The sequence below is a fragment of the Coloeus monedula genome (assembly GCF_965178545.1).
Source record: "Coloeus monedula genome assembly, chromosome: 3".
Lineage (NCBI taxonomy): Eukaryota > Metazoa > Chordata > Aves > Passeriformes > Corvidae > Coloeus > Coloeus monedula.
The window spans coordinates 16,780,369-16,852,457 of record NC_138783.1 but is presented as its reverse complement, the minus strand read 5'-3'; the positions used below and the strand labels follow the sequence as shown (position 1 = coordinate 16,852,457).

The 72,089-nt window shown below is 40.8% G+C and overlaps 1 protein-coding gene across 10 annotated transcripts; it reads right to left on the bottom strand.

The window, feature by feature from the left end:
• Nucleotides 1–20,541: 20,541 nt before the first annotated feature.
• EMSY (EMSY transcriptional repressor, BRCA2 interacting) lies at nt 20,542–64,752 on the bottom strand. Of its 10 annotated transcripts, none has more exons than XM_082279249.1 (21): nt 64,633–64,752; nt 63,500–63,604; nt 59,974–60,073; nt 59,257–59,331; nt 56,847–57,022; nt 55,460–55,612; nt 47,920–48,179; nt 43,193–43,460; nt 40,900–41,172; nt 38,698–38,847; nt 36,774–36,947; nt 34,404–34,540; nt 32,745–32,918; nt 31,655–31,853; nt 30,206–30,370; nt 29,791–29,949; nt 28,050–28,109; nt 26,835–26,986; nt 24,848–25,411; nt 23,529–23,897; nt 20,542–21,945 (listed from the first exon to the last, which is right to left on the bottom strand). In XM_082279249.1, the coding sequence occupies exons 2-21, from the start codon at nt 63,567–63,569 to the stop codon at nt 21,751–21,753; spliced, it is 3,873 nt and encodes a 1,290-aa protein (XP_082135375.1). In that variant the 5' UTR covers nt 63,570–63,604; nt 64,633–64,752; the 3' UTR covers nt 20,542–21,750. The 10 variants fall into 10 exon arrangements, with proteins under 10 accessions (XP_082135375.1, XP_082135373.1, XP_082135376.1 ...); XM_082279247.1 differs by having other exon boundaries at nt 63,500–63,608; nt 64,633–64,744; XM_082279250.1 differs by having other exon boundaries at nt 29,791–29,946; nt 63,500–63,608; nt 64,633–64,744.
• Between the last annotated feature and the right edge of the window lie 7,337 nt (nt 64,753–72,089).

Genomic DNA, 72,089 nt, shown 5'->3' with positions numbered 1-72,089 from the left:
AGAAAAAACACTTTGGAAATATGTGGGTATTCACAGAAAGGAATGGTGCATTACTGAGACTTTTACAAGTCAAGGGGGTTTGGCCATTCTGCAATTGTTGCCTTAAGCCCCTAAAAAAAAAAAAAGCCCCCCTAAAAAAAAAAAAAAGCCAAACAAGGTTAAGGTGATAAAAATGCAGTTACCATTTAATGAAGGGTACCTCCAGGTGCACAACATGCTGACATACATGCCAAAAATGTGTCAAAAATGCACACGGGATACAGGGCAAGTACAGTTTTATAAGTTTAGCAAATTAGCATAATTGGCAAGAATCCCCAATTAGAAACACAGGTAATGAAATAATTCCCCCTCTTGGTTCAACCCCTTCTGAAGCCCCCCTCCTTGCCAGCTGTTTATTATCTAATACATGGGCAAGTGTCTTGGGAAGGTGTCTTGGTCTTGATTCCCAGAAGAAGAAAGATTAGAACAGGCCTTCAGGAATTTGTTCATCTAATAGGAAAAGTATTGGAGTTAGGAAACTATATAACTGTACAATAATAGCCTACAGAGCTATGAATATATACAAAGAATATATAAAAGCAAAAATCATTTTGGCATCATTATGGTAGGCAAGCAATCTGCAAAGCTCCTGCTGGAAATTTGGTTGTTGGTGGAAGAAATACCTCAAAGAAAGGACAACAGTGACTCAGGATAACAGGTGAATGCTCCAGATTATGCTTACAAAGTTGTTTTCACACACTTTTTTTGCAAGAAGCACAGAGCTGAGTCTCTGACTTGGATTCTCTGAGAGAAGAAAGAGGCAGTAAGGTCTCTTCATTCCCTGTGATTGGGCCAATGCAGAACACTATGTGGCACATGCATGAATGACATTGAGGTGCCAGAGCTTGTCCAGAGAATGGCAACAGAGCTAGGGAAGGGTCTGGAGCACAACACCAGGTTGTTTAAAGCCCCATCCAACCTGGTTTACTTATGCTTCTCCTGATAGGATGAGGAAATTTAAATGCTTTCCACACCAGCATTTCTCATGATGAAGATAAAGATCTTTTCCACCAAAAATGTTTCACTAGTCCTCAGATGAGAGACAAAAAAGACCCTTTCTTGCAAAAGAGGCTGGGAGCCTAAGAAATAGCTAATTATGGGTCTAATTTCTCTCAGTAAAGATGCTACCAGTGAAAGCTGGCAGCTTGTGGAGCAAGACACAAGTTTGCTTGTCAGCCTTTTATTGCTGTTGTGGGTTTTGTACAGATACCTGCACAAGAAAAGCAATGATAGACACATTTTTTTACCTTATCCTTAGCAAAAATAGGATTTATTAGGAAAAATCAAAGGTGGAAAGCATATTCTTATGCTCCTACATGAGAATGTGCCCTGTATCATAGTTTCTCAAGATATAGTGAGCAAAACCACATCTACTGAGGCATAAAAGATCAAAGCCACATGTGCTGACGCATAAAAGATTAAGAATGATAGATCCTTCATAAAATGTTCGGTTTAAAGTAAGATGGAAAGATGCAGCTTGGTCTTAATGAGGTTTCAAGGATTTTGAAGGTTTGTGGTCCAAACTAATATGGAGCATTTTTTCTAGACAATCAGAAATAGGCAAGGACTGTCCAATTTCTGAAGAAATTATAGAGTATCAAAAAACCCTAGGCGATAAGAAAATACCTTGTGAAAATTAATATCCAGTATAGTCTTTTGAGCATCATCTACTCCAGCAAACTAAACATGATGAGGACTCACACTGTCTCAGTGTCAGTGCTGCTAAGTTCCCCCCCCAGGGATGCCTCTGTCCTGGATGAACCAACTCCCTCCTCAAGTGCCACTAAGCACAGTCTGGGAAATTGCAGAAGGTGCTCAGACACCATGTTTTGGTCACAAATAGACTTCAGTAGTGTGGAAAAGGGGTATCGTGCCAGTTGGTCTCAGTGCTGAAAAGCAGCCATGGGCAAGTCCAATTTGCTAATGTAGACAGAATCTTAGAGAGAATTAATTACTCCAGACACACTCAGGCAACAGAAATAACTAGGGGTCTTTGATGGGACAGCTCATGTACAACTACAACCCAAAAGAAAGGGAGGCTCAAAATTAGTTTCCTGAGCCTAACAGGAACAATACTTGTGCCTTTGGGGAAAGGGGTCACAGAAAATCCAACATGCTTTACTATCTGGGAGGAATATGGATGTCATAATAGTTTTTCCTTGTTGCTTCTTAGATCAAACACAGTGCACACGACAAGGCCTATCAGCATCCTAATTCTTTGCTTGTGCCATGCAAACACTCTTTTTTGTCACTTCAGAAATCTGACCCAGCTGCACAAAGCCAACAGTGACAAAGCTGAAGGAGCAGCTTACATGAGCGCAGATTGATATTGCTTCACATACTACCTTGGTGTCTGCCAAGGAAGGCAGGAATCTCCCTTGGAATGGAGAATATAATCCACTTCCTTCCAAATTACTATAACCATGAAATTAAGGGGCTTTCAGGCAAAGATATGGGAAAAGGAATAACAGTTCTTTACTAGAATATATATGTATAACAAGGCAAACAAACAGCACCACCGGCAGCAACAACAAACAGAACCAGGAACCCAGTGCCAGCCTCTCTCGGCTGTCGGGCCCTTTCCCCTCGGTGCAGTTCCGCTCACAGCCGGCAGGGGGCGCTGGTGGCTCCCGGCCGGGCAGGGCTGGTGCGATGGTTCCTCCGCGCCTGCAGGGGGCGCTGTAGCGCGAGCTCGGCCGTTTCTCTGCACTGGGGTAATGGCGGCACAGCCGGCGGAAGGGATGGAAAAGGGGCTTCCTTTACAAACCCGTGGGGGGCAGCCAGGCCTGGTGCCCCTCTGGATGGCCAAATGAGCTGTAGCAGGAACCTCGGAAGCAGCAAGCTGGAACAGCAGAGGCCAGCAAAATCCTTGAGTAATAAACAAAATGTATCAGAAACTCCACAGCTGTAGCAGGGGTCGCTGCGTGTCCCAGCAGAGCAGGGAGTGTGGGGTGTAGTGAAAAACAGCCCGAGGCAGCGGCAGAAAGCAGCGGGGCTGGGCAGCGGCAGCTGGGCTCCTCTGCAGCAGCTGCCCCACGCAGCCGGGGAGATGTGCCCTCCAGGAGGGGGTTCGGGGGTCGAGGTCCTGGTCTTTTCCTCTGAGGCACCCAAACAGATGGCAAGGGTTCTTTTTCAGTGAGGCAGGGTGCCAGTAAGGTCTCAGTTCAATGGCTGCTCTCACGAGCAAAGGCTCACCCACAGCAGGAGAAGCAGTACAGGGCTGGGCTCAGGCAGCGGCAGCGAATTCTTCCCCCATTAAGCAACAGCTCGATGATCCTCCTTCAATGCTGAGAGCGAGAGAGAGGACCCAAGCCCAACCGCTCATGACCCAGCCAAAATCTCGAGGTATCTTTGCCCTTCCTAAGAGAATGCACCAGCTGCACTCCTGCCCCTTCTCCGTGGCCACTTCTTTTGTCTCTCTTAGGTACCAGTCGTTATTGTCTCTTAGCAATAGATGGGAGAAAAGTCCCTGAAAGAAAACAAAAGGAGCAATCCTAATCTCCAACACGTGCCATGAGTGCAACCTGCTTCCCACAAGCCAGTGAATCAGTGGCAAAGCCAGAAAACAAACTTAGGATCCAAGTCCTAACCTGGTGTCTCCAGCAAACAAACACTAGAAAACCAAATAAGCAAAAAAAAAACCCAAATAAGGTAAGAATTTCTGGTAACTTTTGCCTAGAAATGTGGCTGCAGTATCTTTAGATAATTGATAACAACATAGACACAAAGCAGACACACTGTCCTGGTATTTGTTGGAAAGAATTGTCCAGCAACTCGATCCAAACTGCTGCAAGGAGGGTGAGATGGGAAGGGAGCCTAAACATGTTGCACAGAGGAATTTATATCACATGCTATGCTTCACATGTGATGTTTTTCCCTCTACCTACTCACACAGTAGGTTTGTGACTTTAATCTCTTTATTTTTAGTAGGAAGTATAAATAGGTAAATATATGCTCTGAGCTGATATTTTAGGCAGGGAGGTTTAATTGTGTGTGCTAATTGTTGTTATGTTTCTGGGTATTACTGATCTTGGACATGCTCCTGCACACTCCTGCACTGCAGGAGCATAGGTTGTTTGGCTGCTATCACAAACACTCCCTGCTACTACTGTACAAACTGCTCAGGGTGGAGGTTTTCAGCTGCCAAATAGGGCTTTGGAGATAATCCTCTTGTTTGTCTGCAGGATGAGTGGAGAAGAAACTATGGCCGTGCAGGTTGTTCCTACACTACACTGGCAAAAGGCAGCCATCAAGATGGTCAAATGAGACACAGGCTCTTCTGTTGCTCTGCTTTTGCTTCTTTTGCTGCAAGAAGTGATGAAATCAGCTCTACCAGCACGGAAACTGGCTGAGAGCTTTGCCCACCTTGCTAAACTACCTGATGACTTACATCTCGCTGCCTCCAGCATGTCAGTGAAGACACTCAGGGCTCAGGTTAGTAAGAAACAGAGTTTTTCACCTACTGCCTATGTTGTAAGTCTGTAGCCACTCAAGTAGTTATGCAAGCACTTGGCCCCAGTTCCAAGTCCCACAAGCAGCATAAGATTCCTCAGTCATGCACAGATATCTTCTAGGACATCTTTGCATGGGAGCATTTGCTGAAGAAAACTTTATAACCTGGTAAATTTTCATTGAACTTGGAATCTTTACACAGCCCTCTCCTGATTCCCTATTTCGTTCTGACTTCCTGGGTTAAAAGCTCTGAAGGTGAATACCAGATTTTTTATAAACACTCAAGTTCAATTCCAGACAATTTACATGGTTTGGGTAATATCATCAAACAAAACAAAGTATAAATAATGCCAAACACCATAGTGCAGATATGTAAACAAATTACAAGGTCTTGTAAAATGATTTTGAGTAAAACCAAGAATAAAAAGGCAGTCTGGAGTTTGGTCTTCAAATGGCCCAGGTCAGCTTGAACTAGCTGAAGATCTATCAACCAAAGTGTTAACATGCTTCACTTACTTTCTAGACTGTAACTTAAACTGTAATTAGTCACCACCACCCCAAGCAAACAATCTCCTCTAATCACCTTGTCATGACAATATGTCTTTGTAATATTGCAGATGCTCAGGGACAACTTATAAACAGGATGTAAGTGAACGTCTATTAAAAAAATTAACTGGATTACTGCAGTTGCTAAATATTATTCCAAGTTTCATAATACTAAGTGCTTTAAGGCCAACATATAAAACAGCAACTGCTGTTAGAGGAGTTTGTTTTTCTACACATAATCAAATTTTGGTTTGTAAAAGGCTGTTATTTTTCTATCTTCAATTTTTCCCCAGGAAGTGTTATACCAAGCACGGACATAAAAAAAAACAAAGGAGAAGAAAAAAAAAAAAAGAAAAAAAAAAAAAAAAAAAAAAAAAAAAAGCTGTCTTCCTGAATTTTTTTAATGGGTTTCTTTATTTTTCTCTGTAATCCACCCACCTCCCCACTCATCAGTTGCTGGTAGCTCTCTTCTGTTACATTGGTGCTGCTCATTCTGCATTTATGTTGTTAAACCAGGAGATTTCTCAGATCCTGTGTCCAGCTAGGAGCCACAAACCAGTTCCTGAATCCACATCATGATAATAATTTTTAACTCAGGTTCTTGTACAAATTAGAGCAACATAAAGGTGGAGTGTTCTTTTTGATACATATTACTACACCCAAGGGAGAGAGCTCCACCAGTCCTGCCAAGACAAGGGTGATAACCCATTCTGCGTCAGCTACCAGGGCGGAAAACCTAGACCATGATACGGCTTTCCTGCATCACTGCAGCACCCTGAAGGTCAGCTGGAGGGTCTGCTTGACTCACAGTCAAAGAATAAAGCAAGGGGCAGACATGTGAACACAGACAGGGGAGCACAGGGAAGCAACAGTCATGCTCAGCAAAGGCCATCAAGATTTCTGCAAGGTGTAGGTTTAGCTGACGGGGAATTTTATCAAGGATATGGCACAGAATGGAAAAGCACAGACTTGTGGTTTTGGAAGTCCACCTGATCTAGTGGAAGGTGTCCCTGTCCATGGCAGGGAATTGGACTAGATGATCTTTAATGCCCCTTCCAATCCAACCCATTCCATGATTATATGGTAAGCAACAATGACCACATCCAGGCAGAAGCAGCTGTCCTCTCTACATTGGAGAAGACAGAAGGAACAATGTTTTTGACAGAACAAAGTTGAAGAAGGTGTCCCTAAACATTTTCCCACAGACCTTTCTGCAAGGCTCCTCTAATCTTATTCTGTGTATTGGTGTTGGGCTGGATCATGATTTTGATCCTCCGTGTTTACTTCTATCCACCTTCTCTCCTGAAGTATTTCATCCATGCTTCTCTTGCCATCCAACCATTGGGTATTGACTCTCTTCCCCCTCTGTCTCAACACAGGGACCTCTCACTACCAAGACCTGCATTTCAAACACACTTCTTGTTCCCAGAAGTGAACACACTTTCCTTCCAGATCCCACCTTTCCACCTTGGGTTGACTCACAGACCTCTGACTCTTTTTCCTCCTTTTCTGTCCTTGGTGCAGCACATCACTCATGCTTTTCTTTCATTCCCAAGTCCACAGTTCCCTCTTGGAGACCAACAAATCACACGGTATTTAATAATACAGTTGAAGTTATAAACAGAGCTGTCCTAAGACCTCTCCTTTTCTACCTGCACTACTCCCCAGCCTTCATAACAGGAATTCTTCCACCCAGGACCAAGATCCAGACTGTTATTTCACAGTGCACTGGCTTATCTCTATCTTCTCATCTAATTTCTTTTTTATCTCTTCACATTCTTTGCCTTGTGCCTTTGCCCTTTCTCTGCATTTATCTGTCAAACACCCTCTTTTCTTCAAAGCACTGCTTAAAATTCAGCTCTCCAAGCAGCACTCCTCTTTTCTAATCCCTGGCAATCTCACATAATCCTTGTGATGAAATATTTTCTCATGATCTGCCATGTGTTTAACTTGACTACTTTAGATTTCAAAGTGTCCTAGACAGGGAGTATGTCTTACCTGTAATCTATAAAATACTGTTCACATCGAAAGTACCATACAAATGTTATCTAATAAATGGAATTCATTGCACTGCACTTATGATCAGCTACAAAAGGATGAGGAAGACCAGCTAAGATGTGAAGTTAACAATTTAAAACCTAAAACAAAGAACCCAGTGACATGAAAACATGGATTAGGCTTTAAGATGAAAACAGGTAGATTTAGATTGGATATTAGGAAGAAATTCTTCCCTGTGAGGGTGGCGAGGCCCTAGCACAGGTTGCCCAGAGAAGCTGTGGCTGCCCCATCCCTGGATGTGTCCAAGGCTGGGTTGGACAGGGCTTGGAACAACCTGATATACTGGAAGGTAGGGGGTGGAATTGGATGAGCTCTAAGGTCACTTCAAACCCAGATGAGCTCTAAGGTCACTTCAAACCCAAACCATTCTGTGATTCTATAATTTTCGAGTGAGATTTCACTTTGCTGTATAAAGAGATTATTTTTTGCATTTGAGCAAAATTCTGAGTTTTGCTTCAGGGCTTCCACTCAGGAGGAATTTGCTCTGGGGCATGTGCCAAGATCTGTGAATAACCATTCCAGGTTGCTTTGCATGAATAGCAGTTGTTGTGTTAACAGTTAAGGTCTTAACAACTACATTGCCATGTTCTGACCTTGTCTGGCTTACTGGGAGAGTTGTAGCCCATGAAGTTAGGCTACTGGGACCACGTGTATTGCTGTAAGCCAGGAGAAAGGGAATAACAAAATATAAAAGTGGCTTTTCAAAATTCAGAAGAAGCCAGGATGACCTCAAGTTCTTTTATAGTCACCAAAGTGGTACCTCCTGACCTTCTATGTAGTGGGAAGATCATTTGGGAATAGAGCGAAAGGCAGTTTAAAATATTAAAAAATTAATGGAATTGAAGTTCATAAGCAGGTTTCAAACAGTTAGTAGCTCTACTACCATTAGCATGGACTGGTTGATGTACACTCCCTTTGAACCCAGCTAAATCATCTTAACCTAACCCTGTAAAACACTTTATCTCATATCAGAACTACTAACGCCTTGGACATCACTGCATGGTTGCATTCGTACAGTCATAGCTATGACTTCTAAGAATTTTTTTGTCTAACTCATAAACTTGGACTTGAATTAAGTAATAAGGGTTATAGACAGCGAATCTCTCTTTATATAAATAATGTATAATCTAATAGCAAAATAAGGCTAAAATTGAGCACAACTTTCTCTGAGGAGCAAATAGTGTCGGGAAAGCCCTGGAAGAGGATGTCATTTGGGTCTTATTCTTCAGACATCACCAGGAACATCAGGGAAGGGAGGAATTGTGCTGGAAGAGAGTGATGATTTGCCAGTTAAAAGCCGCTAATTAGAGAGAGAAGTTACAGAGCCCTGTGGAGAGCTGCTGAGTGAGGACACCAGATGAGCAGCAGCTTGGGATGTCAAACTGGCCCAAGGAAAGACACAGCAGTTGGTTAATTACATGAGGAGGGTTGGAGACAAAAGACTCTAGAAGATGCATTTTTCTATTTATGTACTTCTAATTTTGCCGTAAGTGCCAACAGTATCCAGGCAACTCAGAATCACAAATGGATTTTATCTTTACACTACCCTGTGGAGAAGGTAGATCGCCAAAGGCTTTGGGAGCCAAGGTGAAGAGCAGAGCAAGTGATTCATTAGCCTGGGGTCACAGAGATTCTGGTGATGTGGGCCCTTGTTAAGCCTCTTCACCACAAAAGCATGCTTTCCCCAAAGGAGGGAACTGATCAGCAACCTACTGGTGCTTATTTGAAGAAGGGCCTGAGGATAAGGAAAACACTAATCATAGAGTCATTAAGGTTGGAAAAAGTCCTCTAAGATCATTGAGTACTCCTTAAACCAGCACCACTGTGCTCACCACTAAACCATGTCCCCGACTGCCATATCATAGAGAAGTGTCACACACACACAAAATCACAACCACCTTGTTATTATAACAGTTTTCCCCTGGAAAAATAAACACATTATTATAAATGTGCCAAGCTGAGGCAGAGCTCACACTGCATCATACTACTGGGTCAGTGCATGAGAGACAGTAGTGAGATAGGTCCTGATGAGAGGCAAGATATTGGTCCACTACAGCCATTCATGTGGGTTTTTTTCCACAGGCTACATGAAAAGGACTACTGCATACTTCTTGACTTGGAAGCCACAGCTGGTCCAGCTGTGTTTCCCAGCATCTGAACAGTTTGGCGAGCTTAACACATTTCCCCCAAAACAACAACACTCCCTTGTGGCTTTTAGCCTGGCAGTTCAGTACTGATACAAAACCGATCATTGCTAGGTGATGTTCCTGCCACTCAGATCCAGCACAGTCTTCCTTGCTTCAGCACAAGCCTTTTGTGCTTAGAAGTTCTATTACAAATGTTCACCTGTAAAAGCAGAGTATGGGAGATGTGTGAACAGCAGAATAAAAAATTAAATGCAGATTGGTAAAAAGCATAATTTTTCTATTCCAGTTGACACATAGAATCACAGAATGATTTGGTTTGGAAGGGACCTTAAAGATCATCTAGTTCTAACCTGAGAGTGAAGAATTCATTCTCATAGTGAAACATGCATATTTATAATGTCATGGTACATGGCACGGCCAGATTAAATAATTTGGGGATTTTCTGGTATTAACTTGATTTTTTGGAGATACTTCTTTTGTCATGAGATCATGAAGAAGACCAGCCTGCCACCACACTCAAACTGCAACATAAAAACTGATTAGGTATTGTTTTTCACAGGAAACCATTTACAGCATGATGCAGTTTGGGCTGTTCTGGCTTAGGTTTGCTGTGACACACCTGAATGGGATTGTTTACACTCCTGGAAAACAAGAGACAGCTTGGAGAAGCCTGGCTACATTCCTAGAGAGCTTCATGCAGGTGGCATCCAATAAAGACACTTGACCCTTTGCTTTGTCTTTTACATCAATAATTATATGTTTTTGAGGGGGACAGAGTGAAATCATATGTTGAATTCAGAACTCACATACATATTCTGCCAGCAAAGTCCTTCAGCATTCATAAAAGAAAACCAGGTACATACAACATCTTGGGCTCATGTTTCAAAAATGAAGCATCCAATTAAACGAGTCATTCTTTCCCAAACAGCATTCTTTTTGCACTTCCATAATAATCAATTCCTATTATTTTGGCAAAACTATTTACTTTTTTCATATGAAACAATTAATTCTGAGTAGCTGTACCTGAAAGCAAACAGAAGTTGAAGCTGTGGCAGAGAAACCCATGGAAATCCAGGGGGGATCAGGTACAATGGTTTTAAACTAAAAGAGGAGGATTTTAGATGAGAAACTCATTTCCCAGAGAGTGGTGAGGCCCTGGCACAGGTTGCCCAGAGAAGCTGTGGCTGTCCCATCCCTGGAAATGTTCAAGGTCGGGCTGGTCGGGGCTTGGAGCAACGTGATGTAGTGGAATGTGTTCCTTCTCATGGCAGGGGGATTGGAATGAGATTATTTCAATGGTCCTTTCCAACCCAAGCCTTTCCATGGTTCTATGAAATCCGAAGTATAATTGGCCTTAAGTTTTGTGGTTTAACCCATCCACACTACTCATGGCCCTGAGCTACTCTTTGTCCTTAGTGTATTAGAAATTGCAGAGACTTCTTGCTTTTATTACACAAGCAAGCACTATCCTACATAGTTCAGAAGGGACTGGTGTTACCTGAACAGTAATAAAATAGTAATTAATAGTAACGGAAAACTAAATCTGTGTGCTAATATAAGACTGTAAGGAAAAGGAAGCAGCAGGAGCAAGGCTGAGAATTTCTTTCACAAGCAGTTCCCCTGCTAACTCCTCTCTGGTGAGGAGAAGATGGACCAGCACAAGGCAGTAACATTAAGAAGAAATTTTTCAAATGTTTGTGAAAGAACAGGAAAAATATGAACACCCCACAATAGCAAAGTGGGGACATTGCAGCCACAAACTAAGACAAACAAGACTGTAGCCAGGACACTGTGCACAGCATGGAGCATGTTGTGGACCTCTGTAGGCTGGGTCCCTGCCAAGCCAACCAGAAGGTATCTACACTAAGCTCTCCCAAGTAGGAAAATTTGTTTTGGTATCGAGAAATTAAATGCAGAAATTAAATACCAAACAACATTTTGGTGATACTCCAACAGCAGCAATAGCAAGTGTTACGTTACTTTAAGTTGCTATTACAAAACACATCTGGCCAGGGGAAGCAGAAGACAAGTCTGATGGACAATTCATACCAGAAAGACACATACCAGAATTTCAGGAGTGAGACTATTCTGTTTCATTTGGCTTCTTGCACTGGTTTGGTGGAGACTTGGGACTCTACAAGAAATATTATGATCAGCACGATGGGTGGAATATAACAAAAAGAGGGCTCAAATCACAAGACTTTGAATTTTCATAAAACATCAAACCAGAAAGTTAAAACATTAGTTAGAAACAGATTCTTAAGTCTGTAAGAGAAACAATCACCATTTTCCATAGGAATATAATCCAGTCTGTCCAAGTGTATCCTAGTGTTTCCATTGCCTGTTAAATTCCAGGGTTCACAAGTGAGCTCAAAAAATAATGCAGAAGCTGTCATTGCGTTAAGGGACATTGTCATAGGATGCGGCAGCAAATGGGATGGCCAGCAATGGGAAATGTTTTTGCAGTGTGGACTCATTTATTTGTGGAGGACTGCATAGCACCCTTCCAAAAAACAAGGTGAAGGATGAAGTCACGCTAGCTTCCTCACAGGAGACTCCACAGGTCCTTGGGGGTCATTATAATGTCTGTCTTTGCTTTTGTACTGCTTAATTTCATCACATCCAGGACTCTTTACACATCCCACAGGAGAGTCATAATAATTGTGTGGTTGATGTCACCACATATCTCAGTGGTGTGATTGACAACCTGAAGTTTGCAAGCTGATGTGTCACTTCACCTGCTAAGCTCACCAGGCTGCAGAAGGCATTCTCTTCCTTCCTGCTTCTCAATGGCCCCATGAGCTCCACTGACCTGTGCAGTATATGTCTCTCCAAAGAGAACATGCATGTGTAACACATCAACACCTTGGTCTGTGCCATGCAGTCAGAGTGCCACACACCCTCCTCCAAATCATAAACAACCCAATTGTTTAGGTTGGAAAAGATTGAGTCCCACTGTTACCCCAGCACTGCCGTATTCACCACCAAGCCACGTTCACAGCTTTCGGACACTTTCAGGGATGGCGATTCCACCACCTCCATGGGCAGCCTGTTCCAGTGTCCCATCCCACAGCAAACGTCAGTTCTTGAGGCAGTCTCCAAGGCATGGATATCCACATCTTCTAGGCCTGTGGTGAGGAAGCTGTCTCATGCTTTTTTCTACAGTCATCCTAACCAACTAAGGAATTTCTTGGCAATTTCCAAGGGGAACTTCATTTAGATTAGACCTAAAAACCTCCATTCCGTACATTACTGCTGTCCTGCTAATCTCTAGGCTGTAGGTTACTGCAATATGACCACAAAGTCAGGGATGAAAAGGACAGAGAAGAGGGGAAAGGGAAATCATGAAGTCCTTTGGAAATCACACAAAGGACACCCTTTCTGCCTGAACCAAGATCAAGAATGTGATTTGTAATGAAAACAAACCTCACTCTCATAAAAAAGTTGTTGAACAGGAAAAGTGATTTCCAGTAGCTTTAAGAATGAAGTTGGGTATTTTAAGCTTTATTTTCTAGGAGTGGAAGGTAAGGAGAAAAGAGGTAATGGGGGGGGGGGGGGGGTAGTCCACCTCAGTCAGTAACTTGGTAACTTTTTGGGTTCTTTTAAGTTTTGCAAACAATGGTACCAGTACCAAGTCAACCATCTAGGTGCAAACCATGGTTGTGTCTCACCATAACAGGGGCTGCAGCTCTCTGTAGGCGATTTTGTCAACAACTGTAGGCCTCCAGTTGTCCTGCTGGCATCTGTACACCATCGTTTTCCACATTTCATCTGTACATACCACATACATCCAAATCAAGCAATTTCCCAGATCAGTTCTTCTACCCAACTTTTGCAATGGGACTAAATAGTTCTGGGGCCAGAGTTGTCCTTGTGCCATCTGCACCTTGATTGAAAGAATTTAAAGGATCCAGGTTACATTTACCCTCAAGTTTAAAGTTTGCAACCCCTGTTCCTCAATCCCAGTTTATTTCATCTTGAAGTTCCTATTTTATTTCCAAACAATAACTTTCCATAAAGCACCTGTGCTAACCCTAACCAAAAGTAACCCCAAGCCCTGTGGTACTTTCACAGTGGCTGATCAGATGAAGTAACTGCTCACTGAGTCCGTGCCCTACTATCAGTTGAACTTCATAGCAATTATTTGTAATGCCGCCATTTGGTAAGAATTATTTGTAGTAAAGCCTTATCCTGTGTTCTCTGTATTTAGCAAGCTCTGCTTTGCAGCATGTTCCTGGGTTGTCTTAAGATGCTTTGGCAGATTTTTATTATTAGTTTGGTCTAATTTCTATTTATTACAGGAGAACTCATGCATCCCTCAGGACAAACTCAGAGGCGAGCACAGTCTGCCACCAAATGAGCTTGTGCTTTCTCAAGGAATGGCTATAGCAAGGCTCTGCCCTGACCAAAATCCCTACTTCACAGGGAAGACAGCTCTCCAGTTCTCAAATTAGTCATTCTGGGCTTGCATGTGTCACATTTACATGGTAGATTTGAACAAAAGCTGTAAATCAAGAGCTGAAACTGGCCGTGGTCACCTATGGATCTATATTATATATTTTCATGCAAAAAAAGAAGGCTGCACAATGCTCAGTAACAGCTATTACATCCAACTGTAGACTGATGCAGTTGGAAAAAACACTTCCAAGCATTCAAATCCTTCTCTGGACACCTTTTTAATATTAAGAAATACTAGAAAGTGACATCTGATTACAGTGTTTTGTTAGTATCCTGTGTCTCTGCAGTCCAGAAGTGGCAGGGAGAATTGAACAAGTTGAAGTCTGGAGAGGAAAACAAGTATCTCTATTTCTGGGAACACTGCAGCTACAACACTTTGTTCTCGCTAAATTTGTGCTTCTTCCTTGTGGTTTGTTCTCATGCTGTTGTTAGCCTCTTCTCAGACCAATATAGTATTTCTATTTCACATCCAAAACAAACCAAGAGAAAAACCAGAAAACACAGCACATACTAGGAAAGAAGAAAAAAGAATGAGTGGGTGGCCACTGGAAAAAGTTGTTGAGTTTCCATTATGGTAGGTTTCCAAAAACCCAGCAGGACATGGTCCTGAGCAGTCTGACCCTGCTTTGAGCAAGAGGGTTGGACCAGATAATCTCCAGAGGTTCCTGCCAACCTCAGTGATGTGTGGGCACAAAGAACTATTCCCAGCTCCTTGCCGTATGCAGGTCTTGGGCAGCATCCTTAACAGCAAAAAAAGCCTGTGCAAAGAGACTTCCAGAGCCTTTAGTTGGCCTCTGGTAGTGATGCCATGAAGATATTTTTGCCTTTTCTTTTATACCCATTGTACCTTTTTACAGCTTCTGTATTCTTAGTGCTTTTTGTCTACATTCTTGGACTTGTATGTTCAGCTAGGAGACTAAACATTTTAGAAGCTTCGTAGGTAGGGGTTAGTGTGCCCCAGACACCAAGGTCCTCTGCAGAACACATTCTGTAAACTAAGATAGAACCATCCAGGGGAAGGTTCCTTGGGGTAGGGGGATCATTCAAGCCTCTCATTGGAGAATTTTTGATAGATCTGTGTCATAGGTTAGCAAGCATAGTCCCAGAAGGGATGTCCTTGCTAAGGGGTGCTTACAGTTTCCTCTGGGAACTGATAGAACCTATCAGCTGGCCAGTTTGAATATGGACAATTCTCTAAGCCACTTAAAGTTGTGAACACCTCTGTGATCCACATTTAAGAATAGGCAAACTCCCCCTCCAAGCTCTCTCTCGTTTCCGGCGCTGGCACAGGTGGCTGCAGGCCCGTGTGGGGGCCAGCAGGCCTGGCCAGGCCCTGCTTGGGCCAGGCTGGGCCGGGCCACGGCCATCCTGGAGCCATGGACCTGTTCCAGCCATGGAACCCCCCCACTGCCTTGCCGTGGGCAGCCAGAGCGGCTCGGCTCTCCCCCTTCTCCACTGCGATAAGAAAAATTCAACATTCCAGCTGCAAAGCTGCAAGGCCGAGGTGAGATTAACCCTTTTACTGCTGTGAAGAGCTGAAAACCTGAGGGAAGAGAGAGAGAGGAGATGCTTAAAGCTGAAATTCTGTTGTGAAGCTATGGTATATCAGAGTATCCCGTTGTAATTGCATGAAGATATGGGGGGTGGAGTGTTCAACTCATAAGCAAAAGCACCTGCGCTGAGATAGGCAGATGCTGACGCAGCTGTAATTTCATGAGAAGTTTGGACAGGGAGAGATGAACCAGATGAGGACTTTTGCTCCAAATGGGAAAGGAGAAACCTCAGTCCCTAGAGATGCTCCCAGAGATAGTTCTAAAGATGAAGATGAGGAAGACCCTTTGCTCCCAGGGAAGGAGAAGGGCCTCTGTTTTTGTTTCTGAACGGCTCAACCTTAAAATTGTACCCCAAAAACCTTCAAGAGTGGACCCTCGAAAGCAGTTGTGGGAAAAGCTGCAAGTCGGGGGAAAGGACTCACACGCAGGCAGAGAGACTCCTCTTCCTAAATGGACTGAACAATATTTGGGAGTGGGCGGCTGTATCGTTGTGATAATGTTTTCATAGCATGAGCAAGAAGAGTCTTCTCTTTCTAAATGGACTGAACAAGGTTATTATGGAAGTGGTAAACAGACTGAACATCTCAAGGGTTGTCTTTTTACATTGTCAGTGGGAGAAGGGAGGAAGGTGGGGGGAGGAGGAGAGTTCTGAAGGTGGTATAATTTTTTTTCCTTCCCTCTTTTAGGTCTGTTAATAAACTTCTTTATATTCTTTCAAGTTTGGTGCCTGCTTTGCATTTCTCCTAATTCTTATCTCACAGCAGATAAACAGTAATGAGTATTTTGGACCAAACCACTACAATCTGCTAATTAGTAAGACCTATAATGTTATACCTGATCTTTTGGGGGTGTGCATCGAGGTGTGCATTTCAGTGCATTCGACCTGGACGTGGTGCACCTAAGGATCCTTAAAATAAATACCAAGATAAAATCCCTTTTTCCCTTCTAAGAGTGTTTGACTCTTGATTTTAAGACCAGGAAAAGGTATCAGTAGAGCCTGACATGAAGGAAGTCCTGAAGTACTGGAGATCTGTGAGCCTCTGGACAGTTCTGACTACGAGCTGTGACAAGCTGGTTTTTTTTACCACATAAGACAATTTCTGAACAGTGTTTGCTCTAATGAGTAATAAATTAGGCTCTTGCAAGTAAGGATTATCAAAGTTTTAGTAGAAGTGCCATCGAAAAGGATTCATGCTAGGTAGTTTGGGCATTCAAGTGACAGAATTAGATTATCTTGATCCCTTTCTTCCAAGCCAAACCATTCTATGGAGTCTAAATCCCATAGGTAGTCCATGAGAGACTGGCTATTGTGCCTACCACTCTCTGAAGGGTTCAGTGATAGCCCAAAAAGCCCATGGTCCTAATCATCCACTCACAGTTGGGTGATGAGAGTAGCTTTTCTAAATCCATTTAATAAAGGCAGTTACAGAAACCAGGATCACAGAAAATTTCAAAACTGCTAAAAAACTTAGGAGCTGGAAAGCTGATGAAAACACCAAAAATCCTTAACACCCCCCCCCCCACCACCAAAAAAACCATACAAAAAAAAACACTAAAAAAAATTTAGCTTTCAAAAGAGGCCAAGGATTGAACAAAACTAAAATCATAGGATGCCTTGAGTAGGACCAGATCTGGAGTATTTGTTGGACATTTCTAACAGTCATCAGAGAATCGTAGAATGGTTTGAGATGGAAAGGACCTTATAAATCATCCTGTTTCAACCCTCTCCTGTGGGCAGTCCTGGGCTTCAAAAATGATTCAAGACCATTTGGTTACTCTTCAGTACACAGTGCTTAAAAACTTCTTAATACCATTTCTGCACCAAATTAATTCAAAGACTCTTTTCTCTAGAATTAATGAGCAAGTTCCCAGGTACGGATTTTCCTATTTTAACACTTCTGCAACTTTTCACCAAAGCACACTGAAAATACTCCCCCAACCCATCCAAGATGACCAAGCATCCCCACATGCCAGTCATAGCTCTATATGCCTCAAGGTACCACAAAATTCTCTTTTTTATTTTCACAGTTTAAATCCTTAGCATACCAATGCAACTCTCAATTCATTGCCAGTATCAGAGATACGAGGCCACTAGATTTCAACCTGCAGCATCTGTGCTGGTTGGAGAGAAAGACTGCATATGACAGAAAAGACTATACCATTGTCAATCCCAGTTAATTATCCTCCATCTTACTATTGATTTTTTAAAGTTTACTTTTTTTTTTTTTTTATCTTCAGAGTGTTGAGGCACTGGCACAGGTTGCTCAGAGAAGCTGTGGCTGTCCCATCCCTGGAAGTGTTCAAGGCCAGGCTGGATGGGGCTTGGAGTAACCTGGTCTAGTGGAAGGTGTCCCTGCCCATGGCTGGAGGGTTGAACTGGATGAGTTTTAAGGTTCGTTCCAACCCAAATCATTTGATGATGATACTCTGCCTCTATACCAGACTGAAATGCCCCAATGACAATTTCTTCTTGCAAAGGAACCCACAAACACTAAAAGTACTAAAAGTACTTCTTCCCTAACCTTCTCTTTGATAAGCTATGTTAAGCTCTAAATTTATCATAAGATGTTTCTTTTCTACTGGAAGAAAACAGATTCAAAGATTCTCAGGACAGACTTTGAGTAGGGGAAAAACTCAGTCCCACAGTGCAGAAGAAAACTGTGCACAGGCTGTTAGCAAACATTCTTCATGGTTTACTTCAAAACTTAGGGAAAGGAGCCCAGCATAGACACACAAGTGCTAAACATACTTTTTTTCCAATACAGGCAAAGCCCAAAGCAGTATTTTTCTAGTTCATTATCCTAAATTATGATCAGTCCTCTCTGGACTGAATGTTACCAAGCTGAAACCATCTGCCTTTGTGTGCCCCTGCGGAGATGCACAACCACCTTCACCTGTGAAATCCTTAGACTTCGGGAACTATTTGTACTTTAGAAACAAAAGCATTTAGTCTTAATTCAAGATTTTTGATTTTTTAAAAGGCTTCAGGTAGGTTTTTTTTGTTGTTGGGCTTTTTTAATCCCATTGATTTAGTCATGTGTTCTGTTCAAAGGGCCCTAAGGGCCCTTTTTCTATTTTGCCCTGAAATTTCAAAAGCTTGCTTTGTCAGTGGGAGAAGGACTGAGACTGAAAATACTTTCACCCCAATGGTTTAACCTTTCCAGACAACATGCAGTCCTCTGTGGTTCCCTGCATCTTTAAAACACACATAAATTCCCCCTAGATTCAGTAATTCCTCTAACTTCAGTTCACTTTCTTAGCATCCTTTTTTGAAAATTCATGTGTTACTGCAGTGCCAGAGCACGTTCATTAAACTGCTGAATTCAAAGTGACTCATTAATGCCATTTCACTTGCTCTACAATTTATCCACAGCCTCCTGATAAGATACAAGCCTAGTGCCTGCTAATTCCCTGTACCAAAAATTAACACCACCATACCTACCCTTTCTTCCATTCCAAGGAGGGACATCAAATTAATTTCAGGAATGAAAATGCAGCTTATGAGGGAGATAGGATATGCAAATATTATCTTACATACGGATGTTTTATTTTTAGCAGTTTGCTGATATTTATGGGGCTGTGAGAAGTGGATACATGGCTGCAGATGGATGAAGTATCTCAAGGGCACGTAGGAAAAGCTGCACATCTGCCAGGCAGGACAAAAGAACAGGCAGTGATGCCTGGAGTTCATGCAAAGGAGAGAAGGCCAAATGCTCCAAGCACCTCGTCTTACTGTCATTATCAAAAAAGATGTAAAAAAAAAAAATTAACATATCTGCCCTACATTTTAGGTCATCTTGTCTATTTCTTATTTGTAAAGGTATTCATATGGTGAAGTGCTGAAACAGACAAATTCAACAGAAGAATCTGAAGAAAAACAAGTTGAAATTTGGGAAAGCAGCAAGAGAAGAGTGTCAAGAATTAACACATTAATTACCAAAGTTCCTTCTTCTAAGTTTCTTACATCACCCCTAGACATCCCCACCACGTGCTTCAACTTGCCAACCTGAAATCAATCACTTCTCTAAGAAACATGTAAAACTTTCAGGTGTTTAACGATTTGCTGTCTTCAAAGAACTGTCAAATAGTCCACTGTAGTTGTCCATACTTTTGCTCCAGTCATCACTAAAGAGGAAAACAAGTCTTACATAAAACAGAATAAATCGGACCAGAACTCAATATAGTAAATGCATCAGGTGTTGAATTCACCTTAGGCCATTTCCTGGTATCTGTTTTTGGCTGGGGAAAGCATATACCTTCACCTAAAACTGAAACTGTAACTTAGGGTAATGTTCTTGGTCATAACTGCTTAAGAAAAATCTTGCTCTCTCTTATATTCTCTTGGCCTTCCCATCCTAGACATGCCAGGGACACTCAAAGCACTGCAAGAGCCCAGGTGACAATGAAAATTTGATACAAGCCAGAAGAACTGTGTGTGTCACCTGCTTTGGGCCTTTCACAGCTGGGTATGAAAATGCAGACCATTCCTTATGCTGACTTATGCAAAGCACAACAGACTGTTCACTGCCAATAACATCAGTATTAAGTCACTTTTTGTCATTTTGTAGTAATGTGGAACTTTCACAACTTAGGCAATAACTTGTTCGCTTTTGTTGATGCCTGTGATTTCATTAAAATAAGAGTAAAAACTCCTGAACAGTTATCAAAACCTGAACTACCTACAATGACATACTGGCAGGGTTATAATTTAACAAAAGAAAGAAATGTGAAATGTTTCATTTATAACATTATTCTCTTCAATCCCGAGCACTATGGACAGCAGAACCCAAACCAATACTTATTTCAATATAAAGGTAACAAAAATAATTTGTTTCATAACCCACTATTCCAGTATTTGCATGTCATATTTATCAGAACACTTCTCCACAATTATAAACTACATTATTTTGGAATTAATGCTGATGGAAAAAGAAAACAGAAGGAAAAGAGAAGTATATGAAGGTCCTAGTGACTTTTATAAGGTGATTGAGGTTAGAGAAAACCAAGAGCCCCCTCTAGGGGTTACTGCGAGTTCTAACATAGGTGGATACTCGGGACAGGTATTATAAATGGTTTTTAGGGCTTGTATTTTTTAGTTTGAGCTACTCCAACTGGATTTTAACCTTAACTACAATATCAACAGTAAAATGATAGCTTAAAAAAAAAAGACTGATGCAAAAAGCTGTATTAGACTTTGGATGAAATCTACTTACAGTAGTACTTCAGCACCAAAACGTGGGCAGTTAAGCTTATACATGTATATACAATTAAATGATATGTCAAAGTCATAAAATGCTTAGTTATTTATAATGAAATCTATACAAAACAGTTAAAAACATGGTTTTATATACATTTTGGAAAAAAAAGTATTGTCTTGATCACCAGAATGTATTAAAACTGGTTCTCTTGTCCCATCTGAACCCAAACCGCTCTCTGTGACTTTTAACTATCACAAAACCCCAATGTATTGCTTCAACAAGCCAAGGCATAAGGCTAATTTTGGAAACCTACCACTGTATATCCATTTAAGCTTTTAAACTCCCCAAATGGTCAACTTTAAAAACAGCATGTAAGAGTAAAATATAGATCTTTAAAAGTCTTAGCTCACTTGTAAATTCTCAAGTTCAACTTGGAAAGATGTTGAACTATTTATCCCCAATTTTGAAAAACTCATTAATAGCAAAAGACACCTCCTTCTTCCTGGTTTGTACTATTTCACAGGAGCTTTTCCAACAACTTGTCTCACTTGAAATTTTATATTTAAATAATTAAACAAAGGTTAACTAGAGTAGGTGAGCATTTTGTGTGCTTATGGCACAAAGAAATGCCTCATCTACCATTACCTGACTTCTTGTAAAGCATGAAAACAAAACTCCACTAGCAAATCCACTTTGCTATGAGTTAGTGATTTATTCTGCTTATTTCCAAACATTCACCAACTTGAAAGAATTTTAAAAATATATATTTTTAGGCTTCTGAAAAAAATTTTTAAGTGAGCATGAGTGCAAGAAAGCTAACCAATTCCAAAATTCCTGGGGCTTTTCCAGCACTGTCAGAGACATTTTTTCTCTCACATGCTATTTGAAAATAAAAATAGTTATTAAATGTTTTCTATTTTTTTTTTTAATGGTGTTTCGCTCAACAGCTAAAAAGACACAACAAAATAATGATCTCTTTTCAGGGAAAGCTGTTTCAGTATCTGGGCATGGGCTTCAATAGCACAAGCTGTAGAATTCATTGCAGATTCGTTTTTGAACAGGAGTACATTCCTCTCTCACAGGTTTACTCAATCTCGGTAACTACATCTTCTTTTTTTTCCCCAAAACAATTTTTAAGATGCAGCTTTTGCAATACTGTCTTGTTAAAACACACTGATGCTTCAAGAGTCCAATGAACAATTCTAATAGGCAAAGTGCTCTAAGACATCACAACAGAAGGGCATCTTGGATACTCAAAATCCCAAGATACTTTAAAGTGCACTCCAGTGTCCCTATTCCTTAAGATTGCTCAGCAGAACTTTGAGAGGGGCTGGGCTCAGTGCCGTCCTCAGTGCTACTGTCCACATCTTGCTCCATTGCTGTCTCCTCATCATCGAGGCGCTGACTGGTGAAGTTGTTGAGCTCCAGGAGCCCACTGGGTTCCACCACCACATTGGAGCTGGAGTGACAAGGGATGGAATAGTGAGGGATAGTCTGAAAGAAAGAAAATATTAAGTTTAATGAACGATTTTGAAGGTAAAGGCATCTGTGCAAGCACAGACATTAATGGAAAAGGGATTATTTTCCCTAACTAAAGCTTCAAAGCACCCTTTCACTGGATTGGGTTGTGAAAGGTAAAATTTGAATAATCTTGCTCTCCAGGCAGTGATGTTGGCTTTTGATCTTCCCTAAAGGTCTGTGACAGCATAACAGATGCCCATCCACCATTCTGCAAACCCAAAGCAGAGATAATATTTTCTTCAGCCTTATCTTTTTCAGACAAGACATGCCGATAAAAGAATAACCTGAGCTAGAATGACTCACAAGGACCATCAAGTCCAACTCCTGGCCCTGCACAGGACAACCCCAAGAATCCCACCAGGTGTCTGAGGGCATTGTCCAAGCACTCCGGAAGGACTATGTTTTTTGTATACAACGGAGTACAAGGCCTGGCCCTGCTCAGAGCTGCAACTCAGAGGCTGAGGAAACACAATAGCTATTTATTTCTAAGATGATGATGATTATTATTGTTATTGTGGATTTTTGCTTGTACTTTCATAGATTAGAAGCTAAATCTGTGACTATACAACTGAAATTCTGGGCAGTATTTGACTTTTGAAACAACTCATAGCATGCCACAATGATAAATATTACAAATTCTCAAAATATACAAGTTTGAAGCAAAACAGAAACTACCTTTGTCTATTTAAGGAGGACTAAATATGAATACAAAACTGGTAATTTCTCCAAAAGAAAAGTTAGCCCCAGTAAAGACTTCACAAAGTAGCATGAAAATTTGAAACCTCTGTACACAAATTGTTTCCTGCATCAGAAGCATTTTCACTGTAACACAAGTATGATACATATTAAAACAATCTCAATCCACACTACCATTTGTGTGAACATATGCCATGCCAACTTGTCTACAAAGACTCACATAATACCACTTGGAAGACTTCACTATCTCCTCAATTGACATTCTCACAATTTATTACAACATACACCCTCATATTTAAGGCAGCATAATCAATGAAAATATCAAGCATAGCAGTTAGGCAATGATTCAAAGCATTTAGGCTAAAGATCAATAGTAATTTTATCTCAGAAGTGGTAAGTCTGATCCTATGTGAAGTTAAAAAGCTTTTTTTCTGATTTCAGACCTTATTTGCTGAACTTTTCCAGAAAGCACCACCCTAATATGTCATTAATTTTACACTTAGAAGCAACTTTAATAGAGTATATAAAAGATTCTAGAACATAATTCCATACTAAGTGTTGAAGCAGTTTTAAGCATTTCAAATGAAAATACTTTGTAAAATGAGATGAGCCTGGTTGTTTTCTCAACAGAAGAAGGAAGACACTGAGGGCAGAGTGAATGATACAGTACTAGAGAAACCTGAGCCCAATTAAGAAGAATTACACTTCAAGGTAGCAATCAATTGCAAGATTAGAGTAGAAACAGAACCAAAACCTGGGGAATAAACCTACAAGTACTCGAACATCATTCAGTGACCATCATCACATCAGATGTGTTTGCTCTGCTCAATCTTTGCCTTATTTGCTCTGTCTTCTCTTACCTGGACAACAATTTCTGATGAGCTTTCTTCAGCTTTCTTTTGTGATATATTCTGAATGTGTATAAACTGGTTTGTTGCAGGTACTCCTTGTGCATCGAGTTTCCTCTCTGTTAAAGTAGGACCAACAGCAGGAGGACTTGAGCTGGATTCTGCATGTGTCTGTTGCTGGGGGATGGAAGGTGCCGTCATCCCTACTGCAGCCACCCTCGGGCCCTGGGTACAAGGTGACGACTCTGCTTCACTAGCAGGTTTACTAGTGGACGTGGCCTTGTTTGGGGGATCCACTATCGTATGTTCTATGTTTGCATCAATCTGAGCTTCCACCATAGACACTCTCAATATATCTGCTACTGCTGTCTCCGTGGATGCCTGCATGGGAAATAGGCTGGTAACCAGCAATGCCAGTTTGGGCACAGAACTGCCACCTGCTACTTTTGAAACAGAAGGAGCCTCATGCCCCTCAGAAGTTATCTGTGTTGCACCTGAAAATCAAATTTTTGTTGTGCATATTACAGTTAATATTTTTTAAATTGAAATCCTAATCAATATTTCCAAGGACAGAATGGCACAAACAACATACTTGCTATTAGGAAGACAATTGAAACTCAGTGTTTTAACAAAGGAATTAGCAATGATAGGGCAACAGTTAATTGAAGCCTGGGGAAAAGCAGCTTTTTAGGCTGCTATATAAGGATTGTAGCAGTATAATACCACAGCAGCCTAATTTTCCTTTGGGATTTACAGCCCCATGGGGTGTTTGCTGGTTTTCACATCTATTCCTACAAGGGCCAAAAAAATTTTACTTTTCTGGAGTTACTTAAAATACATTTTTTTTTCCATGTTCCTCAGTCTCTACCTTTTTCCCTCCCAAGGAAAATCAAATTACTCCTGTACATGAAAGCCGTATAACTTCAGGAAGATATGAACTACAAAGGAAGAGGAACAATGGAGAGCCTTAGGAGACTGCAGTGTATTCATGTTTTTTTCTACAGAAATAAAAAGTGCTATGGGAATGGAAATTAACAATGTGTTATATCTAAAAATTAAAAGAAAATAACTAGGACAAATTCCATGCACCAATAGTGGCTGAAATTAATAAAAACTGTCCAACAAAACAAGTTTGTGAGCTCTATGGATTTTTCCCCTATAATATGTGCTTCTCTCTCCTAGTGTCAACCTTCTGATGGGGTAATCACTACCAGCGGAATGAGGGATTCTCTCTTGCCAGGACAAAACACTGCTACAGCGACAGGGTCAGTGTTTTATTTTTTTTCCTTGAACAGCGACGTGTATTTTGCATGCTATCAATATTCCGTTACCTGGCTTGCTGGCTGTTTCTCTGAAGAGGCAGGTAGCTGCATTTGACTCTGGGGGGGCTGGGGTTGCACGTAGATTTTTTGTGCCGTTGGTGCCTGTTGCAGTTTGGGCAGCTGCTGCGTGGTTTTTACTGCAAGCACCTGTACTACAGTTTGCTGTGGCTGTGCCACTAAGGTAGGGAGTTGCCTTTCTTTGGCCATCATATGGTGTGGGGGGTGCTGTGCATCTGGTTTGGTCTGTGCTTGCTCTTGCTGCAGGGGGGTTAGCTTTTGATGCCTTATGGAAAGTTGGGGCATTTGTGGGAGTTTGTGCTGGATTTGATCAGCCTGTAGGTGGATTGTCTGCTTCTGCTTAGTCTGGAAACACTGCAGAGTTTTCACTTGCAGTTGAGTCTGTTCCAGCTGCGGCTGACTCAGTTTTTGCTGTTTTTGTGCCTGCGATTGTGTCAGGGCAGATCTGTAGAACAGGCCAGTCTGAGGATCTAAGGTGTCCATCTCTTCCACTTCTCCTTCCTCAGTTCCAAGTTGTTCACTGTGTTTGGTAAATGCAGTATGACTGCTTAAGGCCTTAAGAAGAAGAATTTAGAGCAAGTTAGTAAAGAGAAATATAAGAATACACAATCTAGAAATAACTTTTCGTGTTTCAAATGGACTACTTTAACTTTTTTTACATTACAGACTCCCAATTCATGTATAAAAAGATACTCTTACATGGATATTTCACAATATATATGCAATTAAGAGCTATTAGTATCATGTTAAACTGTGGTACATCTCTATGTGAGAACATGAACTCCACAACTAACCCTCCGTGGGATTATGTAGATCTTGCTTGTGTCAGACTGAGGCTCAAAGCTTCCTAAGTTTGCCTGGCAGTTGGATATGAAGCAGCAGGAAGTAGCAGGTGGTTGAGCCAGTAGCTCCTCATTAAAGCCAGAGTCTCTCTGCACAATGAATTTCTATTCTGCCTCTTGAAAGCCTAGTCATCTTCTCTATGGTTTCTTCTGCAGGGGCCCACGTAACTACAGGCTGTCTTATTTCAGCAGAGATCCTCTCTTTTCCTTCCTTTCTCAAAACTGTATTGCAATTTTTCTTGGGCATTACACAAACATTTGAATTTCTGAGGGAACAAGCAATCCATGCTTCGTAAACCAAAATGTATAAATGTAGTGACAGTGTTAGCAAGATGAAGCAGCCTAGTCCCACACCTGTGAAAATATACTGCCTGATGTGCGTTTATAACTTAACACAGTGCTGTTCTGGACTGCAGCTGAAGCTCCTCAAGTTGAAGCACTGCAGAATTGAGCACATCCTGATCAAAGTCATTCAAGTGGCTTCAGCAAGATTTGACCAGAAGCTGCACTGTTTGTTTGAAGTGTTTGGGATCCCCACAGTACTGATCTAAATGTGATCTGAGTTTTTGATTCAGAGAAGTTTTCCTATTCACAAACTAAAGCCCTCAAATGGAAAAGATACTGTGTGCTCTGTGTACTGACCAGATTCCATTTCAGCCCTCTTCCCCCTACACTACCAACATAACCTAAAGGGCTCAGGCTGCTGCAGTACTACAACCACCCTCTCCATCGAAACACAATCATAGAATGGTTTGGGTTGGAAAAGATCTAAAGGAATATCTAGTCCAACACCCCTGTCATGGGCAGGGACACCTTCCACTAGACCAGGTTGCTCCAAGTCCCATCCAACCTGGCCCTGAACACTTCCAGGGTTGCAGCATCCACAACTTCCCTAGGCAACCCACGCCAGTGCCTCACTACCCCTCCAGTAAAGAATTTATTTCTAATATTTAATCTAAACCTCCTCTCCTTTGGCTTATGGTTATTGAAGCGATATTAAAATCATTAATTTGCCTGAACACTGAACATTTTTGGTGGCAGCACCATGATACATACATTCAGAACAAGCCCCGGTCCTATGTAATTTATAAGACCTACTGCTGTTTATAGACTGCTGGGCAAAGAAAGGATCCAACCTGCTGCATGATATGGGTAATGGCACCGGTGGAGGATGCAGGAATAGATTTCACCACAACAGAAGTCTGCGTTGCTGTCTGCGACTGAGCCACGTGCTGCAGCAGAGTCCTCTGGGGCTGAGATGACTGGTGGGGCTGGGACCGATGACTGACTGAAAGTAAAGAGGTCAGTGGCACTTCTCCAGAACTAACTGCAGGAACTTCACCTGTTTGCTTTGCAGTTAAGCTTCAACTGAAAGCATACACGAGTGAAAAAGATCTCAGTATGAAAAATGTCTTTCACTGTGCACTAGCATTAACCTTAATGAGTAGATCTATTCTGAGAAACCTCTTAAAAGTAGCAACTCAGGGGTTTTGCTTTTGTCTGTTTCCTAAGTAACTACACTTGGTCCAAACCTCCTCTGGCCACCCTTTCCCAATAAACCAATTCTGCAAGCAGAGTTTATACTTGATGTTCAGCTGGGTTCTTTATATAGCACCAGAATATTGCTGTAGAACACAAGTTATTCTGTGGTTTTTACACTGTTAAAACCACCTCCGCAACTGACTGCAGTTAAGAACAGCAAGCCTTGCTCACCAGATTTCTACCACTGATAAACGGCACACAATACTCCCCAGAGCATAGGCTAAATTTGAAAGATTAGCACAAAGAAAATGTTTGGGTACTATTAAATCAAGTGAGGCTGATCAGAAATTATAGATTAAAAAATGGAGACCTTGTCATGGGTCTTTGTCACTTCTGAGAACAGATCTAGCTTGAGTTACAGAGCTATAGTGAGAGACCTGTAATTAAACAATGAACCGACAGAAAAGTCATGCGCTGCTGAGAAAAAAACCCCACAAAACCATTCTATATTGCAGTCACTGATAAGATATGAATCCAAATTACTTTATACCTATCCATAATAATATGCAAATATTTGTGTAACCTAATTTCTTAGTTACAAAATATTTAATCACTTGCATCTTCTTGAAGGAGAACAAGCAAAGTTTAATCTCAGTTGTAACATAACTTAAAATTAAGAATTTTCTAGTGACCTTCCTGAATGTTTAAAGAAAAGTCAAATTTTGAATTAATATGGTAATTTTACTTTCTCACTCCAAGAAAGTTGGTTTATTTCAATACTGGCCTGCATGCTGTGCCAGATTTATCCTGGCTATCTCCCAACAACTCCTACACAACTGAAAACGTAATTTAAAAATAAAGTTTCTAACCTATATGGTTGTGTAGATATTCTTCCGAATGTGAACCAATACAGTGTTGTCTTCCGGAGTCTGCAGACAGATAAAAAATGGTGACACTAAGATGTGTGAATTGCTCCCTTCATCTCATGAGGAAGCACACGCTGAATCCCAGTTCCCAAATACCTAATCCTCTGGTCTAGGCCCATGCAGGACATTTCACAACAGACTATAGATTCCTTACTATCTTACGACTGAATTTTTAGCAGAAAATATAGCTATGTGGGTTACTGATAAATTCAGAGGAGAACAAATTAAACCAAAAAGAAACTCAATTACTTGCATTACCTGGCAATGTTCAGAGAAACTGGGGGAAGGGACAAAAATCTAAGTGCAAAATAACCACTTTAATGCTGTAGCAGAATCTGCTGCTGCCAACACACAGGAGCCTGCACTTCTCTGGTAGATTCCCACATTTCAAATCAATGTTTACAGGAATCCTAATATTTAAAATAGTATCTCCATATTGCCAGGAAATTTTTAGCCTTTGTACTTTGTACGGCTTCTAAGCTGCAGAAAAGTACTGAAGTCTACAAAGACACTGACTACTTTTCCATCCTCCCTGCAAAAGGCCCTGTTGTACATCAACTTCTCAGCAAGACCCATCAAAAACTGGAACCTTGGAGAGAAGGTCAATGCACGGTATCTGTGTCAGTGAAGATAACTGGACTGCTAATTGGAAAGCAGTTTAACACCATTTATTATACTTTGGAGTTTGTTTTAAAAGAGATCCAAGGGAGCAAACATTCAAAATTGAAGCTAGATACAGTAAGTGCTATTTAAAGGAGTAATAGTAACATCCCCCCAGCTCCAATTTCACACAACTTAGGCCATTTAAGGGATGGGAGCAAAGGGAGGAGGTACAGAACAAAATGAAAATACCAGATCAGACATTTAGCACTAAAACCACTGGAGCTACAGATACGTACTAATACAGTTTAATACAGTTAGTTTTATTTCTCTTTTTCAATGTAGACTTTCAACACTCCTTCATTTTCCAAATAATATAGAGACTAATAATGTGGCTTTAAGAAATTAAAATAGAAAACAGGTAATCTGATCTTTTCATGTATGTATGGGAAGTGGCTCACATCGAGTGTTCTGAGATAGCAGGGAACATTGGAGAGACAAGAGAAAGGACTTACACAAAATGGATGTCCAAATAGGAGGAGTCAAGAATTTAAAGAGATTAATTTGAGTAACCTATTTATTTTAAAAGTGCAAATGTATTAGTTCAAAGCTTTCTAGCAAAGTAAGAAACTGGGGCTACATTAGCATGCTAAATACATACCTGGCTTTAACTCAGGACTAAATGGATTTTAACAAATTCAATGTCTGATTCCTTTCAGTATGTACAAAAACTAGGCTACAATTCCTGTAGCTTCATTTTCTACTTTTTCCTTACTGGACATTTTCCTTCAAGGGTAGTGGGACAGTCTGTCCTCTACATCCAGGGAAAGGAAAATCTGCTCAAGTGGGATATCCTGAAGCAACCACCCTTTGTTTCAGTTAGAAACATTTTCCCCTAGGCCCCAGCAAAACAGATGCAATCTCTGTCCCTTGCACAGGGTCTCAGGAGTGGAAGACAAGACTAATTTCCTCTAAAGAAAATTTCAGCAAAAACATATAAGTGAAACCTATTGTAAGAAAACTCCAAAATTAAGTCCTCAGACTTCAACTGCAAAGCCACCCTCACACTACCTTAGCCACTTACCAGTTGTGATATATTCAGCCACTAGTTCTGACTCTACAACAGCGATTGAAGGACTTTCTGGAGAATGCCTCTTTTCTTGAGTCATCTGGATTGGGACAGCCATTTGGCTCAAGTCAATGGTAGGCTGCCTTGGCTTTGATTCCAACTTTTCCTTGACTGCTTTAGAAGAAAAGCATAAAATCAACCTCTAATACATAAACCTTCATAATAAAATAAACCTACAATATAAATGCACCAGCTTAAATAAATATAGTTAACACTACAGAATAGATGCAAACAAGCATACAGGATAAAAAGGAAGGAATCAAGTTGATTCAAGATAGGTGCTTTTCAATTGCAAAACTTACTACAACAGGCTTTTTAAGCAAAAAGTAACCTCTAGAGTTATCCTAAACAATCTCATGGGTTTTCAGACCTGTTGTCTGCTGAAGTTCCAGCAAAGCTTTTATCGTGGAAGTAGCTGACTGAGATTCATTGGATACATCCTGGTAAATTATTGTAGGGCTTGTGTCCACAGCAATTTCATGTTCTGACCAATCTTGACTTCTTGAAGCAATCACATGGACTACAGGCTGAGAATCTGCTTGCAGAAAAAACAAAGGCACATCATAGAATCACAGAATGGTCTGGGTTGGAAGAAACCTTAAAGCTCATCTCGTTCCACCCCCCTGCCACAGGCAAGGACACCTTCCACTAGCCCAGATTGTTCCAAGCCCTGTCTGACCTGGCCTGGGACACTTTCAGGGATGGGGCAGCCACAGCTTCTCTGGGCAACCAGTGCCAGTTCAAGTCATCATAGAACCATTTTGGGTTGGAGGGTTCTTGTCCAACTTCTTGCTTTAAAGCAGGGTGATAGTTCAAAATTATACCAAATTACACATTACTTACTAGTTTTGAACATTGCCAAGGATGCATACTCTCATTCAGCAACACTTTAGTTTCTATCTCAATTGATTCTTGAAGTAAAAGGCTGTTGATGTTATGAACAGTTTCCAGCAAAAAACCGAAAAGTTCTGTATCTTATTTTTTTTGTAAAAGATTTTGTTTGAAAAATCAAAGTTCAGCAGGTTTCTTTGTATGTTGAATTTGCCTTGGATTGAACTTTTTTTCCCCAGGTTTCAGCAGTTCGGGTGATCAGCATGTGTTCAGCATTCTGAACTAACAGCACCTAAATTTGGTAAGTTGGTTGAATCATCAGAACTTTTTTAAAACTTAAATGGCCATATAGATCAACAGTTACAAAATTATACAGAAAAGGTACAAAGGTTTCACTGAAACATTTGCTTTTATTTGCTGTAGTGATACATATCATGATCACTCCCAAACACAGGTTAGATGTTGTTTATGCCCTACTATTTATGCTCCTCCCAGACACAAAGAGCTGCTTTGGCTTGAAGCCAGGGCAGAATTCCCATCAGGACTGCATGTCTGATATATGTCCTGATGCACATACACACGTCTACAAAAGGACCAAGATTTGTGTTGACAGCTTTCAGCCATGCAGCAGAGAGATGCTTCAATACACTCCGTAAAGACAGTGGCAGAGCATGGACTGCCAAAATAACCTCCAAAACTTGCTACCCTGCCTACCTCTGGCAGACTCTCCAGGAAGAGGGAACAGGTTGCATTTTAACAGCAAGTTGGAGCCCAGCAAGACATCTTTATCTCCACTTTTCAGGAGAAATGAAAGCATATAGTAAGTAGCTCAAAAGAAAGAAAAATATAAAAGTAAGGGAACAATGGCACTTCACTGCAAACAGATGGGGTGAAACCTGCGTTAAAAGGAGACACACAGAGCTCTCTGGAGCCAGCTGGCATTCTTGGAAGACAGTCTACTCATACATTATGTGACACCAAGACAGACCTTGAGAGCTCTGGGAAGACTCTGTAGAAGAAGAGCTACTGTCAGTGTAGGTTTGTGGTTCTTCTTTCACTTCTGGGAGAGAAGAGTTTCCTGTCTCTGCTACCCTTGATGCCTGCTGTAACGTTTCAGTCACCAGCTGTCTGGTTTGTTCACTCACAACTGTTGCTTGAAATGTCACTGGCTTTGGTTTTATGAGGACCTAATTAGAAAGGTAAATTTTGTTTAAAGTAAAAGCACTCAAGAAAACACATCTGAGCAATCAGAGTACATGGTGCCACTCAGATCTACTTACACCACCTATAAAATATTAATATTTTACTTTAAAAGTCTACCTCTAAATTCAGCAACTTTGATTATTAAAGCACAAAGCCCAAGTGGCAATGCACAATAATGTACTTCTCACTCAGTTATTTGAAGTACTTAACACAATAAACCACTAAACAGTGATTTTTCAGGACTAGATAAAACTAGTGTGATAAGACAAAGCTATGCAAGTGAGCTGGAACATGCACTGCACTGATAAGGACAAGCACGTCCACAATAAATACAGTCTTGAACAATCAGAACACACAAAATGTTACATGTGATAAAAGTTCTTTAAAATAGTAAGTGCAGCCAGAGAAAAAGCTGAAACTGAAAGCATCCAGAAATAAGCCAGGTTCTCTGTACCCAGCCCCACCAACTACACAAGGTTTCAGGGACAGCCTGAACAGGTATTAAGCAGAAAATAAACTTCAGTAAAACCTCAGATGTGATGGATGACCTATGTCCAGACTCTGCATCTTTATTTCTCATGGTCTAACCATTAGCTGTAAGATGTAAACAAGTATCTGGAGCCATGGCCAGACAGTTTCAGCTACAGAAAAGGCTTAATAAATCCTTTTGGCTTGCTCTAGGCCTCCAGAAAAAACTAACAAGTGCAAATACTGTGCTTGAGAAATCAGAATTGAGGCCACCTCATTACACTAAGTCTCATTCCCCACAGATATATACTAAACCTGGAACAAATGAGGAAATACATTGAAAAATTATTTACTTCCCATTAAAATTTAGGGGTACATTCCAAGACAGAAAGGGGTCCTCACTGTACCTGTGTTTTCCCTTGCTGACCATAAACAATTTTAGTTGGGATGATTTTGGTGGCTGGCTGGACCGTGGACCCTATTCCTTTTGGCTGTGTAACAATCATTTTTGTGATGGGTCTTGTGGCAGTGATGATAGCAGGTTTTGCTCCTGCTGGCACTGCCTGAATAGTTTTCTCCCCCTGTAGAGAAGTCAAAGTTTACAGGTTAACTTAATGAAATTGTTCAGTGAGACCCAATTCTCTAAAAAAATACAGTTATATGTGAGTGTGTGTACCATGAAATAAATCTCCCACTACAACTACATTTATTGGATACAAAATACATTAGAAGACCAAGAACAAGAGAACCTACGGTTGTGAATGAAAAAAGCTACCAAAATCCTCTTTCCATTACCTTACCTTTTGAGCAGCTCTGAAGGGGTGAATAAAAAGAAGAAACTAAAAGACATGAAGTTTTTCAAACTGGAACTTTGTCCAAATCCTTCACAAATGTTTTTTAAGACCACCAATTTCTATTAACACTAACTTTGGCAAGACATCTACAAAACTTGAACTGAGATTCTAAAAAGAAATTATTTAAATACAGATTTTCATATAGTCTTCAGGACCAATACATTAATTATGTATGGACTTCTTTTAAACTAAAAGTTCACTTCATCAAAAAATGCAGATTCACAGCTGTTTCACAGGAATCATTTGACTGTGGAATAGTGTTTACAGATGACTAGACTCCCGATAGCTTAAGAAGAGCAAAGGCATTGAGCATGCTTTTTTTAAGCTCTGCACAGTAACAAACCAAGTGAGTAACAACATTAGTAGCCAGTTCCTACCAACATCCATGAAATAGCTGGAAAGCCCCCAAAGCACACTTGTTTCAAAAATACCATCCCATTCTGGTAGCTACTATTGTGTAACATCATAGGATTTCCACTTGTCTGCAAATACACCTTTAATTCTAAAACTAGGAAAGTTCAAAACCTAAAACAAAAATCATAAAAGATTTTTAAAACCCCATCGGTGGTTCTGCTACTCAAGCAGCCTTTTAAATTTTACAGGACTGTGGCATTAAATCTCACAGTTTTATCTAGGAACATTGATCATTTTTATTTACTAGTACTTACAGGTAAGCTCAGCTGATGCTGGAAACTTGATTTTATTCTTAGGTATACCTCAGGTTATTAAAAAAAAAAAATTCACCACTATACAATAGTCAGGGCACAGGATGTCACAATGTTACACACCACATAAATTTAAAGTGGTTCCCCTACTGTGAAGACAGAGTTTATTTCTGCCCTTTATACCCAAAAGACAAATGGTTGGAGACGCAAGTTATTAACACAGGACCCTGGTTCTCACTGGAGCAAACAGGCTAAGATTCTAGTTATTTTAATCTCCTTAATTGCTTCAGGAATACAAAATCATTATCCATGGGAAAAAAGCACATTCAAAAGTTTCTATTTTCCTTTAACTTTGAAAAAACATCCCCAGTTTGCTTTAAGCATGGAATTATATTCTGCAAACCACAGTCACTTTTCAAACATCCCTGACATTAAGGCATGCTGGATCTGTTAAGGAGCTCATGCACAGTTTGCTTTTAATCAAGCCTTTAGCAGAATGAATGCTTGCCACTTGGCTCTTCATTTGAGACTTGAAATGATTACTTACCCCAGCATTCAACAGTGTTGTGACAACATTTTTGCCTGGAAGCCCTTGAATTGTAGTTCCTTTTCCAGTAGTTTTTTGCACAACAATCACATTGGGTTTCGATGTCATTGGAATTGTAGTGATTTTGGTTGTAGTTCCTAAATTTTTGTTGGAAAAGAAATAATGTGCAGTTTATCACATTTTGTGTATTTCCTTTCACCATAGAAGTTGGTGAGCTATAGAGGAATCATTGCATTTAAATCTGACAGCACATCAAGAAACCAGCAGCATCTGGAATTGGAATTTATGTCACCCAAATCAACATGGAATGATTAGATGCCAACTCGACAAATCTTTCACCTACAGTAAAACCAGGTGTGCCTAGGGGAACATAATATATTCTGTATTAGGACAGGCAACCCCTTCTCACAAGTTACAAAGCAGACTAACACAGCTTTCTCAGGCAAACATGTAGAACTTTTCAAAGGCTGGAGTTAGGCTGGGGTAAGCACATAACTAATACTAAACTCAAGATCCGATTTGCACAGACAATCTCTTCTACAGATGACCTCTGTAGAAGAATCTACGTACCAAGGGTGTATCTCCAGTCAAGAGAAACACCAGCTCTTTCTGTTCTAATGTAAGTGATGAGTAGTGGATTTAAAGAAGGAAAAAAGAAAAACATGCTATTGTTTTACAACCAGTCCACAAAAGTTAAGTTTAGAAGTGTGGAGTGCTTTTTTTGTTTTTGAAGAGCTGTCTTGGCTATTTCTGTTCCTATGTTGGTGTTTACTTAGTTCCATTCCCTGTATCAGGTTTTTAATTACCTGCAGTGACAGTTAATTCTGGTCAGCCTTCCACAGTATACAAAAGTTACATACACTGGAATCAGTCATCAATGCTATCAGACTGCCACTGCAGTAGCTACTCAGACAGCTTTTTATCAACGATTTCTCCTTTCTCTAGAGGAAAGCACCATTCAGTCACAACAGAGCTGCAAACCCAAAGATTTCCTTTACTACTTTCTACCCATCAGTCATACCTGTAGATACTTCGCAAAGTATTTCAGATTAAAAATTCTACTAATTCTAGGAAAGGGAAGACATGCTGAGACAGGATTATGATTTATTTAATCCTACTGACTTCAGAGGCATCTAAAGACTGCTCCCTTAGCAAAAACAATTAAGCAAACAAAAAGAAAAAAGCAGGCATGCTTTCCAAACTTGTGTTCTTTCAGGACAATCATTATTATCCTCGTCAGGATCACCCACAGGTTTCTCCACATTAGCTGCTGCTCAGAAGAATACTTCCACCTGTGTATAATTCATTAGAAGACCTAAAAATTGTCTTAACAATTCATCATACCCACAACAGGCTAAAAAAAGTTACTTATTGCCAAAGAAGATGCTGTATCATCACTAAATATAATTTTGTAGAAATCAAAAACTGCTCTACTAGATTACAGCCCAAGAGTACATTTACTTGATAGCTTGTGCAGCACCTTCAGGTGACTGGAGCTGGCTGGTGCCACATCAGGTCTTTGCTAAACAAAGTCTAAGTCCCAAACATATACTAAGAAATTGTTAGTGGTAAGTGTGCTTGGTCCCGGTCCTAAAGAGACTCTATCTTTAGAGATGATAGAACCACTGAATATTTTGGGTTGGAAGGGACCTTGAAGCTCAGCCAGTTCCACTCCCTGTCAAGGGCTGGGACACCTTCCACTAGATCTGGTTGCTCCAAGCACCATCCAACCTGGCCTTGAACACCTCTGTGGGTGGGGCAGCCACAGCTGCCCTGGGCAACCTGTACCAGCACAAAACCAGCAGGGAGAATGAGGGCTGGTCAGCAGACTAACAAAGATAAGCAGCAGAGTCTGCATAAAGCTGGGAGGGAAAGCTTAAGGCAGAACACGGGCTAAAGGAAAGACAGGCTGCCAATGATAAAATATCGAAGTAAGGTGGAGACTGCATAGCTGAATCTAACATATACAGGCCATTTTTATTCTGGTTCTTTGGACATGCAGTGGAACAGAGAAGGGCAGCATTGGGATTATAAAATGCTTTAAACAGGGGCCAATAGTGTTTTCTAATCTTTCTGCCCTCCATACAATGTACTAGCTCCCCACTTCACATTTCTCCTTCCTCGCAGTTTTCCTTCACATTTGCTGTTTCCTTCTTAAACACAAGAACTACCACAATCCTTAAGAACACTTCACCTTCAAACTTCTATTATCTTCTTCTTCATGCTCAGCTATTTTTCTTCGGAATTTTCCAATAAAGGTCCTAATAACTATTTGAGCATGTAACACACAGAAAAGCCCTGAACAATTAAAGAAAGCCCAAAGTTACTTTTAAAATAGAAGTCTTAACATCAAAGTACTCATATGCCTACCAGAAACAATATTACTGCTGATGATCTTCCCTCCTAGAGTAGCCAGTGATTTTGGTACTACGGTAATGATGCTACCACTTGTAGTTTTCACGTAAGTAGCAGCCCCTGGAGTTCCAGCCATCCGAGCCCCCAGAGAAGGACTCACTGTTGGCCGTGTATATGTTGCTTGAGTTCCTGTTTTAAAGAGAGAAAAAAAAAAGTTCACTGTTACAACACAATCCTCTACTAATATTTGTGAGAAAATATGTTAGTTTAGGAATAAAGTGACAGATTTATTCAAAGATATCCCACACTGCAATCTATTACCACCCTTTACAATTTTTCTAGTAATTTCTAAATCCACAGAGCAATATTCAAGTATATACAAAATTTAAATTAATATAACAGTCTTCTGAGTATTTTAACAAATGTTCCATGACTGCCTTATTTTAATTAATGTCCTTGTGCATAAGATCGTAATTTTCAATAGATGTGCAGATTCTGCCTGTAGGTTTGCCTCTTGCTCCCTCAGATGCCCCAGAGTCAGCCATCTGATGACACAACCAGAACTCATCCCTTCCTCTCATAAATGACACTTCTCCTATATGACCGATTGTTTATAAAGAGAACCACTAATCACGGGTCTAAATAACACCCTTAGAGAAAAATATAATTTACAATGATGATGCAATTTTATGGACTTTGCATACAGCAGCACAAAAGAAACCTCTAAACATAGTATAAATGCTGTTTTTTCAGAAGTAGTCCTTTTCTGGATGGAAAGAGAACTGAGTCCACAAAAGAAAATTGCTCAAAAATAGTAACAGCTACACAAACACTGGAATTCCATTCTGCTTGTACTGCTGCCGCTAGTGCCCTTAATTGCTAAAGATCGCAGAGCAAAGCAGCTTGTTTTGTCCAGAAAGGTGCGTTCACATCCAAGAGAACACAATACAGATTTTACCAACTAAATGAACTGCAAAACTTCTGGGTTTTTTTCATGTACTCAAGAATTTATCTGTGGAGTACTTTAAAAGTTATAAACAGAATATTTACCATTTTACCATTAGTTTATGCTAAGGACAAGAGGAGATGGCCTCAAATTGTGCCAGGGGAGGTTCAGGTAGGATATTATGAAAAAATTGCTCATGGGAAAGGTGGTCAGGCATTGAAACAAGCTGCCCAGGAAAGTGGTGGAATCACCATCCCTGGAAGCATTCAAAAGCTGTATGGATGTGGCACTTGGACAAGGTTTTTAGTGGTGAACATGGTGGTGCTGGGTTAACAGTCAGACTTGATGATCTCACAAAGGCTTTTCCAACAGTAACGATTTTATGGTTCTAATATTCCCAGCCCATCCTAAAAAAAAAAAAAATCAGGAAATAAAGAGTTTTCTGAAAACCACGATAAAGCTACCTTTTAAGTTTTCCTCATCCAAGTTTATAATCTGAACAATCTGCATTATTATCTATTACAAACACAAATACAATTAGATGCCCAGAAAAACACTGGGAGCTTAAATTTCAATTTACTGGTCTTTTTATAAATTCACTGCAGGACTATGAGCAAGTCACATGTCTTCTGAAGTCCATCTATGCAAAATAGGAATGGTGCTGACCTGTCTGCTTGAGTTAAATCAGTAAAAATCATGTAATATAAGGTGCTACAGAAGTGCAAAGTATCTGTATAGGTTGCAAGCAAACTTCCTTTAAATAAACCCAATGGGGAAAGAACAATGATATTTTTGTGAAACAATTCAAACAGAGGAACAGAAGAGCACGCAGTGCAAAAATCCTGATCTATAATAAGTAACAGGATTGTGAATGTGCCATTGTGCCCACTGTTCGAAAGAGGTAAGTGCTTTTTTATTAACCCTAAGAAACCATGTTTGATCACCTGTATGTCTGGGTTTACCCTCCCTTCCCTTCTCAGAGGCGTAACTTACCAGTGGGAGTAGTGACCAGTTTAGTTGTCATGATAGTCCCATTACTGCTAACCACCATAATGGGTGAATTGCTACTGCTGGGCAAGGTCGCTGTAACTGGTTTGGGAAGGATTTTACTGGGCTGCACCTGTTGAGTGATTATTTTAACACCTAGGAAAGGAGAAAGGTCACTGTTAAAATACAGGCACGATAAGTTACCTTCTGAAATGCTTTCTCAGACCAAGGCCTAGTGGGCAAGTAGCTCCACAAGGCTTCAATTCTGAGCCCATGTATTCTTGATCATGAAAAAATTATTTAATTTTTGACTTTGGTTTTTTTTTTCCTCTTAGTTTTGGTTGGGTTTTTTGTTTGTTTTGCAAATACCAAGAAAGTCATCATCTTTGCCTTTCATGTGCCTGTTTAAATTCCTAGCTATTTCCACTGTCCATTCCATCACTGATTTGTTGATGTCATTTTTAACTTTTCCTGGTCCATGATACAAGAAACCATAATGTTTCCCAGGAGGCAACAGGTTACAACCAAGACTGAATTGGTTCATACACCATGAACCATCTAGAAGCAAAGTAATTCTTCATCAATTCAGTCTGTAAATCCTAATGTGTCTTAATTAGCCTAGACAAATTTCATCACCCTGAATAAATTAAAAAACATTTCTGCACAAGGAGTATTAGTGACTGTAAGGAAGCAACTGTGACACTGGCTAGGGAAGGTTACTTTAAGTAAACTGCTCTCTTTCCCCTTGATTTACTGGTTATCTTAAAGCCACAAAGAAATTTGGCTTAAGCTATGAAAAGAATCAGCAAGAATGAAGGATGAGGGCACCTTAGTACTGCCAGGATTCTGCTCCCTCTCTCTCCATTTTGTGTTGGGGAATGGGACCTCTGTGAGATTCACTTCTCAGTTGCAAACCAGCAGATTCCCAACATCTGTTCAAAAGGAGATCCAGGAGATGTGGTGGCCAAATGCCATGGAACACACAGCCTGGATGAATCCCATCTAAGTGAAGCACCTAATTTGTACACAAGTATTTCTAGGTGAAAAATTTTGTCCACTTGAGATGTGGAACATCCTCCAGAGAAGTTTTCTTCTCTCTACACTGAATATAAAAGCAGTACTGAGCAAGTAAGCTCCAAACTGAAAGAGAAATTGAAGTCTCTGCATCATCCAGACAATGGATGAAAAGTCACCATGAAAACTGATTCACATCTTCCAGAAAGAATTGGTATCAGATGGTATTTCTAAAGAAACTTTTAACTAAAAAGCACATTGAGCCTAAATCCATTGTAGAAGACAATGAAATGAAGCTCATATTGATACTGCTCAGTGGCTGGAAGCCTTTTTTACATCTTAATTAGTAGCTATTACTTTTCTTAAGCAGTAATCCTATAATCCAAAAGGTAGTTTTATCAAAGGACAGGAGTAGGGCTGTTTATTTTTTCATTCCATGGTCTACTTTAATTCCTTGATCTAAATAGTACAATATAAAATAATAATTTTACTGACAGGATTAAAATACTAATTTTGTATTAATATACATAAAAGTACTATTATACTTTGCACTTTTATAGCACGTCTTTGAGAACTGGATAACTTTGCAAGCTTTATTTCTTACTACTTCTTGCTGAGATAAGAACTGTGTGCTACAGCAGAGAAAAGCCAAGAAAGAACAATTACATGACTTGCCCAAAGTCAGCTGAATTAATCAATGTTACAAAAAGAATCCAGTCCAACTTCCAGATCTAACTGTATTTGTTTTGACATGTACCTCAAAAGTATGTTTTGATTTCTGGACCAAAGAAAATAATTAAAACATGGAGTAACTTCTTTTTCCAGATGATACAGTTGAACAATTCTGGGATCTTCAGAAAACTGGTGTGTTTCAGGTTGCCAATCACATTATTTTTGCAGTTATTTACATACCTCTCAACCTCTAAGATAAAACATATATACCTAGAGCAAGGTCTGTAATACCAGAACCAAACAAGAAAAGTGAAACAACCAAATCCTTTAATTACTGTTACTTGAAAACATTAAAACATCCTTCACTATCTACTTATATTCATGTTTAAAGCCAAATCCTGTACTCAAGAAATCATGCCTTCATGACCACTCCCCCATGCACATTTTGGGACAGAATTCTGCCCTACTTTCCTGAGTTACAGTCAGACCTCACCAATGTGACCCAAGAAAAACTCCAACTACCTGATTCCTGTTTGATCTGAATGGTGGGCTTGATGCCAGCTGGCAGCTGAGACTGCTGTGGCTGCTGCTGGGCTACAGAACATGGCACCAGCTGCTGCTGCTGCGGTTGCTGCTGCTGCTGCTGTTGGGCCTGTTGGACTTGGTGCAGCTGCTGTTTGGGAGACTGCTGATGCTGTTTGGGAAACTGTGCTAAGATCTGAGTTGGATTCCCAACCAAACCTTTTGGGGAAGGTAGTCTGGTAGAGGCAACTTTAATTGCTGATGTAGACACACCTGTGAAAGAGTAAATGGTTTAAGACTGAACAGTGCAATGAGAGAAAAATACTATAATTTCTAAAATAATTTTGCATTTCAACCATCTTTACTACTAAAAAATGCATTGATAGATGTGAGGAAATAAGGTTCCCATGTAGCAGAAGTGCTCTGTTAGGAGGCAATGGAGCCTTATACAGAATTTCAATGTGGCAGCAGAACACCAGCTAATGGAAAGACCACAAACCCAGTCTACTTCCCCACCTTTTGTAATACAAATAATTCAATAATATTTTCAAAGTCTTGTCTTTAAGCTTCAAGACAGCAAAATACGTATAGTGAAAATATTTTAAATATGTATTTATAACAACATAGTTTAGTGGAAGGTGTTCCTGCCCCTGGCAGGGGGGCAGGAACTAGATCTTAAAGATCCCTTCCAACTCAAACCATTCTGTGGTTCAATGATTCTAAAATCACAATGATGAAAAGTTGGCAATAGGAGGATGTCAAATATCAAACCCATCAACACTGGGAGTAGCTGTTAGTAAAAGAGTTGGTTGGCATTTAAAAAAAATCAAGTAATGTTATGTAAATTATAAAACTGTGTGACACCTGTTTTGTGCTGTTGGGTTAGGTGGTCTTAAAAGTAAAAGTGATTAAAAGAAGTTTACAGTAAGATGGAAATACAAAGTTCCCAAATAAATATTATTACTTATTTCTGTCATTCCCATACATAGCTATCAAAATATTTACAGCAAATTTGGCTTTGTATATAATTCTAAACTACACATCTGTAAGCACCAAGACAGACAAAGTCCATATCTTATGAAGGCAATTTTTAACTAAATCCCAGTTGTAGTGAAAAACAGAAACAGATGGCAGTGATAATGACAGAAATTACAGTAAAGGTACAATTCTGGCAATCTAAATAAGCAACCTCACTGCATCATTTAAGATGGTTACACCATTTCCTTGGGCAGCTCCTTTCATTCATGAGTTCAACTCTATATTTGAAGAGATTATCAGTTCACGTCACAAAACTTTTCACCAGCATCTTCTGCAATGACACTGGCAGCCTTGGAAAAAAACCTTTTAGAGAGATACTCCACCTATGTACTTTAGAATTAAAGTCTCTTCCATGATCAAACCCAACTAAAAATCAACGGTTCAAAAAATATTAAAGCCTGCTGTGAGCCCTTCTTCTCCATGGATTAATATCTGATCATATTAATACAAGCAATAGGGAAGGAAAATGCCTCCTTAGCCTTGATACACCTACCCAATATTTTGTGGAATGGAACAAGAATGGAAAATACAGACCAGGAAAAATTGTGACACTTGCCACTGTCAGGCAGTTTTTCTTTCAAGTGCTGCTCACTAAAGTTCATTCATTCATTCATTCATTCATTCATTCATTCATTCACAGCTTCCCTTTCAAATGCTAGCTGGTGGCTGTGAAGCTGAAACAGCCAAGCTAGCATACACAGCTGGAATTTGAAATCAGAAACCTAGGAATTTTAATCAGGCCCACTCAGGTCTTAATTATAAAGGACTTTAAAACTGACAGGCTGATAAAATACACTAATAAAAAGTTGTAAACACTTCTCTACCTTTCAGAATTGTCATCTGGGCATGTTAATAAGTTGTACTTATTTGATGTTAACTTTGCATGTCTTTGTAAATCAGGCTTTTAGAGATGCAATAACCTTCAAATATTGGAAATACACATTTTTCTATGCATCACGAGAAGGTCTTAAAGCCAATCATTTTGAGGTTATATTGCTTTAGAGCTAAGTCACGCCACCTCGCCTCACCTCCTCTTAAAAAAAGAGGATCTGCACATTAACTGTTGAAGTAAAGAGGAAGAGAGTTCAACAAGAACTTCTGTGGAGACTCTTGGATTAGTTTCATAAGCACATTTCTTTCACATGTCCTGTGCTTTACTCATCATATGTAAATAAAAAGTGCATCTCCCCAATGCTATTCTCAATGCAAAGTCCAATTCCTCAGTGAAAGAGCCTTTATAAGAGAATTGCCATACCTTGTGCCACTGTTGACATAACCACTGATGGTGTAGACGACACTACAGCAGTCACAGCAATAGTACTTGCAGTGCAGGAAGGAGTGGAGCAGCTGCTGCTGCTGCTGCCCACAGAGGACTGGGAAGCAGTGATAACCACGGGCTGCTTTTGAGTAGTTGAGGCAATGACTGATGTTGGAACAAGTTTTGTAACTGCTGCGTAGTTGTGGGACTTGGAAAGGATGTTGGGTACAAAAGTTGAGCTTGGAGAGGTGGTTACTATTATGACCTGAAAAAAGAAAAATACAAGAAGAAATTCATTTGTTCTTTGCATCTATTTAGAAGCATAGAATTTCAGTAACATGTCTGTTTGTGTATTTAGGTTTAGGGATACATGTTTATTAAGAGCTTGTAAGACTGTCAATCACATTTGCTTGCAAGAAAAAGTTTCAATTATTTTGAGGAAGTGGTGATTAATGTTTCCTTAAAATTGGGCAGATTTTTTAAGGAAAACAATTACTATCCAATTAAAGTAGAATTTTATCTCATGTTTGAAGGCAAACAGACAGGAATGAACTTGACTTCATTAAACTGGGCCAGGAAGCTTGAAACCTATTTTAAGAGAAACTGAATGGATTTCCAGCAAGTTTTAAGTGCCACTCTCCCAAACCTCACGAAAGTACCAAGAAACAGCAATGAGAGAAAATAGATGATATTTTTTCAAAAATTAACAAGCACTTGCTGAGTCAGTAATGAGAAATGATCTACCAGGTTGTATGCAGTATTTCATCAGTGAAAGAAAAATGGTTTAGGTTTGAAGCAATTTCTGCTTTATTTAGTGCTCTTAATAACAAGAAATTCTTTCTGATTTGTCTGAAAATGCTTTCTCTGAAGAGAATAAACATCACCCCTGTGTGAGTTACAATTACAACTCCATGAATCTGATCTGACATAGAAAAACATAGAATTCATGACAGCATTGGAAGAAGTCTGTCGTTATGCAACTGACCTAGAAAACTAAGCACTTATTGAGCAGCAAAAATGGGGACTGTTTACATAAAGAAATTCCTTTTATTCAACTTCTATGTCGCTTCTTGTACTTACAGTTAAAATAGAAAAAGAAGCACAAAAGTACAACATTTTCAGTTTATCAAGCAAGAATATTGAGAAATTATTTTAATAATGCTATTGTCCCAACAAAAATTTTGTTTATTAAAACCTTGAAAATTTAAGCTTATTAATGATTCAATGTAACAAAAGCTGATAGAAAAGTAAGGTACAAAATGGGCAAAGGAAACCTGTGTCAGCTCACACACAAAGTCTTACACAGCTAGCCAAGCACTACTGAAACCTTGCCTGATAAAGAAATAATACGGTAATGGCACCAGAAATAGACTTAAGCGACAGATCAAGCAGCAAGAGATTACGAGTTTATAATTTGCTTAAAGAAAAATGAAAAAAAAAAAAAAAAGGGGAAACAGCCACATGGATGGAATAAAAGCATTATTAAAAAAGCAAATTTCACCACCATGGCTGGTTCTGCTTCTCCTTTTGCCTCAGTTCTTAGTTTGATGGTCTCTACTGCTTAGATAAACCTTTAATACCTTGATCTGAGGAAAATCAAAACTTTACTACCCCCACAAGCTGTAGCAGGTTGACCACAACTAATCAGTGTCTGAAGGACCAGGTTTCCACATTCTGCTGCTTTTTTGATCGCATTCTCCAGTGAGAACATTTTCTCTGCATCAGTCTTATTTCTGCATTCTGCCTAACCTTGATTTAATCAAAACACCTTTCTCAAATTGCTCTTAGGCTACAAACACGCAGATGAGCTGAACATGACACAGCTTGTTCTAGTGTGAGAATTGGAAGTGAAAAGATTCTATGATATGCCCCTGGAGTTTTATCTTGTTTCTAAAACTGTCAGCTAACACTTGGAATACTTCCCAACTGTCTGAAGTTAGGGTCAGCTCCATTCCACCCAGGGTAACTAATTTAGGAATACAGTCAAAGGACAACTTGCAGTTAAAACAGGCATATTACAGGTTAGTGTGAATATAAACCCTACTACAACAGGGCAAGTTCAGCATCACAACTAAGTACAGATATGTAGAATGAATTTGAGCATAACTGCAACTCCTGCAGACCACTGCATTTCCTTAAATCCAAGATTATCACTTAAAAACACTTTATTTAATTAAGGAAGGAACAAAGCCTGTAAAGCATTACAGTTCAACAGTGACTGCTATACTGTGACTAAGCAGGTTTGGGTCTATCTATTCTATCTCATCTTTCAAAATTAAAAGAGCAGAGCAAAGTTCAGTAATCTTCATGTATGAAGTATATCCAGAAAACATAAAATTCAGGTAAAAATTTAAAAATTAAAGTTCAAATCACAACCACTTTATTTCTGAAGTACTGTTTTCTCATGTACGTTGAAATGATCCAAATAATTTCATCGTGGGTACCAAAACTGCATCCCATGTTCTACAGCAGAGAAACTGCCTAACTTTAAACCTACACACACACACAAATCAAGGTGGCAATTTTGTTATTGTTGCTTTTAATTGTTACAGTAAAATCTAATTCCCAACATGTACTGAAATTAGTACTGCCAGCTCTATTTTGAGAGATGCCAAATTTAGTCCCTGAAAAAATAAAGGTATTGTAACTGCCAGAAACTTCACTAGCTAGATTCCTTCTGTGTCCTAGACAAGTGACTTTATTACAAGAGAATCCAGAAACTGGAGCTGTGACATTATTAGTTGTTACAACACATCTTCCTCCAACCCACTGAAATGTCAAAACGATTCAAAGAGCTGGCATGCAGAAACACAGAATTTCATTCACATGTAACAACTTACACTCAAATCAGAAATGTGCTGTTGGATATGAATGAACAAGACTGACATTTAAATTAAAACTACTAAAGGGGATTTCTCCCACCAAAATCATCCAGTTATATATTTTGGCATATCAAAATCCAACAAAAGAGGGCAGTGTGACAAGTTCAGATACAAATGCTACTCTGGCTGCCTAACAAAACAAGCACTGATTTTCCTGTCACACCAGATTAGTAAAACAGTCAAATAATAGAATGCAAAGTAAACCGTAAAATTTTGATGTCAGAACAAACGCAGAGGCACAACTGCAGGAAAGGTCCTATCAACAGTCCACTCTTTTGGAGACTTAGTACACTGTCTTTAATTTCCATGATATATATAACACCATACTTAATACAACCCTACACGTTTGAAGCAAAAATTTCTTCCTGCACAAATTAGAACCCTAATGTGCAATAAGATGGATAGGTTAAGCCCTGTAGTAGCTGTGGATTTGCTGCACTGAATGCAGAACATTTAATTTGATGGTTTATGCTCACTCATGGATTTCTCTTATACACTCATGTATTCAGAGATGAAATTTGATTAAGGACACTGTTAAAGAACAGTGAATCAAATGAAAGCATCTTCCCTGGAGTGGGAAGAGGTCAGAAAGCAAGATCTTTATTGCACATTACTTCAGTTAATCTTACTCAGTTTTAAAGTTTCCAAAAATCAGGACAGAGGAACTCTGCTAATCCAAAAAGAGGCATAAAGCAATTAAGAAGACTAGTAGAAAAAATACCATGCAAAGGTTTGAGCTCAATAGTCAAACTCTCACAATTGGAAAAAAATGCTTGTTAGTGGCCAGCCTACTGTAAGTCTGTTGGTATCGAGGCGAAATTAATTCCACAGAGACGCTAACTCTCCCTGAAGTCTGCTGTAACTAATAACTGTACCAAGAATGAACTTGGTCTGAACCATTCATCTTTGTTTTTACATCTTAAGAACAGAAAAATAGACACAACTGAATTGCCTCCTAATGAATGGGAATATAGTCATGCCATAGATTAGGCACTTAAAAATCTAAATCCAATCCAAAATTTAAACAAGAAAAGCCTTTTCTACACACTGCATTGTGGTGAAAGCTAGGCACACTCAGCTGAAATAATGACTGATTTTGACCACTGTAACACTGTTAATGTAGAATGAGAAATGGCACACTAGTACTGAAAAGAAAATAAAGCCCCCCAGACTTTGACCAGCTCCAAGAATACACGTTGTAGACCCCAAAAAACTAGTCTCTAGATAAAAGGCTTGGCAAGGGAAAGCCCATGCCATCTCTCCTGGAATTCTACTACTGCAAAGAATAATTATAAATAAGGAAAATAGAAATAAGAAAGATTACCTTTGACCAATAGTTGTTACCATCTGAAGACTGTTCAGTGGCCTATGTGATCCAGTTCTCAGTGGACTAGTGTCCATATCACAAAACCCAACACCACAAATGGTACTAACTGGTAACCTTGTTGGCAGTCTCACCAGACAGGCCAAGAATTGAATGAGCATGGAGACTGAATCCCCTCTCATCCCTAGAAGTGGTCCCTTCAGGTCAGGGTTGAGGCACATTGGTGGGGCAGTCTGGGGGAAGCTTGCACTCCCGCTGCCTGTGCTGTACCTGTTCTGTGGATAAAAAGAGGGCTTCAGTCTCCACGGCTGTCAATCCAGGTCCTTTCACACACAGGTGAACTAAATTCATACAAGAGTTTGGTTTTCCCTTTGTTCGTTTTAAAGAGGGATTACCTTATCCCAAGATCAATCCTTAAAAAACAGCTAGTGAGACCATAGAAAGGAAGAGTCAAACATCACATCTTATTCATTGATAAAACCAGAATAAAGTAACATTTGGCAGCTTCCCCCACATACCTTCTGTGTTGTGGTGTTTGTTGTCTGTGTTGAGGGCTTAGTGAAGGTTATTTTCACAGGCGACATGTGTGGTGGTAAGGAGTTGGCAATGCTCTGCATTATATTACTCATTTTGGGGCTGCCACTTACAGGCACTGTGATAGTTTTAGTGACAGGAGTCACTGCCTTCGGGACTTCTTTCAGAAGAACAGGGGAAGAACTAGAAGAATTCGTTCGCCGTCTTTTGCGGGGTTTTTCATCATCATCTGAGCAGCTGACACCTGGAAAAGAAATACTTTCTCTAAACTATGTTTCCCCTGTCTGCAGATCTCAGCATTTTCTGAAACACTACACCCTTTTTGAGTCTTGCACCCTCTTTCAAGTAAGATAAAAAGAAATAAAGGATAAATTACATCTTACGGTCACAACCAACCTGTATCACACCTCAGATGATCTTAGTCCTTGATACGGGGCACACTCAGAGTGCCATGAATCGGAGACAAATCACCCAAAACCCCTAGCTACTCAGTTACTGGGTTACTTCATTCAGTTTGAGAGATTAACGTAAGAGCCAGTTCAGGGTTTTCATTCTGTCTCCAGAAGTTTGACTAGTGAGACGACACACACAAAGGGATTGGGATAATGCCACACACATTTTAGTTTAAAACTTTACACTATTTTGGGTTTTTTTGGTGGTGGTTTTGTTCACAGCAACTGGCCTATCAAAGTTTAACCCCCTATAGTTTTCTCAGACTTCAGCCTTTGCACCTACTTTCATGTCATGTTTATCCTTACAGTACCCTTCTGTCTTTCACCTCAATACAACATCTTGGGATATAATTTTTTTTTTTTATTATATAGTTTAACTGTGAAGGTCAATCCTCACTTTATCAGCTTTTTCCTTCTTTGGTGTATTTTGTGCAACAGATATAAAATGGCACCTAACACACAATCATGAAAAACATGATGTACTGGCTCAAAAGAGTTCTTTCTTCCTCACAATCATATACTGCACACATAAAGAATCTGCTGCAATATTCAGTTCAGCGAAGGATAACAGCATGATTAATGGATCTTAAATCCAAATGAAACTTGCCAAAGTAGACAACAGGTTCATAAATTGGTCTAGATTACAGACAGACACAGTTTAATGACCTTGCAAACCTCTTACAGCTCCTGGGTAGCACTGAAGGCAGGAAGGCTCTACAGAAGGATCTGGACAAGATGGATCAGTGGGCTGAGGTTAAACAAGGCCAAGTGTTACAACGGGGATTACTGTAACACGCATATATCAAACCAGGAGTCCCGTGGAAACAAAGTATATATGGACAGATTCATGGTAGATGTTTCAGAGATGTTTATTTCTCCAGCCGCATGGCCGGGGCTCTGCTCAGGAACTCCGCAGTCACGGGACCCGAGGGTCCTTGGCGTTATCAGGGAACCCAAACCAACCAACGGGGAATGAGACTGACCAGGGGCAGGGAAACCCCGTGTCTCCCCCCCAGGGCCCATCTCCCAGGGCTCCATGGCAGGGGGAGGGACCCCAACATCTCACCCGTTTTATTTTAATAAAAGGAGAATGAAAACAACTGGATAAACATAACAAGAACAGTTTCAAGACAAAACAAACCACCCTCCTGAGTCTTCAAATGTCCAAACAGATTCTGTGGAACATCTTAGGGCTGACAGAAGGGAGACAGAACTCTCCGAGCATGCTTTGTGGGGAAACTGAGGCAGGAGAGGGTTTAATTTCTTCCCTCCCCCTTTTCATCCCCCCCTCAGCATTGGAGAGGAATTGTAGGGAAATGGAATTGTATAGGGAAGCCATGGGGTGAAAAACGGATTAGGAATAAACTGGGGATAGGGTAAACTTAGGAAAGGGTTCATATTGGGTATAGGGTAAAAGGGGAAAGTAGGCTGTGGGTAGGGAAATTGCAGGGATGGATATTGTTTATAATTTTGTGCATAACGGCTGCCTTTGACTGGAATACCCCCAGGCCCAGTAACATTCGCTGCTTGTAAACCCTTCTTTCCTTGCACTATATCAAACTGTACAACTTCTCCATCTCCTACACTTTGCAGGTAATTTTTAGGGTTACTCCTTTTAATGGCAGTTCTATGGATGAATAGATCTTCCCCTGTATCATCTCGTGTTATAAATCCATAGTTGTTTTTTACATTGTACCATTTCACAGTTCCTGTGATTTTCGTTGCTATAACTCCTCCTATCACGTGCTTGCGTGTTCGTCGTGGCTGCTGGTCCCGCGTGGCCGCCGCCTCGCCGGCTCCGACGTCTCGGCCGGGCCCCCGCGTTGTGGCTGCTCCGCGCTCTCCGAGCGGCGCTGCTCCGGCGCGTGTCTGGGCTCTGCGTGGCCCCGCGTTGCCATCGCCGCCGGCTCCGTGCCCTGTGAGTGGTTCCGCTCCACAAACTCCACGCTGCTTTGAGAGCGGCCCTGTTCCGGCTCGGCGCTGCGCTGCGCGGCTTCTCGTGTCGCTGTGGAAACCGCGGCTTCTCCCTCCGCAGGGCTCTCCGAGCCGTGTGCTCAGAGGGGGCTGCCACGCCGATCCCCAGTTCCTGGCTGCTCGTGGCCCACGGCACCCGCGGCGCCTGCGGCATCGCTCCCTCACTCACGGCCGTGTGGCCGGGGACCCCGAGACAGGGATGGGGTCCGTGATAAGGCGCGCGCTCCCGAGGGGGCCGGACGCATCCAGTGCAGGCATCTCCGCCGGCACGGCTGCAGTCGTGTGCTCCCGGGATGGCAGCCGCGTGGTCTCGGCCACGGGATAAGTATGATCTTCTGCTTTAGGGGTAATGGGACCATATAAATGCTCCTCAAGAGCTTCCCTGATTATAAGGTACGCACGGAAAGCTTCTCTTTGATCCCATACTTTATCCCAGATCTCGTCCCAGAAACACCCCTCACAAGATTCAGAAGGTTCGATATCAAAAAGTAAGTCTCGAGAAATATCGGAGAACTTTCGAAAAGCCAGATGAAAAAGTGTTCTAGATCTCCCGGTTGCATTACTTTTTTGTTTTGTTGTTCAAGGATTCCTTTTACTTCTAGATACATTTTTTTCTGTGGCTCAGAGAGCCCCATTTCCCACGATTCTTCCATAGTCCAGAGAGAATATCCAAACCAAGATGAGAAGAGAGAGGTCTAGAGTGGTTATTTTACCCACGAATCTTCCTCAGGGATCAGTGTCCTGCCCGCATTCCTCCACCAGTTTGTTGTAGCGGGGATTACTGTAACACGCATATATCAAACCAGGAGTCTCGTGGAAAGAGAAGTATATATGGACAGATTCGTGGTAGATGTTTCAGAGATGTTTATTTCTCCAGCCGCATGGCCGGGGCTCTGCTCAGGAACTCCACAGTCACGGGACCCCAGGGTCCTTGGCGTTATCAGCACCAGGGAACACAAACCAACCAATGGGAAATGAAGCTGACCAGGGGCAGGGAAACCCCGTGTCCCCCCTCCAGGGCCCCTCTCCCAGGGCTCCATGGCAGGAGCATGGCATGGAGCCCTGGGAGAAGGGCCCTGGAGGGGAGACACGGGGTTTCCCTGTCCCTGGTCAGCTTCATTCACTGTCTTCAAGGGGTTGCTCTGCTGCTGCCGGACTTGCTGCAGGCTGTTCACGAGCACTGCCTCGATCTGTTCCTGACAAGCTTTAAGGCAGTCCACATCTGTGTTTGTGATCTTGGCCAGGAGGTCTGTGAGGCTGTCCCCATCATCAAGCTGAAGGCCACAGATGGCTGCTCCCACACTTCCAGTTGCTATCATTGATGGTGGGTACATGGCAAAGTTAAAATCTGTGGCACAAAGGGCAATGAAGGTTTGTGCATGCTTCCGGATCAAAAGCAACTTGTCTTTAGGGAGAGGCACCTTCCTTAGGATGCGTTCAATGAAATCATGTGGGGTGACAGCTGCAAGGTTCCACTTCAACATTTTGTTTTGTTGTAGTAACAGCAGAGGTATCCTGCTCACTGAGCAATCAGGCAGGCAGCCCCTATGCCTCACTATGGTTACCAGTATTAAAGACCAACACTGCAAAACTGGAGTTATGAAAATCAACATTGCAAAATATACTAGCAGGATGTGATATTGACAGAATAAAAAAGGCTCAAAACTTCCTGGAAATTTTGGAAACAACACCACTGAACCAGCTGAAGACAGAATCAGATGTGCCTTTTTATGCAGTCTGGAGAACAGGAGGCTGAGGAGGGACTTTATTGCTCTCTACAACTCTCTAAGAGCAGATTGCTGGCACCTTGCAAAACACGAAAAAAGACAAATATTGTCTTAAGTCTACTCTAAATGTTTCCTTAAAACAGAGTGAAATCTTTTCCTTTGTATTGGAGGTCCCACCATTTTAGTCTTCTAAATTGAAGCTGACCAGGGGCAGGGAAACCCCGTGTCTCCCCCCCAGGGCCCCTCTCCCAGGGCTCCATGGCAGGGGGAGGGACCCCAACAGCCAAGTGCCAGGTCCTGCCCTTGGGTCACAACGACCCCATACAGAGCTACAGGCTGGGGGCAGAGGGGCTTAAGGGCTGCCCAGAAGGAAGGCACTTGGGGATGATGGTCAATAGCCGGCTGAATATGAGCCAGGTGTGCCCAGCTGGGCAAGGACAGTGGCACCCGGCCTGTACCAGCACTGGTGTGGCAGCAGGACCAGGGCAGTGACCATTCCTTGTGCTGGGCACTGGTGAAGTACCTCCAGTCCTGGAGTCACTTCTGGGCACCTCATGACAAGAGAGAGATTGAAGTGCTGGAGTGCATCCAGAGAAGGGAACAGAGCTGGGGAAGGGTCTGGAGTGCCAGGAGCAGCTGAGGGAATTGGGGCAGCTCAGACTGGAGAAAAGGAGGTTATAGGGGGACATTCTTGATCTCAACAACTCACTGACAGGAGGGTGTAACCAAGTGGGGGTTGGGCTTTGTTCCCAGGTAACAAGTGACAGGACAAGAGGAAATAGCCTCAAATTGTGCCAGGGGAGGTCCAGATTCAGTATTAGAAAAAAAATTTCACTGGAAGAGTAGTCAGGCATTGGAGTAAGTCTGGAAGTGTTCAAGAGGTATCTGAATGAGACATTTGGGGAGGTAGTTCAGGGGCAATTACGTTGGTGCTGGATTGATGGTTGAACCTAGATGACCTCTAAAGTCTCTACCAACATTGACAAATCTGCAATCCTATTATTTATGCTTACCATGTCAACCTGTGTCAAACCATTTAAAAAGAAAAACAATCAGAGAGAAGCTGAAGAGATACAATCCTGCCTATGGAGAAGATGACTGAAAATCTTCTTCCATGTGCCTGGGACTTACAAAGAACACCATCACATCAAAAAGCAGTCTTGCTGGTAATCAAAGCAAACTTCGTTCGTAGTCAGTCTCTAATTAGGGCCAAGATCTAATTATGGCCAATCTCTAACTAAAATTACTAAATATTCTGGCATTCAAAAAGTGAAGATTCAAGAACTAATATGGACAAGAAACTGCCCAGCACCACAATAGGCAATTTCTGAAAAATGGTATTCTCCCTCAGCAGAAGTAGCAGCTCATTTGCAGGTATGCTTCCAAAGGCTAACAGCTGTATCCACAGAGACAGGAAACTGAACTAGGGAAGAGAAGCAAACTTAAAAAATGTAGCTTCAGTTGCCTGTAGCAGGACAAGTGAAGTGTGGATCTACAAGACTAAATTTCAAATCTCTAATCAATAATTTACTTTATGGCCCTGAACAAGCCTCTGTAAAGGTGATGTCCCTCTATAAAGCAGAGATTTGATTACGTAACTTTAAGGTTTATTATGGACAGGCTTTTAAGTGTTACTGTGAGTGCACTAATCATATTGAACATGTGCAGGAATTTAAAAATCTCAGAACCCATTTAAATCCAAAATCTGCATGCAGCTAGGATGTTAGGACACAGTTGTTATTTTGGTGAGGCACCAAGAAATAGAGGAAACTTTGTGGCCCTCATGCACAAAAAACCCCCATCAACCAATCAATCAAGACATAAGAAAGTAACATTAAACTAGTAGAGCATTATTTTATGTTATTATTTTATGTTACAGCTCATTTCACCTCCTGTTTTCACTGCTGGGGTTTTGCAAGAATGTTATTCCTACCATTTCATATTAGCAATTGCTGTACAGTTTTCCACAGACATTTAGTTAAAAGGTAATACAGCTTGACTGAAACTCACACTTGATAAGTAAGGAAGCAAGAGTCATAGAAAGGTTAATGACTCAATCAGACTGTGACTTGGAAGAGGTTACACCACAGATCAGTGGCAAAGTCCTGACTCTAACTCAGATCTCCTGAATTTGCTCCCAAGTAGGTTTGTTAAAATTAATGTGACTGATGTAACATACTCTGAAAGACACATAATTTCTTTTAAAAAAATAAACAATAACAACAAAACAAAGCACACGAAGTAGGGAAAAAATTAAATTTAGGGACAGACAATAAAATGATCATCCCTGTATCATGTGTCTAGACTCATTTGATACTCATTACCATGTAATAATTCACTAAAGTTTACAATAAAATTTTAAGATGTTAAGAACATTTCCCCCTGAATCTTGAAACGAAAGCCAAGTGATTAGTGCATAGATCAGAAAAATGAAAAACCTCAATGTAATGGGTTTAATGGGTTGACAGAGCCATTAATGATGGTTGTTTGCAATTAACATTATATTTATGTACTATGTGGCATTTCTGACTACCTAGAAGCTTATACAGATGTATACATACACCATAAAGACTAAAATAGATTTTAAAATATTAAAGGTATACAGAGCAAGCATTTATCTACTTCACTATTAATCTTTGTTATTTTGATAGAATCAAGTAAGAATGGAAGGAAACATTTTAACAGTAAAATAAAACTACCCATGACAAGGGCGTATATATGAGAACATAATCCGCTTTTAGAACTAGCTGACTTATTAGCCAAAGATAGGGACACATACACACTCTCAAGAAAAAAGACTGTTTCTAGATTCTATGTCCTGAATTTTCAGATTTAAATATGTGAAGATGGGTATCTGATAGGAATTCATATGAAGTTTTCGCAGCTGCTGAGAAACACAAGCCTCACCAAGACTGACTTCCATTTATCACAAAATTACCAGACACAGTATGTAAGCACAAACCCTTGCCAAACTGCATTCAAAGAAAAAAAAAAAAAAAAATTCCACATCAACTGTGAAAGTGGAAAAGAGGAACCTTTTCTAACTCAAGTAATGACTACTATGCATTAGTTCTCAACAAGATGGATCAGAAATTCACTGATATACAGAAATGTCTATATTTAATTTTCAAAATATTTTTCACTTGCTGTCCTTGCAGCTTTACTGCTCCTTACAGCATTTTGCAGTGAGTGGATTTATCCTGAACACTATTTCTCGAAAAAGGGAAGCAATAAATTCATTCTCTAGACTAAACGAAAGCACAAAGGCCTTAAATGACTTGTCCAAGGTTGGAGTGTTTAATTCAGTCTTATGCTTCAGCCACACTGTCCCTTTCTTTCCCTTTTGTTAATCAGTTGCTAGTATCACTTACTTTTGACGTAAACAGTACTTCCACTTGGCAAGACGACTACATTGGAGGCTGGACTGGCAGGTCTGGGGGACTTCACTGTTGCTACACTGCCACTTGGAACAGGGGTAGATGTTGGGGTTGAAGTGGTACTTGTGTAGGAATAGCAAACCACCACTGAAGAGGAGAAAAGACACCTTCCATATAACTGAAGTGCAGAATCCCATTATTCTATCACTATTTTTCAAATGAAATGGAAGCCAAAGGCTTATTGGGTCATTATCTGTGTATTTGCCTCTGCAATCCTGTTACTGTGGAATACTCCCCAATTTGAACTAAGCATGGCCACGGAATTAACGGTCTTCAAAGACAACACAGAAATCTAACCTCCCATCCCCAAAAATCTCTACTGCCAATGTGAGATTTCTTTTTGTACTGATCTTTGTTTTACTTTATAATTTGTTATTTTAAATTTTAGCATTAATTCAATACATCAATCTTTTTGCTTTTCTGTAAATGACTAGGAACTGACAGAAAAGTGCTATTGCTTCTACTCAACAGTACACCAGTTGAAAAAACCAGTAGTGAAGAACTGATTGTGCTAATCAGCTTTTTTAAACTGCTTTTTTAAACTATTGCTTTTAAGTAACAGCACAATGATACAGTATTTATCACAAAACCAGGATAAAACAGCTTTTTTCAAGCAGTGTTACACATGCTCCACTTGTATGAAGCATAATCCAAGCCTGCTCAGCCAAGCTAGCTGGAATGTGTACTACCATTATTTAAAAGCACAGGGGAAGCAGAAAGCAACCTTTTTACCTGTTACATAGTACATTTAATCGGAAGGAAAAAACCCAAAGCAGTATTTTCTTGACTTTCACCAAAACCTACCTGCATTCTTAAAATAAAACATTCTGAAACATCTTTCATCACTCACAGAACTTTACAAAATCTTAAGCCATTAGTCCAAGTTTTTAAAGTTTACAGAGCTGAATAAATTAGTCAGCAAATGTCATTTCCTGAAAAACTGGATTGTTTTTATATTTCAGTTGCTAGAGTGTCAATAACACAAAGCAGTCAGATTAATGCTGCAGATACCACAAAGGGTTCTTTAAAATAAGGGGTGTTTTATATTTCTGTGAATAAGGTTTGTAAGAAAGATTTGGATTTTTTTTCATAGGTTCATAGAATGGTTTGGGTTGGAAGGAACTTTAAAGCTCACCCAGTTCCAGCCCCCTGCCATCAGCAGGGACATCTTCCACTAGACCAGGTTGCTCCAAACCCCATCCAACCTGGCCTCTAAAAAATAGCTTTTATATTTAACACTTTAAATCTAAAACACCAATTTCCACTGTGACATTGTTTTTACATTCCCATAGATTGCAGCAGAATCCCATCCTTCTCTCACCTTCTTTGTTCCCAGTTTCTGCAGGAATTGGAAGAGATGCATTGTGCTGAACGGCTGCATTGGCAACAGCATTTGCAGTAACAGTAAAAGCTGTTTGTGGAACAAGTCGTGGCATCAGTGGCACCAGTCGACGGCCTTCTATGGACCACTCGGAAGAGCTGTTTGGTCCAGACATACTAAAGAGAAATGCACATTCTGTAAGTATTTTGACAAGTTTCCAAATATTCAGTATCTTACTCAAATACTTTTTTTTTCCCATAGTGCAAGTCTAAAAGGCAGTTTAAGACACACTAGAGCACTAATACACAACTTCCTTCATTTCATGAAAGCCCTTCCATTTTTGTCACCTCATATAGAAAACCTCCCATTTTAAATTAAAGAGTTGATTCTTCTTTCATTGTTCTGTTTTACAGAGCTGTTCAAGGGCCAGAAGTGTGTGAATGCCATACTCAAACACCCCACATTAGGTAAGCTACTATTCAGGCAGAGTTGGTATACCAACTCTCTACTTCTGTAATATGAAAATGCCAATAAACCAAATAGATTTCATAAAAGACTATTGAAATGGATTATGTTACAGGGAAAAACTCTTAGCTTCTAAGGCAAATTTTGTTTCACCTGAACAGAAGCATTTCTGATGTTTATTTAAGTATTCCCAAACAAGGTCACAGAACATGAAATTATTTAAATACACCCTGAGCATCTTCCTAAACAGAAAGCAGTCTTCTGCTCTAATTAGCTCTTAACTTTAGTACTTACATCCACACTAGAATGTTTCATAAAAACACTGTTCTTATCTAGATGGGGAAGTATTTTTGACTGTTTTACGTGAGTCATTTGTCAAATCAACAAAACCAAAATGGCAAATTATTTTTCAACGCTGTAATGTTCTTAAGCAAATCAACCCATTTAATGTATTAATATATTCTAAAAAAATAACTTCTCACATGAAATATTTCAAGCAAGTTGCAGCAAGAGCTACTACAAAGTAGTTTGTAAAATGCAGAGTATCTGCTCTGTTGATAAATCTTGAAATGCTTCAGCATTCCTCATACATATGCATATTGTATAAAGAGAGAAAGAGAGCTACATAAGCTGAGGTAAAAATACATTTAAAAAAAAAAAAATAAAGGGCACAAAGGCTAGCAAAGTAGGCTTTACTAATGAGTTAAGAGAATTATGTAAGTGAAATACTATATTACCAACCATCACTAAAAAGGAATCACCACAGGAAAACAAAGAAAAGAAATAAAGAAAAGCAGCACTTCAAAATTGCACCTTGTCTGGATTATAGTATTTCATTGAAGTGCAACGCCTCAGAACAAACTATTCGAGTTCTGCAAAATGCTAAGACCAGAAGTACTACTTAAAAGGAAAACTTGATTCAGGAAAAGAATCCTGATACGACAACTAAATGCTTTTCGTTATCCTCCCTCTCATTTTTTTAAAGGGGGGTAAGAAGTTGGTGGGTTTTGTTTGGTGAACAGCATACTTCTAAATCTTTAAAATTGAACATTAAAACTTAAATGTCCCTCTACAGCACTAAACCAGTATGCTGATTTTGACTAGTCTTGTATCAAACAATTGCTAACTCCAACTGTCCTGCTATTCATATAATTTCCTTTTTTTCCTCCTCAGAACACCTAAGCTACAACAGTCAAACTTAAAAAAAATCAACAGTTGCAACACAGAAAAAGAAAAAAATACAGACATTTACAACGCAGCTCTGTTTAAAGACAGTCCTTAATAGTAAGACTATTAAGTAATCATGAAAGATACATAACCACTTGATCTATTGCTCCTCCACCTCTCAAAATCATGTAGTGCTTGTGAAAGCAAATGCAAGGAGGAACCACCCCAGCTAATGCCAGCACAGCAGCTGCATCGCAGAGTGGTGGACACTGATGTCATCAGCTTGCTGCAGCTTTTTCTACTCTGACCATTTTTTCCTTTCTGTGCTGATACATGTTTTCCACTAATCTGCCACCTCTTGCCCTCTCTTTGTCTTTCCTATGTAGTTAATACAGCCTTTCCAAACTGATTAAAATAAAACTAAAAGCAAAACAAGCAAAAAAAAAAAAGCAAACATGTTCATCCTACTTAGCAGCTTCTCTATTTTCTCATTCTCTGTTTCTTCTGGTCTATCTTACAGAAAGGTCTCCATGCTAAAAAACTGCTTCTTACATTATACTTGCACAGTGAACAGGATGGCCTTGGATCCAAAATGTACTAAATAACTGTTTCTACATCCCTGTAGATCTGATACAGTAATTCCTTCATCCATACAGTGTTATAACTACTGGTTCTTTAAACCACCATCAATCTTCAAAATTCTAACATTCAGTTAAGGCATAATGGATTTCCCAAAGGGCACTTTTGGAAATCACGGACAAAATGACCTGGAACTTACTTGTGTGCAATTGTTGTTAGTCGTTCATCATTTACTGCTCTCCGAACTTCAGCACGATGTCGCTCTGTTGAAATACTATTAAAAAAACAATAAAGCAATATATTTTAATCAGAGGAAGACATGAACATTCATCTAAAAATTCCAGCTAAAATTAAACTTATGAAAAATCTAAGAGAAGAGAGGGAACAGGACTTCACATTTAAGAGATTGTCACTTAACTCCTGCTATCACAGTGACAAAGAATCAACTGTATTATTGCTCAAAAATATTACTGAAGAATGAAAAGAACATTACTGCTCATAGGGTGCCCTTGAAAAACAGCTAGAATCCAACCTCCTAATGAGAGCAATACATTTAAAGGATATGGCAGAAAAATTCACACAGGACATGCAGCATTCTTTCTTCAGGTACCTTGGGCTTAAAGACCTTGAACTTCTACCTTGACAAAACCACAAGCCAGTGTACATGCATGACCTGGCTGTAATCCTTCTAACACTCAGTATCCCATAAAGCACCAACAAACCAGTAAAACTTCTACAACAGAAGCATGCTTGTTTTTCTTATTAAAAACTCTAAGCAGAACAAGAATGAAACCTCTGAAACATGGAGAATTACTGCTCCAAATTCAGACTTACACTGTGATTCCAGTGAAAGAAAAAGCATGCAACACCATAAAAGAAAACAGGACAGGTCTTAGTCTAAAAAGATCAGGGTTACCTAAGCACTTTAGAGAGTTCTCCAAGAAGATCTTTCTTCTCTTTCGTAAGGTCTCCCTGTGCACGCAAGGCACTGATGACACCTGCATAGGCCTCCAGTTCTGAAGAATTAGAGCAAATAATATTTCTATTTAATGCTCACAGCAAAGGGGAAAAAACCCCATGTTTTCCACATTACTGATAGTATTCTGTAAATTTTCAAAATCTTAAAGAGGAACATGTCTTTCAATTATTTAGTGCTTTTCTGAAAGAGATTGATGATTTAGAACTCTCCCAGCCAATTACTTTGCAGCATAAACCATTTCTATGAAACAATTGTCTCATCAGAGAGGATTATCTAGTTTATAAACCCAAATGAATGTGTCAAGCTCTCTCTGACCTGACAGTTCAGGCTAAAAGCTTGAGGAAACTGTTTGGAGAGTAGTTCAGAATTCTCTTAACACATAACATAATTAAGAGTTCTATAGAAAAGCTTAGCTTGGAAAAGAAATAAAGCATCATTAGAACAACTGGGTTTTTTGTAATGCCTTTCCTTAATTAGCATGGAGAGCATCAGCTCTAGTTTGTTAAATATGATCATCGTAATCTTTTATGCCTATTTACTTGATACGGTACAACTGCTTGAATCTGAAAGAAATTAAACACAGAATTAAACCTGCCCAACACAAAAGAAACAATCCAGCTATTCTTAAACATAGAGCCATCACAAAGACTAACTCACAAAAATGCAACTCTGGTTTACCAGAAATGTCAAATTCCAAGTGACTGTGATGTCATGCCATCAGTGTTTTAAAAAATGGAACCATAAAAGGCTACTAATACTTTTAAATTTTGTCCTACTAAACAGGTTGAAGACATACCTAATGCAAATAATGGAGCCTGCTAATTTGCCAAAGAATGACTTGCTATTGTCAGCTTCACACGGTTTAGGGAAACCAGAAACACAAATTTGTTTGATCCTTACATAGGTGCCTTTCATTTGACACCCCTATTTCAGCTGCCAACCCAAACAACCCCACAACAGATCCCAGTTAACCAAGACCAAGAATAAAAGGTGCAGGCCAAAGCCTAACATTACTGAAGTTTGCCGCAAAAGAAAAGACTGGCGCTATTCTGAAAAGCTTTCAGTTTAGGATTCCAAAGAGCTAATTTAGAAATGAAATCAAGGAATTGTGCTGAAAAGAAATCCTGCTCCCCTGTCCCGATTAAGCAGACAAAACAAAAAGCAGAGTCATTTTGGTTAACTATGCAGCCTGCACAGGGATGCTGAGTGACCTACAGAAGCATTTTCAGCTTCAGTTATAAAACATTCACTAATTAATGAACTGGTTATTACTAATATCAGCATTTATTTAGACAACCATGTTACAATATTTACGATACTAATTATTTGCCTCTGTTAACAACTTAAAAGTAATTCTCAGATGCAACCATATAATTACTTATCAAGGGCAAACTTTTTTTCCTTCTGCATGGTAAATAAAGATCCTCTACACCAGAGCTTTAAAAATGCACATTCTGGTCTTTTGGAAGCTAGTAAGGATTACAGATCAGCTGTAACTTCCTCACCCTTGTGTCTGTGCAGCGATCATTAGTGGTGTGCTCTCTTTCCAACGCAAAACACATGAAATACCTAAAATGGGTTTGGGAAGTAAATATCATTATTGCTAGTGTTAGGTGCTACAATCATCACCTCGTTCAGTAATAAACCACGATCAGCACCAGGTCCTGCATACCTCGAGATGCATTTCAGCCTCACCTACATCCCTGCTTCACTCCTTATGGAGTATTCCCACTACTGCTGTACTATCAGCCAAATGAGATGTTGGGCTGTGAGCTGGAAAAGCAGGACCCTCTAAAGCAAATGGCTATTGCTGGATGTGAGTGTCATACAGCTATTGCCTCCACTGCCTGTTCCCTTCACTCCCCAGTCCTGTGGTGCGCCTCCTCTCCGCTCAGGGAGGCACTGCCTCAGCCTTACCCTGCTGGCAGGGCCCCCTTGTGGGGACAGCTCATGCCAGCAAAACAAAAATGATTTTTTTTTTCCTTCCTGTCAGCCTAGGTTATGTCATTGAAGGAGGTGTAGCTGCAGTTCTGTTTGGCTCAGCTGCACCAGCAAGGTTCTGCCAGCACACCACCATCAGCTCGGCTGCAAGTTTTTTTCCATGCTTCCAGCCAGCACAGCTACATTAATGAAATTTAGTAGCACAGATCTGGTCAAAAGCTTTTGGTATTCTGCACTGTCTCCTAGTTTTTGTACTTCCTGAGCCTTGCTCAAGACTTAGGGCTGTCACCTTAACAGATAGCACAGCTTGTTGCAATGTCACGTGCAACATCTGCATCACTGTTTCAACAGAACGCAAATCCCATATTCCCAAGAAATGAAAGAAAAAGGGCAAAGGGAGGGAAGATAAATTCTCAACTCTCAAAAAATAAAGTCAATGGCTTCACAATGTATGAGAACTTTGGCACAATTAAGAAATACAGCACACTGTCTCTTAGCATTCAAGCAAAATGAAAACAAGAAAAGCTGTCACTTGACAGTCATGGGAAGTTAGAGGGAGCCTCAACTTTCTTCCGGACATCATCTCCTAGATTATGGTCTTAAGAAGAAAGTCTGAAAAATCTAAGGCTTTTTTTTTTTTCCCCTTCTAGTATTATGCATCATTTAACTGGCAAAACCCCAAACCCTTAATTACATAAATTCAGCCCTAAGAACTCAAAACCAACTATGTCGGATCAGATCAAAGATCTAACAAAGGATTCTCTCTCCTGCAGTAGCCAAAAACAGATGTGTGAGGAAAGAGCAAATGCTTTTACTACTTTCCAAAACACAGAAACATCTCTCCTCATATACTTAGATCTACAAGGGCAGAGCACAAAAATATCTCCCAGTGTCTATCTCTTGAGCAGAGGCCTCAAATACTGAGCTACATTTGAAACAATTAAAAAGGCTCCTGTGCTTATGGCAGCTGAGCAAGGGCATTGTTTTCCCACTTCCCTGACAACCTGCGTAACTGCAAATCACAAACAACATCTTTTTAAATCCTGTTTTATGTCTTCACAATAGTAACTTTAATAATTGAATTCAGCCCTACAGTGCCAGTTAAACCAGGATTCCTCTATATTTTTTTGAGGTACAAAAAGGTTTCTAATACAGAATTGAGGAAAAAACCCAACCAAGAAACACAACAAAACAAAAAGCAACCCCAAAGGCTCTCCTTTCACAGAAAATCCTGTTGCATGTTAATAGTGACAAAAAAACCCCCAGCCCTGCAGCATTGCAGCTAGGGCATCCAAGAGAGATTCAACCAAACTAAACCAATTCTTCTCTACTTGTTTTGCTAGGGCTGAGAGTGTCTGCCAAACACAATTTTAAGCCAGGGCTGTCAAACCAATGACACATGGAAAACGCAGGAAATCACTTGCAAGCTGCCTGTAGACCTATTAAAATATTTAATGTAAGCAGCATGAAGGCAAATCTTAAAAGGGCAAAATACAGACCCACAAACTGTATCTTACTGTACCCAGTTTGCGAAGGATCCTCTTGCACTCATCCCTACTGAGGTCCAGAAGAGTTGGCCACACCACAGGCATCCTTCCCTTGTGTCTGTGCTCCCACAGAGCTCAGCCTCGCTGGAAAAGAAATATAAACGCTCAAGCCCATGATTTACTGATTTCCCAAGCCGATTAATGTAAACTCCTCTCAGCCTGCTCACAACTCCACCGACACATTCGCTCCCATCCTTTGTAGTGGCATGAAGGAATTCGGCAGTTTCACAAGGGCATGGACTTCCTATACTCTCTCGCTCAAATGCATCGCCCAAGCCTGTTTGCGGAGTTTCCTATCTCTTTCTCAAGCATTTTTTCTAACGCTGAAACGCTCCCCGAATTAATGTTCAAGTCTCCTCCCTCTCTTTAGGCACAGAGTACCTATTAAAAGAACTCTTCCAGTGAACCGCACGCTCCCCCTTTCCCCCGGGGAATGTATTTTGCTCCAGCCTACATTATATGACAGGATGGTAAAAAACATCCTGTGTGAAAATTTGCTCTCCACGTACCAACACCAGCCCCCTCCCCGCAAAAAATAAGCCAAACGCGGGAACACCTCCCTGCCGGATCCCAACGCAGCGAGATTCCGGGGATGGCGGGGAGAGAGGGCGCATCTCCCCGATGAGACGAGGATAATAAAGGAAAAAGAGCAGCCGGCGGGGAGCTGGGCAAGCGGGGCTTGGGCCGGGCAGGGAACGGCACGACAGGGGGGTGGGGAGGGGTGGGCACCGGGAACAAAAGCCCTGGCGCCGTCGCAGCTCCCAGCGGGGGGCTGGAGGCGGGGGGGGAGGGTCTCCTACAAGGACGCCCGAAAGCAGCCGCCACCCGGGCACTCCCCGTCCGCCCTTCCCCGGCCCTGGGCGCGGGGGACCGGCCGGAGCCAGCGGCGCTGAGTCCACGCCGGGATCGGGGAAAGACAGGGAGGGAGGGAGCGGGCCGCGGCTGACGCTGCCTTCTCGCATCGGGCGGAGCGGCAGCGGCGGCGGGCGGGGACCAGGGCTCTGCCCTGGGCCCGTGAGGGGGCGGCGGGTCCCCACCGTCCGGGGAAGCGGAGCTGCCCCTCTCCCCGAGGCGGACCGCCGCGGGTAGGGCGAGGAGCGGGACCCACCTGCCCGACCGTGCCCAGCACATCGAAGGCTCCACAGCGGCCGCACCACCCCCCCCCGTTGACTGGTGCCGCGCTCGGGTTTGTTTAGTGGCGGCGGCGACGGCGTTTACTCGGGCCAAGATGGCGGGTGAGCGCGCTACGCATGCGCGGACGCCGCGAGGCACGCTAGGAATTGTAGTGTCTGCCGCCGCTCGAGCGTGAGGAGATGGAAGAAAGTGGGTGCCAAGATGGCGCTCGAGTGAGCACTGCGTATGCGCGACGACACGGAGCATGCTGGGAGTGATAGTTCTCTCCGTGTTTCTCGACGCGTGGGAAGTGGCGCCCACCGTCCCGCCATGGCTCGGCGGCCGGGTACGGGTAGGCGGAGGGGACAAAACACGCCGCGCGTTCTCTGCCCGGGCTGGGGCGCACTGCGCGGTTCGAACGCAGTCGCGTACCCCCGAACTCTAGGAATTAACAGCTGGTCACCGCTCCTGGAACGAAATCTGGCAGGAGAGAACATCACCCCGACGCCATTTGGCCGTTTGCACCTTTCTAACTTAAAACGGACGCCGGTGGCACGCGGGGCTGTAGCGAACCGCGTGTAGAGAACAATAAGGGTTCCCTAAATAAATTCTGCGCCTACAGCCCCCTCGTAGCTGCTCCGGGGTGTTTCTGCTCCCCGAGTACAGCAACCACCTGCACCTCATTGAAAGGAATAAGAAGGAGGTGTCTTTACAAACAAACTATGGGCCTGCTGGTAGATAAAGCCGGATACCGAGAGGTGAAAGAAGCAGTGGGAGGAACCAGAATTTCCACAGGAATTCCACTAAATTGACACAGACTGTTACTCATTCAACATGGTGCTAATCCCTGGATTTAGAGAAAAAGAACAGATACAAAGAAAAGTATTGGGGGCGGGGAGGGGTACACATTAGAAAGGGGGTTTGTATTAAGCGATTCGGGAAGTCTGTACCTCTCAAGTATCTCAGCCAGTGGGGAAAGAGAGAGGGAAGTGCGGCCGGGAAATTAGGATAGAAAGGCGGCTGTGTCCTCTAACAATTTAAGAGACCCCAGGGGAATGCCCCATGGCCTCTCCCTTTATTCGAATTAAGTAACAGGACTTCTCTGTCTCCTTTTTGGACATAAACCTCTGGTGTTTGTGAATTAATTTTCCTGACACCAACACCGTGAGTGCTAGTGTTAGAGTCCCGGGTGTGGCTGCCGTTTTGAATATTATAGTGATTACATCTTGTTTTCCTGAAGATTTCCATGAAAAGCAGTAAATTTTATCTGTTTGAAAGTCCTCAGATCAAATTAGAAATGGAAGATAAAATGTCTCTGGGGTGCAGCTGAAAAGCAATGCATCCAGTTGTGGCTGCATGTTGCAGCAAGAAAGTATAAAAGAATCCAATGCATAAAACTACCTGCAAGGAAATTGCTGGAAAATCACACCCAAACCCCTTCGGGATGAGGCTTGCTCCCGGCTCTCTATCTCACAGGGCTCCATTTTTGCTGCAGCACTTGTTTAGCATGCTTCCCATCTTGGATGCATTCTGGACACGGGCACCTGGGGCCAGGCAGTTTCGTGAAGAGTAACGAAGGGCTCCTCCTCGTTCTGCCCTCTCCCAGAAAATCGTGTGCTACAGTTTGCTTTCAGAATGCCAGAAACAGCTGGACCTTTCCCGAGGAGGATGGATGGTGTGCACTGAATCGCAACACCTATTTCCAGCAGATCCGCAAGAGCTGTTTTTTCCACCTCCTTATAGATAGAAATGTTTCTTCCCTGTGATCACAGATGAATTTTTTCTCACTTGCAGTTTCCTATTATTCTTCACAGTGGTATAAATGTCAAGTACTTAAAAACAACTATGCTGAGCAGCACAAGACAGCTAGAATTTTTTTTTTCTCCTTTTAATGCCTTCCTAAACAAGAATGAGCTGAAGGCAAGTAGCATCATCTTTGCATACTATTGCCTAATAAATGTCCTAAGATGTGCACAAATGGGAAGATGCAGGTTTGTGCCAGAAGTTGAAGTTTTCCTTGCCAGGTTAGAGACTCCACTGGAAAGGAAATCACAAATTCCAAAAATCACAGAATCCCAGACTGGTTTGGTCTGGAAAGGACCTTAAAGCTCATCCAGTTCCAAACCCCTACCATGGACAGTAACACATTCCCCTAGACCAGGTAGCTCAAAATGTGTCCTTTAGTCAAACTACTCTAGTCAACAGTAACAGGCAAGGACAGCCTTGCCACTTAACACAATATAACCTTTTAGAGGTTTATTCATCAGTTGTAACAGAGTATCAGTTTTATTGCACCCAAGATGTTTAACAGCCAGCCCCTGTATTTGTAGAATAAATTATTCCATGAGCAGAAACTACAAAACCAGCCTTTTAAAAGAAAAGGTATCTAACTAAGATCTGGATTTTAGCTGCATGTTATGTTTGAGTTTGTGTGTTTATGAAAGTGCTCTGTTCTGAGTGAAATCAGTGCTGACGATGCAGCTCAGAGAGAGCAGAAATACTTTTCAGACCTGCTTAGTAGCTAAATTCATTAAACGTAATTAGATCTATTTTGTATTTGTTTTTAGCTCTCTAATTTTTTTTCCAGCACAGATGAAAGTAGCCAACAGAATCAAAAGTTACTGTGCGTAAGGTGGACAGACATACACTGACACTCATATATGTTCATATGCATGTATTCAAGAAAATGGTATTTGCTTCATTTCTTTTGGCACACAGAACAGAAAAGTGATGTAAAAAATGAGTCAGTTATGTATGTATGAAGTGTCTGAAGCTGTGATTGCTGCATTTCTTCAGATGTCCTAAGATGATTTCCAAGAGTATTTATTTTTATTAAGGATGAAGACCCAGACTTGGAGATGTATGAGAGGTTCAGAAAGTCCAAAAGCCAAATTTTCCTTGTAGTCAAAGCCATGATGTTACCATTTACTTCAGACTAGCCTACAATCAATTCTCCATTACCCAGAAAAACAGGAGGGCTGCGATAGTATGGACAAAGTAAAAAAATGCTCAAAGCACATAAATAATGAGTCCTGAAAAGCATAAAAAGGCCAGAGCCTTGCAGCGGTTGATCAGCTTCGATCAATAACCAAGGTTGTCCTAGCAGATGCACGAGAATTACCCCCAAGCCCAGCAGGGTCTGGTCAGGAGGGTCTTCTTGAGTCAAATCCCACATCAAATAAAAATCACTACACTGCTCTCTTAACCAGTCCAAGAACAGCAAAGGTCTTTCTGTAAACCTGATGAAGGGTTATCTGGATTCAGAATGACTACACACAGCTGGCTCAGATCTCCTAGCCTAACCCAGGAGACTGAGACTTGACAGCATTTTTTTCTGCCTGAAGACCAAAATATCAAGTGTTCCAGCTATAGATGAAAAAAATTAGAAGAAAAAAAGACAATTAGGCTTACTCAATACATACTTCATTAATACAGAAACATAGCTAAATGTCCCACATTCTCTCACTAAACTCATATAAAATAAATGTAGGTAAAGTAAGAAAATGCAGTGTGAAAATGCCAGCATTTTTTGTAGCCTTAGGTGCCTCAGAGATACTAATAATTTTCTCAGTTCTCATTACCTACATCCTCTCTCTCTGAGTCATCATTTAAGGAGGCCCAAAATTAGAGCACTTTCTGAGTGTCCATAAAGTAAAACAAAAGGCAAACTCATTGACAGCAGCATTTCATCATCTTTCCTAAGGAAGCAAAGCTCAACAGTGTAAAAGACCCACAAGTGAAATTAATTTGTTTTGTCGGTCAAGGGGAGCTAAGAACTCAAATGATCAAATCTGGTGGTGACCTGATGAGCAACACTGTGCAAGTTGTTGGGACCTCTCTTGTGCCTTAATTTCCCACTTTTATAATGCATTTTACAAACTAACAACAGACAATGATACATAAAAGCTAGGCATTATTTGTAGGGTGGTGAGGCCCTGGCAGAGGTTGCCCAGAGAAGCTGTGGCTGCCCCATGCCTGGAAGCGTTCAAGGCCAGGTTGGACGGGGCTGGGAGCAAGCTGGTCTAGTGGAAGGTGTTCCTGCCTATGGCAGGGGCCTGGAACCAGACGATCTTTTAGGCCCCTTCCAACCAAAACCACCCTGGGATTCCATGATTAATTTTCTAAAAGCATACTGCTGAGTAGTCTTTTTCAGAATTTGCTCAATTATATGCATTTAAACAAAATCTGTTTCTCCTTCCAGAAAGGGAAATAAATGACCATCAATCGCTACTACTTTCTGTTATGTTCTCTACAGCCCAACAATTTCATATACCCTATTGGCTTAAGTAATATGAATCTCATCAATAACACACAGTGGTCTAATTAACCACATTTTCTGATGGCCCGTGGAAGAGCTGTGATTTTCCCAGGGCAGTGATTTGTATGCAGCCTGAGTAACCAGGACAAAGCTGTGCTTCTCAGCTCTTTGGGAGCTCATAGGAAATGAATGGAGCAGCCTCGCTGTAGTTCTTGATGGGTTATTAACTGCATCTCCCCTCACATCCCTAGACCCTGACTGATACAGGTTCTGCAATGATCCTTTTTCTTCAGAACAGCCTTTCATGACTAAAAGAGAGGTGCTTCAGCTTGGTACTATATGGGAACCAGGCACAGCTACTGCTACTTGATTGGAAAATCAAGGGAAAAATTGTATTTGTTTCAGTCTGCCAGAAATTGAGAAAGAAGTAAGAAATCCACTGTGCTTTTGATACTAAGAGGAATGCAACACTGTAGATAATTTCAAATTTTAGGGAATTTAAGTATAGTTTAAGGTATCTTCCATGTCTTGCCTAAGAGAGAAATATCTTAGATTTTAACAGAAGTTAAATTATTTCTTGGCCTTTTTTTTGTTTCCAATGGAGTTTCCCCTTCTCCTAATAGGTTATTCAGTGACTCAATACATTTTCCTGACATAAGCATCTCTATTTTAATGTCATTCTTCTGCCCTCAGACCACTACTAAAAACTCTCTTCCTCCTCAAACACTTTCCCATCACATTTTTCCTCCTGGCTAAGAGAAAAGCAGAAGCCTCAACAAACGTCTAGGTGCTGGCAGCTTGCAGAGAAGCTTTTTATACACAGCCTTGTCAGAAAGATTGTCACCTAGGACTACTTGTATTTAAATTCACAAAGATATTTCAATTACTTTCACTAAAGATAGCTTTGTGTTGCCAGTCAATAGCTATTTCCCCCCTCCCCCATTATAAGTAATACATATTCTATTCAACAAATGCTTTTGTTTTACAAATCCTAACAGCTTCTGAGCTGAAAGTATCTAAATTCAGCAAGCATTAAAAATTCATCAGAATGCCACTGTGTATCGAGATGAGCATCTATTTAAACACTTTGCTACACTTGAGGCAAAACCCTGACTATATAACCTCAGATAATGAAAAAAATCACTTGTGTCATTCTGTGGCATATCAAAGAAGGAATTAAAGCTGGTACCTTCTCCAATCTTGGGAGGTAGATGCAAATCTCCATCCTCTTTGTGGCTTGCTGTATTGGCAAAGAACATATAAACTTGCTGGGAAGAAAGCAAAGCCACTTCTCAGAATAGGAAGCCACTTCTCAGATTAGGAAGCTAAGGAATAAGGCGAAGTATTGAAGTTATTGCTCCACTGAGCCACTTGAGTCCTTATCTATGGCCATATATGTTATACAAATGCTGGGTATCTCTAACAAGCTTCTGCCATTCAAAGAACATATCCCAGGTCACCAATTAGCAGAATTAAGTCACACTGGGACCCAATTTGCATTGTATTTCAGGGAAGCTTGCATTTTCTCTTTCAAGTTGCACTTTTAACCAATCAACAGACTGTCTCTTGCTTTAAAGTTCAAATCAACTCACCAACAAATTAATTGCTCCTGATTTTGACTTACTATTTTTACAAGGCTGGGTATGCTATAAATGCTGAGGAAGGAAGTGAATATTAAAGATTATATAATCCTAATGTAAGAATTAGAAATTATATCAATCCTGGAACACCTTGCAAATGGAAGTTTAAACTTACAGTATTGTCGTAGGGTGACAACAGCAATGGAAAAGAAATGCAAGCTGGTGCTGCATTTGCAAACCAGAAACTAGCATTATTGTCACTGCAATTTTCAGTGAAACTTTGGGCAAAGTTCACGTGTTTTAAGAGGTTGATGTTAACACTGGGGATTAGCAAGGCTTGTGCAGACAAATAAAGACAACCCTGAGCTGGGGCAAGCAAATAGGGAAAAGAGATGACTCACACACTCACTCCTGACTCCTTCATGGTGGCGTAATTTCGTACCTGCAGCACAGCACGGAGTGGGGAGGCTGTGATCTTGGGCTGGCTGGAGCTTCAGAAACTGCAGCAGCTCAGGTGGAAGCCTGAACTAAGTGCAGCTGCTTGGAATTCAGAAGGCTGCTTCCCTCTGCAGCAGGGAAGTAGCTGTAGCCCAGAATACACAGCTGAGTAAAAAGAGTAAGAAGTAGAGCAGATAAGAATACAGACAACCTGTGCACAAAACCATGGTTTTTGGGCAGATCCTCACATCAAAGTCCAGTGCTGCAAAGACAATGGCCCTCTGGGTTTCCTCATAAAGAAGATCTGATAGAACACCTATGAAAATCAACATTCTTTGAATCAGAACCATAAAAAGAAAAAAGATCCCAGTGAAACAGGGAAAATGCAATGGGAATTGGGTCTGATAACCTTTTAATATCATCACAGACATTGTTAATTTTTATTTGCAAAAAGCTAACCTCAAGGGAGGAGCTGGGATGCTGCATTACTGTAACTTAGGTGGGGGTTGTGTTTTGGCCACTAGTATTGCTTACTCAGCCTGCATTCACCTGTCCCCAGAGGTCTGACACATGCTGTATGCAAGACTTGGTTACTCCCCACCTTTGCCCCCCAGTTCTCCAGAACAGCAGGTAAATGCTGGACAGTATTTATTACAGTTACCTGTGAATAAATACTTCTGGATACAAATCTACAAAACTAGCTCTGTGGGATTAGCCTGATGCCCACTTAGGTCTTACACTCAGGTTATTCCAACAACAGGGCTGTAAGGCTTGCAAGAGAAATGTAGTAGTAAAAAGAATCATGGAAGCATTTCAGACTTTAAATATTCTCTTGCAAATAAATTTTTCAATAGCAGGAAACCTGCAGGAGTAGACCATCACACTTCAACAGTACTCTCAGAAAATTAAGGCATACCAACTTTCACCTTTGGGAAAGAGACATACAGTCCATTTCCAGAAGCACACAGAAAAGGTTATTTTATACCCACTATTATGTGAAAGAAAATCCTGTATTTAAGACACAGCTAACCTCTGAAGACACAACAAAGAAAAAAGCGACTAAAAAAAAATACACGTGAACACACAAAATTCCTTTAAGAATAATTTATCAGAATACAGATTATATGTTCAACACTAATACAGTATATAATCCCTGTTCAATGTTCAATAGACATA

Bases quoted from the DNA above. Each gene is read 5' to 3' on its own strand.
- EMSY (XM_082279249.1), bottom strand. From the start codon at position 63,569: ATGCCTGTGGTGTGGCCAACTCTTCTGGACCTCAGTAGGGATGAGTGC. The intron at 55,613-56,846 runs GTGAGAGAAGGA...TCTCCTCTTCAG, and splicing joins AGAAACTGGGAACAAAGAAG to TGGTGGTTTGCTATTCCTAC. The intron at 23,898-24,847 runs GTAACGGAATAT...TTTCCCATGCAG, and splicing joins AGAAACAGCCAGCAAGCCAG to GCATCCACGGAGACAGCAGT.